A 71,740-nucleotide genomic window follows, 5' to 3' on the forward strand; every position below is an offset into this window, starting at 1 on the left:
TTCGCAGTTATCATTATACAAAGAAGCACAGCCATAAACTCAGGTACGCTTTAACTCCTAGGTGTTCTATTTTTTCATTTTCTGGTAGTGCATTATCACAATAAAAGTATGGCTCTGAAAAGCTGAGCAGCTACTGGGTCAGGGACCACTGGACTATGCTGAGGGGGTGACATGGTCGATGAAGAAGGAGACATTCTCTGGGGACAGGTGCAGTAAAGAGATTTTATTTAAGTATACATTCACAGATAAACGTACAAATAAATAGATCTCCCTCCTGCTTCTTCCTGGACGGAGAAGGAGCCATCACACTGCATCGTGTCGCCGTATAAAATTCACAGTATCTATGGCTTCTTCAGATAAGGCCGAGGGGCTGCAGTGTCTCCAGATCACATCGCACCTCCAGGGCTGGATGTCACTGAGGGAAGCATGAATGGGCATAAACGAGCAAGCAGATGCCGTGGGAAGCCATGAACATTAAACGTCATACATGACACCAAGTGCAGTCACGTTACAAAGCAGCAAAATGGCGGCCTGCATGTAGCGGGCCAGAGCGCTTCGGTCATCCGACTAATAGAGGGACTCTGAGGTCTGCTGCTTAGTTCCGTCCATTGAGCATGGAGGAAACCAAGCAAGCTTAGGGCCTGATATTCATACGTGGGACAGTCGCTCAGGATGACACACAGGTCGCCATCTGATGTGATGGAACAAAGTCCCTAATTTACAGTATAAAAGATGACGCCTAAATATACATCTACGTTAAAAAAAAAATTATATAAATACCAAAGAAGAAAGGTCAGGGTGTTGAGAGATCAGTGCAGAGGGCGAGTGTCCGGTACATCATATATGCACAGATGACACTCCATGTCAGGTGGAGCTGTATACACTTGTGTTCTCCATGTCCTCAGATCCATTAAAAATTAACTCCTACATAGACACACTTTCCACACAATTGAAGTCATGCCGAGCACGGGTGTGTTGCCGTATTACAAGTCCAGCGCCATTGGCTTACTTACAGATGGACCCCCCCCCCCCCCTGTCCACCTCCCAGGAAGCTTGACCATAGGAGGTGGTGGGATTTGCCTTGTGGCACGTGAAGTTTCTCTTTTGATCAGTCATTCTAATACTTCATCTACCTATTCAAGAGTCTTGGTTAGGGGGTCATATTCTTGGTTTACTTTGGAACCAAACCCCTTGTCTGTGGGAAATGTGAAGATCCAGAAGGGCCTGGAGGTGGAGCTGTCCTTCGGCCAGTCTTGGGTCTGCAAATGATAGATGAAATAAAATAAGCGTGGATAAAAACAGAAAAGAGCGTCTATAAGACTGACTGAAGCAGTTAAAGGGCATCTGTCAGCAGATTTGTACCTATGAAACTGGCTGACCTGTTACATGTGCGCTTGGCACCTGAAGGCATCTGTGTTGGTCCCATGGTCATACGTGCCCGCATTGCTGAGAAAAATGAAGTTTTAATATATGCAAATGAGCCTCTAGCGCAATGGTGGTGTTGCTGTTACACCTAGAGGCTCTGCTCTATGCAACTGTCATGCCATCTCCACTTTTATTTACAGGGTCCGGTGTGATCACATTTACACTGCCTGGCCCTGTCAAAGTGCAGAGGGTGCTGCAGTTGCAGAGAGAGCAGAGCCTCTAGGTGTAATGGCAACGCCCCCTTTGCTCCTGGAGGCTTATTTGCATTTTTCTCAGCAATGCGGGCACATTTGAACATGGGACCAACACAGATGCCTTCAGATGCCAAGTGCACATGTAACAGGTCAGTCAGTTTCACGGGTACAAATCTGCTGATAGATGCCCTTTAAAGTGAATGAGCAAAGCTGCAGTGTAAAGCTTGGAGGACAGAGCACTAGCTAATTGGATAGAAGGTGGACTTCAGACTACCTCATACTCCAATAGACATTGCAGCTAAGCTAGAGTCACCGATTGTCGCCAAGCACAGCAATAAACCTTACCATATTCACTATGCACATATTGGATGCTAGGAGGGCTTAGCCAAATTATCTAAAAGTGGTGGCAATCGCCTATAAAATACCGTTACAAAGCAACGTGATTAACCTCTCCTGTTCTGCATATTGCCAGATGTCTTACCTGGCTTTTGTTTTTTTGCTGGCTGAGCTCTCAAACGTTGATGCGTCTACTTGGATGTCGTCTTCATCCTGCAGAGCGGCTTCCAACGCAGCCTGAACCTTGGGGGCCACAGCCGGCCCCTCATAGTCACGGGTGGTACGACTTGGCATATCAAGCTCCAGCAGAACAATGTTCTCAGCCTGTGGGGGGGGGGGGGGAAGAAAGCCATGAACTGCACGCATTGTCATGTTATGGAAAGTTATTGACCCCCCCTTCTCCTACAATGACCTAGTCCTGAAATACCAAAGAAAGGCCACATGGCCCAAGAGAACCGCAATAATGTGCACAACCACAAAATATAAAAATCAGTCCATGACAAAATTACAAATAATAAAACACCGAAACAGAAAATCCACAATAAATAATAATAATGTGACAAAGTAACATGAGACAATACCTGAAGACAATAAACAGCTATAAGACTCGGATCTGAGTCACAGAAATAACGCCGGTCAAGTCCGGCTTCCTCAGGGTATTTATTGTGGATTTTCCGTTTGGGTGTTGTATTATTTGGAATTTTGTCTTGGACTATACACATTGTGTCCCTACATGTGGACTTTGGTGGATGCTTGGTCTTATTTGTACCAGCACTTGCTTTATTGTATATAATTTGTAAATGATATCTGTATGTCTATGTAGTTTCATTGATTTTATATTTTGTGGATGTGGACATTATTGCGGTTCTCTTGGGCCATGTTGCCTTTCTTTGGTATCTTAGTAAAGTATTCGAACTGTTGGTGCACTCCTTCTTCTATTGCTATTGTTATTAATATGGGAAAATAACAATACCGTGAAAGGTAATGGACTCATTTTCTGGTAATGCTGTAAAACGGAAGAGACCAATGGCAGCAGGCTTTGTGTACAGCCATCTACGACGGACAGCTGAGGCCTAAGGCCTCTTTCACAGGGGCGTCATGGATTTGGGCCGGATAAGATGCGGGTGCGTCACGGGAAAATGTGCGATTTTTCTGCGCGAGTGCAAAACATTGTAATGCGTTTTGCACGCGCGTGAGAAAAATCGGCATGTTTGGTACCCAAACCCGAACTTCTTCACAGAAGTTCGGGCTTGGGATCGGTGTTCTGTAGATTGTATTATTTTCCCTTATAACATGGTTATAAGGGAAAATAATAGCATTCTTAATACAGAATGCATACTACAATAGCGCTGGAGGGGTTAAAAAAAATTAAAATAATAATAATTTAACTCCTCTTAATCCACTTGTTCGCGCAGCCCAGCTTCTCTTCTTTCTTCAGGACCTGGGTAAAGGACCTTTGATGACATCACTGCGCTCATCACATGGTCCATCACCATGGTGATGGATTATGTGACGGACCATGTGATGAGAACAGTGACATCACCACAGGTCCTTTTCCTCCTGCACAGCAAAGGCTGCGCAAACAAGTGGATTAAGGCGAGTTAAATTATTATTATTATTTTTTTAACCCCTCCATCACTATTTTAGTAAGCATTCTGTATTAAGAATGCTATTATTTTCCCTTATAACCATGTTATAAGGTGAAAAAATAATGATCGGGTGCCCATCCCGATCATCTCCTAGCAACCGTGCGTGAAAATCGCACTGCTTGCGGATGCTTGCAATTTTCACGGAGCCCCGTTCACTTTCATGGGGCCTGCGTTGCGTGAAAAACGCACAAAATAGAGCATGCTGGTATTTTCACACAACGCACAAGTGATGAGTGAAAATCACCGCTCATGTGCACAGCCCCATAGAAATGGATGGGTTCGGATTCAGTGCGGGTTCACCACACGCATTGCACCCGCGCGGAAATCTCGCCTGTGTGAAAGAGGCCTAATGGTGTCATTGTATGAATGCAGACTCCAAGAAGAGGTATCTAACCCCAAATATGTTATATAAAGAGAAGTTTTACACATCACATTTTCAACATCTCCACTTGCTGTCAGTGAATGGATACAATACTTTCTACATGCAGCAGCTGAACACCCAATCTGACCTTCCCACGTCTAAGGGTTTGTTAGACAAGGATCCACTCTGTGAGCTAAACGCATCAGCTGCATAGTTCTCCTTCCTGTCCTTAATTTCTTCAGGTTTTTGGCCTTGAGATGTCAATATCAATCTTCCTATCCACGGACAGCAAACAGATATCTTGGAAATGGTGAAGAATTAAAGCTCAAAATACATTAGAATCTGCACAACCTATTAGCTTTATTTAAAAGGAGAGCCGACGGTTCCTTTAAGGAGTGAAGATGTTCATGTCTTACCCGGTATCTGGGGTCTGGTCTGACCATCATGGCCATCTTGGCATGGTGACACAATGGCCTCTTGTAGCCTATGGCAGACGTTGGTCGTTTCATCATCTGCTGATTGCTATGAAGAAAAGAGCGCAGTTACCAAAGACGCAGAAGGGAGTCTCAGAGCTGGTACAGGAGGCAGGAGACGGGGTATGAAGCACTTACTCCAGCCTGCTGATCGGGTGAAGCTTCCACTGATCCTCCTCCTCCTCGAAATAACAGCGGTTCATCATCTTATTTTTCTCTTCCATTGGAATGAAATTCTCAATGATCAGATGCCTGTGGCACAAGAAGAGACAGAAGGACACTGAAAGCCAAGATACCCCATTCATGATCGGGCACAGATTTTAAGTGCAAACATGCACAGCGGGTGGAAATTACAGAGTTAGGCTCCATTCACACGTCCGCAAATGGGTCCGCATCCATTCCGCAATTTTGCGGAACGGGTGCGGACCCATTCATTCTCTATGGGGCTGGAATGGATGCGGACAGCACACAGTGTGCTGTCCGCATCCGTATTTGCGGAGCGCGGCCCCGATCTTCGGGTCCGCAGCTCCGCAAAAGATAGAACATGTCCTATTCTTGTCCGCAGCTGCGGACAAGAATCGGCATTTCTATAGGGGTGCCGGGCGGGTGTGTTGCGGATCCGCAATTTTTGAGTCCGCAACACACCATGGACGTGTGAATGGAGCCTTAGGGTGAAATGTGAGAAGGGATAGAGATAGATATAGATATTTACTTATCCTCACACCCACCATCAGGAGCTGCTGTAGGGGCAGAGGACACATATCTGTACCATGTGTTATTAAGGCACAATTCTCAGAAGACACCACAGAAATAGAGCTTTTTTAAAACGGTTATACGGGAAATAATTCTGATGACCTATCCACAGGATAGGCCATCAATATCACATCCGCGGGGGTCCGAATCCCAAAACCTCCGCCGATCAGCTTTTCCGGGAAGCTGCGGTGCTCACTGCCCCATTGTATAGTGGATGCGCTTGGTATTGCAGCCCAGCCTCATTGACTTGAATGGGGCTGAGCTGTAACCAGGCCCTGTGACCAATGTACGGTGACGAAAGTGGCCACGGAGTGAACGGCTTCTTCAGCTGATCGGTGGGGGTCTCAGGTGTCAGACCCCCACCGATCTAAAAAGCTGGAGGAAAGGACAACAGAAAAGTTAATCTTTTGTCCCCTCTGGCATTCATTAAAAGCTGGGACTGGTCACCAAAGACAGTACTAATACTTAAAGGGGTCGTTAGAGTAAAAAAAATAAAAAAATAAAATTATATATCTATCTATATCAGGTAAAAAGTGTGGAAGGTGTTAAAATAAGTTATACTGACAGTTCAAGCCCCCTCTGCACCGACACTTTAATCCCCATCCCCGATGCTGAAGTCATGACGTTGGGCTTATGGCTGGGTGCATGATGTTTCGTACATTGTGTATGACAGCTGAAGCCAATGACTGGCCTCAGCAGCGTTAGGAGCAAGATTGCGGGGCCACTGATCAGCTGCAACAGTCACGTGCGGTATACAGACACGTTACTGCTGCAATCACTGCCAGGGCCGTTTGGACATTTTGCACCTCTGGTAGCCGGAACAATTTTCACACGTACAAATAAAACCTAAATTACAAAATTAAAGAGTCATACTAACCCCCCCTCATACCCATATATTTTCTGAGAGTAGATAGCTGGGATATTGTCAAACTGCCACTCAGCACTTTAATGCAAAACCGTGTGTATAAAGTGTAATTTTTCATAAAAATTTCCCAAAAGTTGATATAAGTGGTTAAAAGCCTGACCCAAGCAAAAAAAGTTACGTGGACCACACCTCCAAAAAATATACGTTCCACCTGCGCAGAGTAAATACATGCCACCAATTTAAATGCACATATCTTCATAAAATCACAAGAACTGGAAAGACCAAAAATTTGGTTTTAAGCTTGAAATAAATAAAAAAATATATAAGGTTGCAACTTGTAAAATACAGGAATTAGTCCTTGAAAACTAAGTAAATATTTCCTGAAAGCAGACAACCTGATGATTGCAAATGCCATGACGGACTGCTGACAACCATGTCCACCATGTCCACGCTGGGGTTTGGGTTCGAATCCGACCAAGAGCAACATCTGCATGGAGTTTGTATGTTCTCCCCGTGTTTGCGTGGGTTCTCCAGTTTCCTCCCACACTACACATACATACTCAGATAGGGACCTTAGATTGTGAGCCCCATTGGGGACAGTTGGATGCTAATGTCTGTAAAGTGCTGGGAGGGAGGGACATGAGTATTGCAATACTTTTTTTATTGTATCGAAATCAAACCTTATATAATGCATTAAGGGCAGGTTCAGCCAGGTATAACATGGGTGGCTTTATTGCTCCTGTATTATAGGCACAATACCTGAACCAACTGTAGGTCATCACAAAAATGAGTAACAGGCGCCACACCTCTGGTTCTGAAGAACCGCAGGAGGCCCGGGTGTTGCATCAATAACATGGGCACAAAAAAGCTCCTGTGTTATACCTGTCTGAACAGTGGCCGAATACTGTTATAAAAAAAAAATTAACAAAAATGCAGCAATTAAAAAAAAATATTTTATGGCAACAGTCAATGAGCCAAAATGTCTTTTCTGACTGATGAAAATGTTTTCCATCCGGCAGTAATATATTTGACTGTATAGATTGAGTATGGACAGGGAGAGTTTAAAACGTAAACTTTATTGATGTTTTTGTGTTTGGTGTGACTTTTTTGGCGCTGGTACACATCATATGTTCTTGGCAGAGAAAGGGTTAAAGTGAATGTGTCATCAGAAAATGACCTATTGTTTAAATCCCATTTTTATGTTTAACATATTTTTAGTGATGTTATTAAATTAAATTTGAACCAGTAAGTATAAATTTATTTATTATTATTAGGGATGAGCGAATCGACTTCGGATGAAACATCCGAAGTCGATTCGCATAATACTTCGTTTGAATATTGTACGGGCCCAAATGTGTGAGAAGTACCTTGCAATCAAAATGTGTAAAAAATGGCCTGCAAAATCTGAAAGGTGCACTTTGGAATATGTGCCCCTTTGCCCACCTTGGCTGCAAAAAAGTGTTACACATGTGGTATCGCCGTACTCAGGAGAAGTTGGGCAATGTGTTTTGGGGGGTCATTTTACATATACCCATGCTGGGTGAGAAAAATATCTTGGCAAAAGACAACTTTTCCCATTTTTTTATACAAAGTTGGCATTTGACCAAGATATTTTTCTCACCCAGCATGGGTATATGTAAAATGACACCCCAAAACACATTCCCCAACTTCTCCTGAGTACGGCGATACCAGATGTGTCACACTTTTTTGCAGCCTAGATGCGCAAAGGGGCCCAAATTCCTTTTAGGAGGGCATTTTTAGACATTTGGATCCCAGACTTCTTCTCACACTTTCGGGCCCCTAAAAAGCCAGGGCAGTATAAATACCCCACATGTGACCCCACTTTGGAAAGAATACACCCCAAGGTATTCAATGAGGGGCATGGCGAGTTCCTAGAATTATTTTTTTTTTTGCATAAGTTAGCGGATATTGATTTTTTTTTGTTTTTTTCTCACAAAGTCTCACTTTCCGCTAACTTAGGACAAAAATTTCAATCTTTCATGGACTCAATATGCCCCTCACGGAATACCTTGGGGTGTCTTCTTTCCGAAATGGGGTCACATGTGGGGTATTTATACTGCCCTGGCTTTTTAGGGGCCCTAAAGCGTGAGAAGAAGTCTGGAATATAAATGTCTAAAAATGTTTACGCATTTGGATTCCGTGAGGGGTATGGTGCGTCCATGTGAGATTTTATTTTTTGACACAAGTTAGTAGAATATGAGACTTTGTAAGAAAAAACAAAAACAAAAACAAACAAAAAATTTCCGCTAACTTGTGCCAAAAAAAATGTCTGAATGGAGCCTTACCAGGAGGGGGTGATCAATGACAGGGGGGTGATCACCCATATAGACTCCCTGATCACCCCCCTGTCATTGATCACCCCCCTGTAAGGCTCCATTCAGACGTCCGTATAATTTTTACGGATCCATGGATCGGATCCGCAAAACACATGCGGACGTCTGAATGGAGCCTTACAGGGGGGTTATCAATGACAGGGGGTGATCAGGGTGATCACCCCCCTGTCACTGATCACCCCCCCTGTAAGGCTCCATTCAGACATCCGCATGATTTTTTACGGATCCATGGATAGGATCCACAAAACACATGCGGACGTCTGAATGGAGCCTTACAGGGGGGTGATCAATGACAGGGGGGTGATCAGGGAGTGTATATGGGTGATCACCCGCCTGTCATTGATCACCCCCCTGTAAGGCTCCATTCAGACGTCCGCATGTGTTTTGCGGATCCGATCCATGTATCCATGGATCCGTAAAAATCATGCGGACGTCTGAATGGAGCCTTACAGGGGGGTGATCAATGACAGGGGGGTGATCAATGACAGGGGGTGATCAGGGAGTGTATATGGGTGATCACCCGCCTGTCATTGATCACCCCCCTGTAAGGCTCCATTCAGACATCCGTATGCTTTTTGCGGATCCGATCCATGTATCCGTGGATCCGTAAAAATCATACGGACGTCTGAACGGAGCCTGACAGGGGGGTGATCAATGACAGGGGGGTGATCAGGGAGTTTATATGGGGTGATCAGGGGTTTATAAGGGGTTAATAAGTGACGGGGGGGGGGTGTAGTGTAGTGTAGTGTTTGGTGCGACTTTACTGACCTACCTGTGTCCTCTGGTGGTCGATCCTAACAAAAGGGACCACCAGAGGACCAGGTAGGAGGTATATTAGACGCCGTTATGAAAACAGCGTCTAATATACCTGTTAGGGGTTAAAAAATTCGGATCTCCAGCCTGCCAGCGAGCGATCGCCGCTGGCAGGCTGGAGATCCACTCGATTACCTTCCGTTCCTGTGAGCGCGCGCGCCTGTGTGCGCGCGTTCACAGGAAATCTCGGCTCTCGCGGGAGGACGCGTATATGCGTCCACCCAGAAGAGCAGGACCGCCGGCAGGACGCAATCCTGCGTACGGCGGTCCTGAGGTGGTTAAAGCAACTGCACCCTTACCTTTAATGTGCCCACATAACAGATTTGCCATTAAGGCTGGGTTCAGATCATGTTTTTGCCACCCGTTTAGTGTATACAAAAAACGTATACGTTATCGGATGCCTCAGACTGATGCCACACAGTGACATCCGTTTACCATAGAGTTCCATTGTAAAAAAAAACAACGTAAACATTTTTTTACCGGACTCTGCAGGATACAAGAACGTGGTGCGCTATGCTTTTGTATCCTTTTTCCGTACAACATACATGTCAAACGGATGGCAGAAATGTGATGTGAACCCACCCTAAGAGCTCAGGGAAAGCTGGGTGATAACCCCAGGGGAGATATCATGGTGACCATATTGGTTTTAGACATTTTATTAAGTCATTTCTAGATGACATTTGTGTGTACTAGGGTATATTGTACCATTTCCGGCTAATGTAGAGCCTGTGTGATGTGTAAACCCGCCCTACCACTGCCCCTGATAAGTCGCAGTCCGCTTGTTTTGGACACGCTGCAATAACAACAAAATATAAAGAGCCTAATAAATAATTCACACAACCTGCTCTCCATTTCCCAAACAGAATACAGCGAGACGCGATCACAGCCAGCTAGAAACTCCATCTGCTAGTGATGGCCTTAAAGGAATTGTCTGAGTAAAAAAAAAAAAAAAACAACATGGATGCCATTAGAAAATAAAAATAGATACTCACCGTCCCGAACCCCCTCCTTTCCAGCACCGCCACTCCATCCTTCCCCACTGGGCTTTGTTTTTCTGACCGCAGCAGTAACCTGCCCATATACTGCACATGACCTCTGCAGCTAATCACAGGCCTAAGAGATTTTGTGCCGTATACCGCAGAGGCCAGCGATAGGCTGCAGTAGTCATCTGCAGTACAACCAAAACACAAAGTCATGGCTAAGAATAGGAGCAGCGCTGGAACGGAGAGAAGTCAGGATAATTAGAATAGTATGATTTTTTTTATTATTCTAATAGCATCTCCTCAAAGGACATCTGTGCCTCACGCTTTATTTAGGGGTTGTCCCACTTTTGAGACCCTCAAAAGTGGCAAGTGCTTGCATTCCCTACAGCAGGGATCAGCAACCTCCGGCACTCCAGGTGTTGGGGAACTTCAACTCCCAGCATGCACATTTGCTCTGCTCTTCTCATAACTCCTATAGAAATGAATGGAGCATGCTGGGAATTGTAGTTTCACAACAGCTGGAGTGCCAAAGGTTGCTGACCCCTGCCCTACAGTATTACACAAACACCAGAGGAAAGCCACTCCGAGTTCTGATAGGGCCTCCACACTCCATGGAGTCTGCCTGAAGCCCCCTTCAATGTCAGATCAAAATATAAAATACTGTAGCTGTCCCAAAGCATGGGTAGGCTTTCAGTGTGAATTTAGTCTTTAGTCCCTTAAAAAGGTTTGTGGGGTAAGCCTATTCAATTATGCACGAAAGCACAGTAATGGCCATATTGGTTATCCCCTAGCTTTCCTAGGCTCCTGAATCACTACTCTGCCTTTTTTCATCATGAATCCAGCAAAAAATGGTTCACAACCATCTTAGGAGTGGTAGCAGCTTCCATCTTAGCTGTCCAATAGCTCTCTAAAAAAGATAGTGGGCACAGGTGATCTATAAATGGACCTTAGATACTTACTTTAATTTCAGCTCTCTGGTGAGTTCATTCTGCGTCTGCTCCAGTTCCTGACGCTCCTTAATGTGTTCCTCCTGTAAATCATGGATCTCGGCTTTCACCGCCTGCAGCTTAGAGAAGAGCTGGAGAACAAATGGGGTTATCAGGATGGAGTAAAGCCTTTATGTGGTGCCACCATCATATTGCTATCCATGTAGAAAACATGGACCTCACCTTCTTGAGCTTCTTAGTTTTGATGTCAACCTCTTGTTGTAAGGAGCTATATGTCTCCTTGAGTTCCAAAGTCTCCTCATCTCGACTCTCCATCTCTTGCTGCATCTCTCTCTCTCGACGTTTCTAGGCAACATAAACATATATCACACATTAGCGCCCTCTAAAATAGCCATGATTTAATTTTTTTAAAGCAAATCTAATACTTGCCTGCTCAGCAATCTCGTGCCTCTTCTGCTCCAGGATCTTCTGCTGTTCATTGGTGAGGTCAACAATGTTCTTTCCACCAACGAGGAGTTTACTCTCCATGGCCTTGGGGACAGATTCCACATCAGTAAGAATAGTGCAGTGTGGACATTAGCTACCCTACATTTAATATTTTACAATCATGGAAGCACCACAATAGTTAGACCTGAGAACTGGTCTCATCAACAGACTCATTTACAAGAAACCAAAGGGTCTGTACTAAGACAGGAGGTCCAACAGTAAAGAGGCTCTAGCAATTGATGTTTATTTCAGTCTGTAACAACTTCAACAATCAACCCTACCAGATCAATAACTTACCACCATGAAGCTCTCTATGACATACCAGAAAATACATTTCTCCCTTAAATAAAATGATCTTACCTTAACTTTGGACGACAGCATTTCCATAGCTTCTTTCTCTCTTTTTAGGTCATCCATCTTCTTTTCCTTCTCCTGTAAGAGTTTCCGTTTTTCCTCTTCCACCAAACTGTGGTCTTCAATAATTGCTTTCTTCTCAACCTCAAGTTTCTCCTGCTGCTCCCGCCAATAGTCTTCTTTATCTTCCACCTCATCTTCTCCCTCAAAAGAGTCTTCTTCCTCATCGTCCTCCCCTGCTCCATCCACACCCATTCTCCTTTTTCCCCTTTTGTGTCTCTTGCCCACAACCCTCTTCTCCAGCTGTGCCTTAAGCCTGGCAATCTCTTCTTGGAATTCCCGTAGTAAAGCATCCTTAGGGTCTTCATTCACTCTGGGCTTGTTCTTTATGTTTTTGGCACGGTTGGAGTAACGTAGAGTGGTCAGGGTCTCCTCGACATTATATGAGGCAGGACCAATATTTGCTACCATGACCGTTTTGGCATTGCCACCCAAAGAGTCTTGCAACAACCTTGTAAGTTTGGAATCCCTGTATGGTATGTGGGTACTCTTGCCATCTACAAGGGCTGATATTACATTTCCTAGAGCGGAAAGAGACAGGTTAATCTTGGTAGCCTCTTTCAGCCTTTCACCTTGGGCTCCAGTCTTTGTTTGTCGCTCACTTCCAGCCAAGTCTACCAGATTCAGCTTTCCCACACGTATATGGTTTTCACCATCCAACCCAAGTTCGCTGCACTCAATTGTAATCATGAAGATGGCATGTGAACGGGAGCTGTGCTCATTCATGTTGGTTGCACCAACAGAGCGGTTCTGGTTCCCTACATTCATGACATGTTCAATCTCTTTCACGCTCTTGGTGACAAAAGACGACAGGTCTTTCACGTAGATGCCGGTGTCAGGTCTTTCTTTCAGCTCCAGACGCTTAGATTGGTCTTTGGAGAGAAGGTCTTTGATCTCCTCCTGATAGATCTCAAGATAAGAAGCTCTCACCAGGTACTGTTGGTTCTGGGACCTTGATATATGTGTGAAGATGTGATCAAATGAGTTTGGTATGACTCCCCTCTTCTCAGGATCGCTCCTCAACCCTTCCATCGTGTACGTCTTACCAGTGCCCGTTTGGCCGTACGCAAAAATTGTTCCGTTGAATCCGAGCAAGACAGAATCCACCAGGTGCCTGAATGTTTCATCGTAAAGCTCCACCTGCTTGGAGTTACAGTCATAAACGGCATCAAAGGTGAAGATTTTCGGAAGTTCATTAGATGCTCCTTTCTGAATTCTTACTGACACTTGACCAAGCTTTACATCCACATCTACTACTTTATCGAACCCGGCAGCTATCTCCTTGCTGTTCATGGGCCGACAACGTACCACAACTCGGACTGACTCGGCGCTCTTTAACTTTGACATTCTGTATTGGTTTGGTGGTTGTGGACCTCTGGGACACTTAAGGTCTTCCAATTACCACTCTAGGAGGCAAAAAGAGAACAAATGCAAAATGATTTATATTGTCATAGTATCTCAATTAAATATAAAAGTGTCTACTGTGGATTCAGACATGCCTCCATGGGATCTGGCATGTAGCGTATAAAATAGCAGCTCTGCTGAACATCTGTCATCTCTGTGGAGAGCGCCTGTCTGCCTGGGATCTGATCAAGGTCACTACGCCAGAAAAGTGGGTCACAGGAGGGGATGAGACAATATTTCTGTTCTCACTACGCTCAAGATTCCCAAATAAATCACAGCTACATACAGGTGCATTACTTATAATTGGGCTGGAGCATTAATGTAAGTGTCTGATATTAGTCACATATCTTAATTTGTGGAGGTGAGGAGGTGAAGGGAAAGCATCCATCAATATTAGTTAGATAGTATTCTTCATTATACTGTATACAGATAGATAGATACTGTAGATATACAGATAGATGAGAGGAACCCATCATGGCCAATGCGAATGCAATGTTAGATACTGAAAAACATGCAGGGCACATGGAAGCACGGAAAGTCTTATTAAGATACATCTGATTTGGAGTCTGGTTAGTGCAGCTCTGGAGTATAATGCAAGATGTAAGTCAAGAGGAGCACAGGATAACTAATGTATGTACTCAGTGACTCCATCAGCAGAATAGTGAGTGCAGCTCTGGAGTATATTGCAGGATGTAAGTCAAGAGGAGCACAGGATAACTAATGTATGTACTCAGTGACTCCACCAGCAGAATAGTGAGTGCAGCTCTGGAGTATAATGCAGAATGTAAGTCAAGGATAAGGAGCACAGGATAACTAATGTCAGGTCCATATGTACAGTCAGGTCCATAAATATTGGGACATCCACACAATTCTAACATTTTTGACTCTATACACCACCACAATGGATTTGAAATGAAACAAACAAGATGTGCTTTAACTGCAGACTGTCAGCTTTAATTTAGGGTATTTACATCCAAATCAGGTGAACGGTGTAGGAATTACAACAGTTTGCAGATGTGCCTCCCACTTGTTAAGGGACCAAAAGTAATGGGACAGAATAATAATCATAAATCAAACTTTCACTTTTTAATACTTAGTTGCAAATCGTTTGCAGTTAATTACAGCCTGAAGTCTGGAACGCATAGACATCACCAGACGCTGGGTTTCATCCCTGGTGATGCTCTGCCAGGCCTCTACTGCAACTGTCTTCAGTTCCTGCTTGTTCTTGGGGCATTTTCCCGTCAGTTTTGTCTTCAGCAAGTGAAATGCATGCTCAATCGGATTCAGGTCAGGTGATTGACTTGGCCATTGCATAACATTCCACTTCTTTCCCTTAAAAAACTCTTTGGTTGCTTTTGTAGTATGCTTTGGGTCATTGTCCATCTGCACTGTGAAGCGTCGTCCAATGGGTTCTGAAGCATTTGGCTGAATATGAGCAGATAATATTGCCTGAAACACTTCAGAATTCATCCTGCTGCTTTTGTCAGCAGTCACATCATCAATAAATACAAGAGAACCAGTTCCATTGGCAGCCATACATGCCCACGCCATGACACTACCACCACCGTGCTTCACTGATGAGGTGGGATGCTTAGGCCCCTTTCACACGAGCGAGTTTTCCGCGCGGGTGCAATGCGTGACGTGAATGCATAGCACCCGCACTGAATCCTGACCCATTCATTTCAATGGGTCTGTGTACATCGGTTCTGCTCTGCGTGAAAATCGCAGCATGTTCTATATTCTGCGTTTTTCACACAGCCCTGGCTCCATAGAAGTGAATGGGCTGCGTGAAAAACACATTGCATCCGCAAGCAAGTGCAATGAGTTTTTCACTGATGGTTGCTAAGAGATGTTTGTAAACCTTCAGTTTTTTTATCACGCGTGAGAAAAACGCATCAAAACGCATTGCACCCGCGCGGAAAAGACTGAACGCAATCGCAGACAAAACTGACTGAACTTGTTTGTAAAATAGTGCGAGTTTCACTGAACACACCCTGAACGCATCCGGACCTAATCCGTCACGCTCGTGTGAAAGAGGCCTAAGGATCATGAGCAGTTCCTTTCCTCCTCCATACTCTTCTCTTCCCATCACTCTGGTACAAGTTGACCTTGGTCTCATCTGTCCATAGGATGTTTTTCCAGAACTGTGAGGGCTTTTTTTAGATGTTGTTTGGCAAACTCTAATCTGGCCTTCCTGTTTTTGAGGCTCACCAATGGTTTACATCTTGTGGTGAACCCTCTATATTCACCCTGGTGAAGTCTTCTCTTGATTGTTGACTTTGACACACATACACCTACCTCCTGGAGAGTGTTCTTGATCTGACCAACTGTTGTGAAGGGTGTTTTCTTCACCAGGGAAAGAATCCACAGTTGTTTTCTGTGGTCTTCCGGGTCTTTTGGTGTTGCTGAGCTCACCGACGCGTTTCTTCTTTTTAAGAATGTTCCAAACAGTTGTTTTGGCCATGCCTAATGTTTTTGCTATCTCTCTGATGGGTTTGATTTGTTTTTTCAGCCTAATGATGGCTTGCTTCACTGATAGTGACAGGTCTTTGGATCTCATCTTGAGAGTTGACAGCAACAGATTCCAAATGCTAATAGCACACTTGAAATGAACTCTGAACCTTTTATCTGCTCATTGTAATCGGGATAATGAGGAATAACACACACCCGGCCATGGAACAGCTGAGAAGCCAATTGTCCCACTACTTTTGGTCCCTTAACAAGTGGGAGGCACATATGCAAACTGCTGTAATTCCTACACCGTTCACCTGATTTGGATGTAAATACCCTCAAATTAAGGCTGCTTTCACACTAGCGTTCGGGTTTCCGTTCGTGAGCTCCGTTTGAAGGAGCTCACGAGCGGACCCGAACGCAGCCGTCCAGCCCTGATGCAGTCTGAATGGAGGCGGATCCGCTCAGACTGCATCAGTCTGGCGGCGTTCAGCCTCCGCTCCGCTCGCCTCCGCACGGACAGGCGGACAGCTGAACGCTGCTTGCAGCGTTCGGGTGTCCGCCTGGCCGTGCGGAGGCGTGCGGATCCGTCCAGACTTACAATGTAAGTCAATGGGGACGGATCCGTTTGAAGATGCCACAATGTGGCTCAATCTTCAAGCGGATCCGTCCCCCATTGACTTTACATTGAAAGTCTGGACGGATCCGTCCCAGGCTATTTTCACACTTAGCTTTTTTTAGCTAATATAATGCAGACGGATCCGTTCTGAACGCTAGTGTGAAAGTAGCCTAAAGCTGACAGTCTGCAGTTAAAGCGCATCTTGTTTGTTTTATTTCAAATCCATTGTGGTGGTGTATAGAGCCAAAAATGTTACAATTGTGTCGGTGTCCCAATATTTATGGACCTGACTGTATGTACTCAGTGAATCCACCAGCTGAAAAGTGAGTGCAGCTCTGGAGTGTAATGCAGGATGTAAGACAGGATCAATACAAGATAAGTAATATATGTACACAGTGACTCCAAGAGCAGAAATGCGACTTCAGCTCCAGAGTATAATACAGGCTTTGACTGAATACACACGGCCGTGAGCGGTCCGTGGAACCACGGGCTGGATTCCTGCTGAGAGCAGGAGCGCACGGCGTCATAGCAACCAATGACGCCGTGCACTCCCTGCTGCCGCCGCAATACAGTAATGCACTGGTATGATCTATACCAGTGTATTACTGCACTGTGGCGGCTGCAGGGGCGCACGGTGTCATTGGTTGCTATGACGCCGTGCGCTCCTGCTCTCAGCAGGAATCCAGCCCGTGGTTCCACGGACCGCTCACGGCCGCAAAAAACGGCCGTATGCATTCGGCCTTTAACTCAGGATCAGTACAGGATAAGTAATGTAATGTATGTACACAGTGACTCCACCAGAAGAATAGTGAGTGCAGCTCTGAAGTATTATACAGGCTTTAACTCAGGATCAGTACAGGATAAGTAATAAATAAAAAATGGAGATCCACAGCAGCTATCATTTCAGAAACCATAACTTTCAATTTCCATGTGAGCCCATTTGCTAACCCTTACTATATTCCATATAACAGGGGGTGGGCGCCATGTTCCTCCATAGAGGACTTGCCTGTTCCAGGATGATAACAGTGAGGCTTAATGCACACGAACGTTGTGTGCATCCGCGTCCGTTCCGTCATTTTTCACAGTTTAGTAGATGTCCCATTCATTTCTATAGAGCTGTGAAAAAAAACTGATAGTCCTCAGTTTTTTCTCCGCATCCGTGATTCCAGTCCGTCCAAAAAAATATAACCTGTCCTATTCTTGTCAGTGGAAAACGGAGGACGGACCCATTCAAATCAATGGGTCCGTCAAAAAAAAAAAAACAACAAAAAAAAAAAACAACTGGTATGTCATCCGTGTCCGCTTTTTTCTACAAGACCTTGGTGCAATAAAATTTTACTTTTCATTAACCTTCCTTTTTTCCCCCTGTCAGACAAAAAGTCAGACAAAAAAAAAAAAGGGAAGACACAAGAAAACACAACTGAAGCAAAATCGGACACGGACCACTGAAGCCAAATCACTGACAGTGGAAAAACACGTGTGCATGAGGCCTGACTAAGAATTAGGGAACGCAATGCTTGAATACAAGGTCTAATAAATATACATTTTGCATCATCATGATCCACTTTGCCTCTTGGGTTCCATGGAGCCTCCCGGCCCGGCCTTGGAGCAGTCATCAGGCAGGAAGTACTGTACCTTTAAGCTGCTGCTTGTAATAATGGCCCTTGGGGAGTTTAGAAAACAGAGCTGAGCTGTGTATGATGTACTCGGCAGCGGTCGGACCCGTGATTAGCGCTCATGATGATACTGCGAAGACGCCCAGTGACTGGACTTGGAAAGCACCGCCACGATCCTCGTCTGCTGATCACGCTTTTAAAGGGCCAGTCATGCACAGCAGAAAACGCACGAGGAAGCTCCACCTTTGGTTATCATTTGCTGTTCTCACGTGTTTAAGTTGTTTACAATCTCTGAAAATCTGTTCCTACCTGGAAACCATCAGTAAGCAGTGCAGCTGCAGCATGGGATGTTTATGTGTGGTATTAATCAGACCAGGGCTCATTCACTGTATCTTATACTCCAGTCACATCCAGAGCTGCATTAAACGCACAGACTACGGGGGTTATTTACTAATCTGAAATACGCCTAAGGGCTCTTTCACACTCGCGTTCTTTTCTTCCGGCATAGAGTTCCGTCGTCGGGAGAATCCTGATCAGTTTTATCCTAATGCATTCTGAATGGAGAGAAATCCGTTCAGGATGCATCAGGATGTCTTCAGTTCAGGACCGGAACGTTTTTTGGCTGGAGAAAATACCGCAGCACGGACGGTAAGTATACTGCTCCCCCGCTCCCCACTACTACTATGGCAACCAGGACTTTAATAGCGTCCTGGGTGCCATAGTAACACTGATCGCATTTTGAAGACGGATCCGTCTTCAAATGCTTTCAGTTCACTTGCGTTTTTCCGCCACGGGGGCGGGGAAGAGTAGGGGCCGGCAGGCCCGCCTCATTCATCTTTTTCTACACCTGTTTTAGGAGTAGAAAATGGTCTATATGTAAGAAAGCGAGGAAGTGGTCTTACATTTAGAAATAGCGCTGGATGCGCCAAAGTTATGGAGAGGCCGGCGCCTCTTCATAACTTCAGCTGATCCATCGCCAGCTATGGGGCTTTATTAAGATCGGCGTCTAAAATGGCGGTCTTAATAAACGTGCCTCTACGCCTTCCATAGTGTGCTATGGTGGGGATGCTGTGCGCAGGGAATGAATATGACAATCAGAAGTGAGCACTGAAAATTTCGACTTGGATTTGGGTGCAGACATCCTGCAGATTTGTCAAAGATTTTACGTTAGGCGTGCCGAGGCGTGAAGACCCAGACCGCATGTGAAGTTGGGCAGATTTTATTGTGGACACTTTCCACAGTGTGCGGAGGAGTGGAAAATCGGCAGCGTCTCTGCTGTGTGCGACCATGCCCTTAGGGTATATGCACACAGTGTGGAAGAACTGCAGCGTAAGGCTACATGCACACAAACGTTGTTTATTTCCGTATCCGTTCAGTTTTTTGTTTTTTTTTTGAGGATAGGATGCGGACCCATTCATTTCAATGGGTCAGCAAATAATGCGGACAGCACACCGTGTGCTGTCCGCATCAGTATGTCCGTTCCGTAGCCCCGAAAAAAAAAAAAATAGAATATGTCCTATTCTTGTCCGTTTTAGGCCCCTTTCACGCGAGCGAGTTTTCCGCGCGGGTGCAATGCGTGACGTGAACGCATAGCACCCGCACTTCAATGGGTCTGTGTACATGAGCATTGTTTTTCACGCATCAGTTCTGCGTTGCGTAAAAATCGCAGCATGTTCTATAATCTGCGTTTTTCACCCAGCCCTGGCCCCATAGAAGTGAATGGGGCTGCGTGAAAGACGCATTGTATCCGCAAGCAAGTGCGGGTGCGATGCGTTTTTCACTGATGGTTGCTAAGAAATGTAGTTTGTAAACCTTCAGTTTTTTATCACGCGCGTGAAAAACGCATCAAAACGTATTGCACCAGCGAGGAAAAAACTGAACGCAATTGCAGACAAAACTGACTGAACTTGCTTGCAAAATAGTGCGAGTTTAACTGAACGCATCTGGAGCCAATCCATCATGCCCGTGTGAAAGGGGCCTTAGGCCTAGTATACACAAACGCTTTTTTGTTCCGCAAAAATAAAATTAATGTACTCCGTATGCATTCCGTTTCCGTATTTCAGTTCCGTTGAAAGATAGAACATGTCCTAATATTGCCCGCAAATCACGTTCTGTGGCTCCATTCAAGTCAATGGGTCCGCAAAAAAAATGGAACACATACGAAAATGCATCCGTATGTCTTCCGTATCCGTTCCGTTTTTGCTGAACCATCTATTGAAAACGTTATGCCCAGCCCAATTTTTTCTATGTAATTACTGTATACTGTACATGGCATACGGAAAAACGGAACTGAAAAAACGGAAAGGAAACACAACGGAACTCAAAAACGGATCCGTGAAAAATGGACCGCAAAAAACTATAAAAGCCATACGGTAGTGTGAACTAGGCCTTAGTCATTGTTACAATGGATCCACAAAAATAAACAAAAAAACATGGCATACTGATGTCATCCTTTATTTTTTGCGGATCTGCAATTTGCGGACCGCAAAACACATAGGGCCAGATTTATCATGACTCTGACAGCTCACTCCACTTTCATATATGGCTAAAGTCAGTTTTAGCCAAGTCAGATTTATGATTGGCCCTTTAAGACTGTAATAAATGTGGTTTGACGGTAGCAGTTTATCCGTCAGTAAGCAGCTTTACAAAAGTCGCACGTTTTTATGAAAAAGTCGCATGTTCTATTAAAAAGTCTCATAAGATAAGCATGGTCCTCACTGGAGTAAAATAGCGACTTTTTTGTGACTTTTTAAATAGTCCCAATAGTAAATCTGTCTAGAGATTCATTTACATAAGAAAACACGCCCACTTTCAGAAAACTGGCGAGCATAGCGCAGAGCAGAAAAAAGTGCAAATTTGTGGGCAGTTTTAGCGTTTGGGACTTTTTCACTAAATTATTCTGACCTGAGCTAATGATAAATCTGGCCCATAGGGTCGTGTGCACGTAGCCTAATACAGGGCCAGCTAACCAGATGAGATTTCTAAACTCTCATGCACCCTGTGTGGATATCTTCTGGGAGGAAATTAACTTGGAATGAAAAGGGCGAGATCTGGGGCAAATCCGTAGCAAAATCAGCAACAGAATCCACGAGTAAGGCCCCTTTCACACGGGCGAGTATTCTGCGCGGATGCGATGCGCGAGTTGAATGCACTGCACCCGCACTGAATCCCGACCCATTCATTTCTATGGGGCTGTGCACATGAGCGGTGATTTTCACGCATCACTTATGCGCTGCATGAAAATCGCAGCATGCTCTATTTTGTGTGTTTTTCACGCAACACAGGCCCCATAGAAATGAATGGGGTTGCGTGAAAATCGCAAGCATCCGTAAGCAAGTGTGGATGCGGTGCGATTTTCACGCACGGTTGCTAGGAGACGATCGGGATGGAGACCCGATCATTATTATTTCCCCTTATAACATGGTTATAAGGGAAAATAATAGCATTCTGAATACAGAATGCATAGTAAAATAGCGCTGGAGGGGTTAAAAAAATATATATATAATTTTTTTTTTTAACTCACCTTAATCCACTTGCTCGCATAGCCGGCATCTTCTTCTGTCTTCTTTCTTTGCTGATTGCAGTCAAAGGACCTGTGGTGACATCACTCCGGTCATCACATGGTCCGTCACATGATCTTTTAATCATGTGATGGATCATGTGATGGATCATGTGATGGATCATGTGATGAATCATGTGATGGATCATGTGATGGATCATGTGATGGATCATGTGATGGATCATGTGATGGATCATGTGATGGATCATGTGATGGATCATGTGATGGATCATGTGATGGATCATGTGATGGATCATGTGATGGATCATGTGATGGATCATGTGATGACCGGTGTGACGTCACCACAGGTCCTGTTACTGCACACAGCAAAGAAAGAAGACAGAAGGAGATGACGGCTTCGCGATCAAGTGGACTAAGGTGAGTTAAATTATTATTCTTTTTTAACCCCTCCTGCGCTATTGTACTATGCATTATGTATTCAGAATGCTATTATTTTCCCTTATAACCATGTTATAAGGGAAAATAATACAATCTACAGAAGTTTGGGTTTGGGTACCAAACATGCGCGATTTTTCTCACGCAAGTGCAAAAAGCATTACAATGTTTTGCACTCGCGCGGATAAAATCGCACATTTTCCTGCAACGCCCGTCTGAAAGAGGCCTAGGGGCTCATTCAGACGGCCCTATGAATGAGTCTGCATCCGTTCCGCAATTTTGCAGAACGGGTGCGGACCCATTCATTTAAATGGGGCCACAAAAGAAAGGGACAGCACACAGTGTGCTGTCCGCATCCGTGGAAAAGATAGAACATGTCCTATTCTTGCCCGCAATCGCAGACAAGAATAGGCATTTTCTATTATGTTTGCGGGCATGTGCGGTCCGCAAATTGCAAAACGCACGCGGCCGGTATCCGTATTTTGCAAATCCAGACGGCAGGTAAATTTCGATACACTTTGCTGGTACTTAATTTCAGGGTGGTTTTTCCATATGAAGTCAGCATGTAATCCTCACCGTGTGCAGGTGCCACATGGCGGAAAGCACGTCTGATAAATCCAAGGCTAGCCCTCAGATTCCTGCCATGGATTTTCAGTTTACATGCTGCATTCCACCCGCGAGTTGAGCCTCATCCAATTAGGCAAATCCATGAGCATCTGCTTGTCACAGAAACCGCAACGAGAATGAACTTTTTGTTTTTTAGGCTACTTTCACACTTGCGTTGTTTACCGGTATTGAGATACATTCTGAATGGAAAGAGATCCGTTCAGGATGCATCAGGATGTCTTCAATTCCGGCAGCATTCCGTTTTTGCAATAAATCATAAAAAAATTAATAAAATAAAAAAACATATCCGCACTGAAAATAATGTAAGTCAATGGTTATGGATCTATTTTTTTTTTTAGGAGCCTGAAAAAACATATCTGGCAACCAATGACTTTCAATCTATTTAGTGACAGATCCGTTTTTTCCGTTTTGATTTCACACAACTGCATCCTGATGTCCGAAATAAAAACAGATCTGTTTAATTCCGGTATTGAGATCCTCTGCTGGATCTACATACTGGAATTAACAACGCAAGTGTGAAAGTAGCTTTACCTGCAACATGGATTCAGAATCTGCGGCATATTATGAACTACGGTGTGGATTTCCATTATAATCAATGGGCAGTTAAAGGGGTTGCACCATCTCACACACTGGTGAGGTATCACTAGGATATGCCACCAGTGTCAGATGGGTGCGGGTCCCATCTATCTCTAGAAAAGGAACCCCGAAAGTGAATAAGGCCACATCGGGAAAGCGTGGCCCCATTCACTTCTACGGGAGTGCCGAAAATAGCCGAGCACAACTAGGAACACGCATAGAAGTGAATGGTGAACATGCCACACATGCGCGGTGCCCTCTCCTTCGCTTTGAGGGGCCCATTCCAATGATAGAACCCAGTCTCTAGAATGCACCTATATGACATTGGTGACATATCCTAGTTATAGGTCACTAATGTGTGAGATGAGCCAAAGGGGTTGTCCACACTAGGAGCCAACAACCTGCATGGTCCTCAATGTGCCCCATAAAGACAACAAAAAAAACACTCAGCTATCCACAGACTCGTACCTTGTGGCTTGTTCCATCACCGATGCAGCGGAGGTTGCAATAACGCCTGTACAAGCAATGTTACGCTGTATCGGAGCAGCATAGCCTTTTCAGTCCCTGCTGCCCGCACCATTTCTCCTACAGCAGAGATGCGTGAAGATAGTGCCACGGAACACTGCGGGAGCCTGGCACTGACTGTAGCTGGGCACCTGCTGTAGCGGCCGGCATTGGAGATAATACCGATGCCAGAGGCTTCACTCCCTAGATGCCGCAGTCAACAGTGATAGACACATCTAGGCAGTTAGAGGGAGGGGGTCCTTGTCACCATTGGCTGCTCACTAACGCAATCGGGCGTTGTGCTGATGTAGTGCCATGGCACCTGGGGTCCTAACAAAGGCCTGACATGCCTGGTCCAGTGATAGGCTCTAATGCCTTAGTATACAAGGTATATCAGCGTATTATAAAAGCAAATGTCTTCTAGTGGAGTAAAAAAAAAAAAAAAAAGAATAAATAAAGCTAATAAAAAAAAAAATATAGTGGTTTTAATTAGTAAAACTGGTTAAAAAAAAAAAAAAAAACACACGTTACCACACCTTGCTCGCTACAACCTGTATGATAAAGATGTGTTATTAACACCACCCCGGGAACATAAAAAAAATAAACATGGTACTATTTCCAATTCAGCCCCCGCCCCCAAAATTATACCAATAAAACTACATTTTGCCCCACAAAAAATGAGCCCTCATACAGCTACATCAGTACAAAAAAGAATGAGTTGTAGCCCTTGAAATGCGGCGACATAACATGATGTTCTATTATTGTGCAAAAGTAGTAAATAAAATAAAAATAAAAATAAATCACAAACTACACATATTTGGTATCGCAATAATCGGACTGACCCATAGAACAACAATGACACGCTAGTTATGCCGCACAGTGAACGTCGTCAACTTATAATGCAAAAAGCAATGGCAGAGCTGCTTTTTCCCCCATTATTACCCCCAAAAAGGTAATAGTACTCCCAAAAAATATTAAGAGGAGTATTTTTGGCGCGACCTCGACGATGCAGCCAATCGCAGACCTCAGCGGTCACATCTGCATGAACAGTACTTCACTGCTGTGACGAATCGTTCAAGTAGATGTGACTGCTGAGACCTGTGATTGGCTGCAGCGATCACAGGACCTAGTTACTTCCTGGTCCTTCAAGGACCAGAAGTGGTCAGGACCGTGAGCAGCTGAGAGTGTTAGGACCATAGGAGCTGTCGGTTTCTAGGCTAGATAACCCCTTTAAGATTTTGGCCATGGAATACGGTGCACACCCTGAGGCCTCATGCACGCAAAGAAACATATTTTCGGTCCGCATCTGATCCACATTTTTTGCTGACCCGTTCACTTCTATGGGGCCACAGAAAATGCGGACAGCCGCCCACGGATGTTATAGAGCATGTCATATTCTCCATTTGGCGGACAAGAATAGGCATTTCTACAATGGGGCCTGCAAAAAGTGCGGGATGCACATGAACCGCATCTGTATTTTGCGGATCCGCAATTTGCAAATTTTTTCCGATGTAACATACACTTTTGTACCACAAACAACAAAAAAACATGCAATGTGTAAACCCAAGCACAGGCCTCATTCAGACAGCCGCACTGATTCCTGGACGCCTGAATGGAGGTTCTGCAGCAGCAGGTGCGTCCACTTCTGTCTCCGGACCCATTCATTTGAATGATTTAGCCTTGGACGGAAAACAGACCGGAGCAAGTAGATGGAAACCACCGCCCCTGGATAAGGCCGGGTTTACACCTCGCGGATCCGTTTTTTGTGATGGATTTCAAAACCACAGCAAAAAAATTAAAGTTGTTGTGTGAGTATTAGGAGGTCCTCCAGCATCTGAAGCGCTTTATAAGAGGTTGTCCCATTACAATCAATTATCCCCCAGCCACAGAAGCGTCCGATTGGCAGCGTCCAACCGCCAATAAAATTTCCTCGTTTGAATCGGACGGTGGTCATGCATGCGCACTACTGCTTCTTTCAACTCTATGGGATGTACTGCAGCAAAGGTGTTTATTATGAGGTTCTGCAGCAGCCGCGGTGTGCATTGGGAGGTTCTGCAGCAGCCGCGGTGTGCATTGGGAGGTTCTGCAGCAGCCGCGGTGTGCATTGGGAGGTTCTGCAGCAGCCGCGGTGTGCATTGGGAGGTTCTGCAGCAGCCGCGGTGTGCATTGGGAGGTTCTGCAGCAGCCGCGGTGTGCATTGGGAGGTTCTGCAGCAGCCGCGGTGTGCATTGGGAGGTTCTGCAGCAGCCGCGGTGTGCATTGGGAGGTTCTGCAGCAGCCGCGGTGTGCATTGGGAGGTTCTGCAGCAGCCGCGGTGTGCATTGGGAGGTTCTGCAGCAGCCGCGGTGTGCATTGGGAGGTTCTGCAGCAGCCGCGGTGTGCATTGGGAGGTTCTGCAGCAGCCGCGGTGTGCATTGGGAGGTTCTGCAGCAGCCGCGGTGTGCATTGGGAGGTTCTGCAGCAGCCGCGGTGTGCATTGGGAGGTTCTGCAGCAGCCGCGGTGTGCATTGGGAGGTTCTGCAGCAGCCGCGGTGTGCATTGGGAGGTTCTGCAGCAGCCGCGGTGTGCATTGGGAGGTTCTGCAGCAGCCACGGTGTGCATTGGGAGGTTCTGCAGCAGCCACGGTGTGCATTGGGAGGTTCTGCAGCAGCTCAGGTGTGTATTAGGAGGTTCTGCAGCAGCTCAGGTGAGTATAGTGGGAACTACACTTCAGTAAATCGGTTACTGACACAGGGGAATGAAGTGTCCCAGACTGCTTCTGCTGAAGAGACAGCCCGGGTGTAGTGATGATCATCTCTATAAAAACCATGGAGGGGGGGGGGGGGGGGGTTCCTTCCTCAGATCCAAGATAAACCAGTGACCAGTAGAAGACGATACTAGGATGCCGGTCACGTTGTGTATATCAGACACTAAATACGACTGAATCAAACACTAGATACAGAATCATAACAACAATCATTAGACACGATGGCATTGAGTCTGGTGGATATGACATCATCAGACCAGGCATTAGGTGTGGTATCATTTAGGGTACTTTCACACTAGCGTTACTTTCGGTATTGAGTTCCGTCACAGGGGCTCAATACCGGAAAAAAAACGCTTCAGTTTTATCCTAATGCGTTCTAAATGGAAAGCAATGCGTTTAGGATTCATCAGGATGTCTTCAGTTCAGTCCCTCTTACGGTATTTGGCAGTAGAAAATACTGCAGCATGCTGCAGTATTTTCTCCGGCCAAAATTCCGGAACACTTGCTGGATCCGGCATTAATTTCCATTGAAATGAATTAATACCAAGTGTTCTGGAAAAACGGATCCGGTATTTCAATGCATTTGTCAGACGGATCTGCATCCAGATCCGGAAACAAATGGTATCCGTTTGCACGCGGATTTCCGGATTCACCAGGCAGTTCTTCTAACGCTAGTGTGGAAGTGACCTTAGTCAGGTACTATGACATCATCAGATCAGGCACTAGGAATGATATTATTGAGTCAGGTGGCTATGACATCAGACCAGGCACTAGATATGACATCATCGCATCAGGCAGACATGGGCTTGTATTTAGGGGGTACACCCAGGGTCACTCGTACATACCGGTATATATGTTTCCGGGGTATCACACAGCTGAGCCTGGACTGCTGGTATACAATGTACAGTCTCCGGACTACCATCCACTAATCCCCTCCCAGCACCGAGGCCATGCTGCTGCCCGCTCCTGTGCAGCAGCACCCCCACTACTGCGACCCCTGTGATCCCGGGAGCTGCCCCTCACCTGCCATGTCCCTGTAACCGGTCACTCCGTCCCTCTGTCCCGGCGCCGGATGCCGACTGACCGCCGGCTCTCACTTCCTTAGCAACAGGCCCGGCGACGACGCGCTCACTTCCTTAGAAACGGTCAACAGGCCGCGGTTTGTACTTCCTTAGCAACGGCAGCCTGACCACGCCCACACGCTGCAGTCCTCTAGTCTCTAGTCGCCCCAGTGCCTTTCTCCCCTTGCTGGGACCTGTAGTTCTCCACCTGTGCTAAATAATACAATATCCTGCCGACTTCTATAGTTTTACCATAAATGGATCTCCAAAGGCTTCTAGAAGATGCTGGGACTTGTAGTGCCACCAGTTTTATGGACATACTGAGGCACTTGTATCTATTACAGACAACATTCTTGCACTGTTGGGTCATTTCTAGGGACTGCAGGAAGCAGTTGTAGACCAGGGTACACTGGTTGTCATGGCGACTTTGCCATCCACATCAATGTCCACACATACTGTAGCTCAGAGGATGTGGATATTGATGCCGATGGTGATTTTGAGCCATCTAAGGCCACAGCCATATTTCTCGTTCGCGTCACAAACCGATCGCAGCAGGTTTAACAGCATCATAGGCAGGGCTGGCGTCAGCACCTGGCAAACCCGGGCAAGTGGCCATTGTATTTAAGTCTAATTTAGCCTCTATTTCTGAAATGTTTTCTGCCAGGATTTGGAACTCACAACCTTCTACATTAGAGGCAAGAACCTTAACCACTGAGCTATGGAGATCAATACTAAACTGAAGGTGAGTTTTTTTTTCTCCCTGGCTGTGGCGCTCTCCGCTGGGATTGGACAGCGCTACAGCCAGGGGAGAAGGAGGAGAAGCCCATTGAGAAACAGGGCAGTCTGCTCCTCCCTGTACCGATGCGAAAATTAGCATACAAGTCGGGAGAATACAACGGGGGCCACAGCGGGCGAACGGAGCGGCGCCCAGAAAAAATAGTAAGTGCTATTAGATCCCAGCTGTATGCCCTACATACCTTGATATTTAGTTTATAAAGTCTGGACCCATGAAAGGTCCTCTTTAACGTGAGTCTCTATAGCCCAGTGGTTAAGGTTCTTGACTTTAATGTAGACGGCTGTGAGTTCGAATCCCAGCAGAATCATTTCAAAAATAGAGGCTAAATAGACACACCAACCTTTTTAATTTGTATAACTATTATTTTTTGTTGGGAAAGGTGGCAACCCTAAGAGAACCCCTGCTCCCCAGTGACCCCCATAACCTTTTTTATAGTTATGTCTACGGAGATGTGTGTGGGCTCATTTGAGGAAAATATGTCTTTTTTGACATTACCTTTTTGGGGTGTGTATGACTTGACTTTTTATTCAATTTTCTTGGTAGATAAAGTGATGAAGAAATCAGCCTTTTTTATTTATGGGCTTTTTTATATATTTTAATAGTATGGGTGTTTTCACATGCGACGATGTCCATAATGTTATTCTTTTTTTTGTTCATTTTTATTTTGGGGAAGGTGGGGTTATTTTTTTATACATTCACTTGCCGCTGAACGTGGCCATATAGTTCTGGGATGCCCTTCTGGGAGAAATATTTCCTTCCAGGGACCTTCCATTGCGATGTGCTAATGCCCACAAATTTTCTAAAGGCCTCCGAGTCCACCAGTTTATATGGCAGTAGTTGGCGGGCTAGCAGTTCCGACAAGCCGGCGGTCAGCCGTTGGGCAAGAGGGTTATCCGGCGTCATCATCTTTTTTCGCTTGAACATTTTGGCCACGAAAGCCTGCCTTTTGCCAGATGAACGCGACGACGGCACAGTGGAAGGTGGAGTGGAGGACAAATGGGCGGAGAGAGGAGAAGAGGCAGGAGGTGGAGCGCCAGGAGTGTGGCTTTATTGGTTCTGACGGTGTTGCTCCCACTGGGCTCGGTGATGGGAGGCCAGGTGCCTTCTTAAGGCGGTCGTCCCTAGGTGAGTGTTGGGCTTATCACGACTTATGCGTTGACAGCACAGGCTGCAGATGTCAACACTATTGTCAGCAGCAGACACGTTAAAAAAAGCCCACACTGCAGAGCCAAGATGTGACCATGCATGGTGGATGGCTCACTCCAGATACATTTGCTTTTTGCCTCCTGTGCACTGTAAGTTCTGCCTGCTTCTCCCTCTCTGCTGCTCCGTTTCTTCCTCTGAACTCCCCTCCTCTTCCTCTCTTGTGGGCACCCACGTGATGTCCATCGACACGTCATCATCATCACCTTCACCACCACTGACATTAGAGATCTCGGAGTAGGCAGCAACATCAGGGACCACCCTCTTTCGGCTGATCTGGGTACTGTCATCAGACTGCTGGGTGGTGACCGTTGATACCTCCTCTTCCTGATCCGATGCAAAGAATGGCTGCGCATCGGTAAGGTCTTGTAATGAATGGGACAATACTTCCTCTGACTCGAGCAGAGGGGATATGGTGGTGGTGTCTTTGGGGGTGCACGCAGCAGAGAGTGAAGAGGGTGCAGATAGAGAGGATGAGGAGGGTGCAGAAGCGGAAGGCTGAGTGAGCCACTCAACCAAGTCTCCACGCACCTTCTGCAACTTCCCACTTAGGCTCTGGCTTGGTGCACCTGCCCGACCCCTACCACCCCTGCGGAACGGCCTGCCTCTTCCTCTGCCTGTCATTTTCAAAATGACCCTATGACAAAAGTCCCTATAGAAGAGCAGTATTTGTGGAAGAAGGTATATCACACCCCTGCTTCAATCAGTTTTTTTGGGGGGGCAACTGGTATATCACACCAGTAGAAATTATTTGTTCCAATATCTTTTGTCACTCTGTGTAGCTGCGATAACACAGCAAAACCGCAAACAAATGCTGCACTACCCAAATGCACTATATAGAAAGTATATTATTGGTATATAACCCCCCTGCTTCAATCAGTTTTTTTGGGGGGCAACTGGTATATCACACCAGTAGAAATTATTTGTTCCAACAGGGTTTGTCCCTCTGTATAGCTGCGGTAACGCAGCAAAACCGCACACAACTGCTGCACTACCTAAATGCACTATATAGAAAGTATATAATTGGTATACAGGTCCTTCTAAAAAAATTAGCATATTGTGATAAAGTTCATTATTTTCTGTAATGTACTGATAAACATTAGACTTTCATATATTTTAGATTCCTTACACACAACTGAAGTAGTTCAAGCCTTTTATTGTTTTAATATTGATGATTTTGGCATACAGCTCATAAAAACCCAAAATTCCTATCTAAAAAAATTAGCATATCATGAAAAGGTTCTCTAAACGAGCTATTAACCTAATCATCTGAATCAACTAATTAACTCTAAACACCTGCAAAAGATTCCTGAGGCTTTTAAAAACTCCCAGCCTGGTTCATTACTCAAAACCGCAATCATGGGTAAGACTGCCGACCTGACTGCTGTCCAGAAGGCCATCATTGACACCCTCAAGCAAGAGGGTAAGACACAGAAAGAAATTTCTGAACAAATAGGCTGTTCCCAGAGTGCTGTATCAAGGCACCTCAGTGGGAAGTCTGTGGGAAGGAAAAAGTGTGGCAGAAAACGCTGCACAACGAGAAGAGGTGACCGGACCCTGAGGAAGATTGTGGAGAAGGACCGATTCCAGACCTTGGGGGACCTGCGGAAGCAGTGGACTGAGTCTGGAGTAGAAACATCCAGAGCCACCGTGTACAGGCGTGTGCAGGAAATGGGCTACAGGTGCCGCATTCCCCAGGTCAAGCCACTTTTGAACCAGAAACAGCGGCAGAAGCGCCTGACCTGGGCTACAGAGAAGCAGCACTGGACTGTTGCTCAGTGGTCCAAAGTACTTTTTTCGGATGAAAGCAAATTTTGCATGTCATTCGGAAATCAAGGTGCCAGAGTCTGGAGGAAGACTGGGGAGAGGGAAATGCCAAAAGGCCTGAAGTCCAGTGTCAAGTACCCACAGTCAGTGATGGTCTGGGGTGCCATGTCAGCTGCTGGTGTTGGTCCATTGTGTTTTATCAAGGGCAGGGTCAATGCAGCTAGCTATCAGGAGATTTTGGAGCACTTCATGCTTCCATCTGCTGAAAAGCTTTATGGAGATGAAGATTTCATTTTTCAGCACGACCTGGCACCTGCTCACAGTGCCAAAACCACTGGTAAATGGTTTACTGACCATGGTATTACTGTGCTCAATTGGCCTGCCAACCCTCCTGACCTGAACCCCATAGAGAATCTGTGGGATATTGGGAAGAGAAAGTTGAGAGACGCAAGACCCAACACTCTGGATGAGCTTAAGGCCGCTATCGAAGCATCCTGGGCCTCCATAACACCTCAGCAGTGCCACAGGCTGATTGCCTCCATGCCACGCCGCATTGAAGCAGTCATTTCTGCAAAAGGATTCCCGACCAAGTATTGAGTGCATAACTGAACATAATTATTTGAAGGTTGACTTTTTTGTATTAAAAACACTTTTCTTTTATTGGTCGGATGAAATATGCTAATTTTTTTTGAGCTGTATGCCAAAATCATCAATATTAAAACAATAAAAGGCTTGAACTACTTCAGTTGTGTGTAATGAATCTAAAATATATAAAAGTCTAATGTTTATCAGTACATTACAGAAAATAATGAACTTTATCACAATATGCTAATTTTTTTAGAAGGACCTGTATAACACCCCTGCCTCAATCAGTTTTCTTGGGGGGGCAACTGGTATATCACACCAGTAGAAATTATTTTTTCCAATGGCCATTTGTCACTCTGTGTAGCTGCGGTAATGCAGCAGAACCGCAAACAAATGCTGCACTACCCAAATGCACTATATAGAAAGTATATTATTGGTATAATATAACACCCCTGCTTCAATCAGTTTTTTTTTTTTTTTGGGGGGGGGGGGGGGGGCAACTAGTATATCACACCAGTAGAAATGATTTGTTCTAATAGGGTTTGGCACCTGTGTAGCTGCAGTATCACACACAACTGCTGCACAATACAAATGCACTATAATATACTTTCTATGTTAGAAAGTATATTATATTACACACCTCAGTAAGTCACACCTATCGATAGCACACCTATACCAGTCCTGAAAAGGACTTTTGTGGCCCTATCAGCTAGCGTTTGGTGTCCCTAACAGTCTGTCCCTGCTCCATACAGCAACTTCTCCCTACACTGGCAAAACATTGAATGTAAAATGGAGGCCAGATCAGGCTCCATTCACACGTCTGCAATGTGTTTTGCGGATACACAGAGCCACGGATCTGCAAAACACAGAAAGCGGCACTGTGCATTCCGCATTTTGCGGACCGCACATTGCCGGCACTAATAGAATATGCCTGTTCTTGTCCGCAATTGCGGACAAGAATAGGACATGTTCTATTTTTTTGCGGAAACGGAAGCATGGATGCGGAAGTGCGGATCCGCAAATGTGGATGTGGACAGCACATTCCAGCCTCATTGAAAATGAATAGGTCTGCACCCGTTCCGCAAAATTGCGGAACGGATGCGGATCCATTTTGCGGACGTGTGAATGGACCCTAAATGCTTTTGCAATTGCATTTATGGTAATTCAAAATTTTGTATAGCCTCTGAGTTATTCAATAAAATGCATCTGTATAGCGCCACTTGCTGTTTTTTTCTTATTTCTTTGTCCTGCTCACTGAGAAGGCCGCACATGCTCAGTTTCATCCTTCAACTGCCTCCTGAGCTGTGATAGGGAGAGCATGGACACCCCTCTTAGCTGCAGCAGAACATACACTCCCCTGAGCTGCCAGCTTGATATAAATCTAGCAGAGCAATGAATGGGGAGATCTCTGGATCCATGTGGGGTACAGGGCTGGTTCTAGCTGTTAGAATGAGCCTCGTCAAGTTAAAAAAACACTCACTTAAGTTGCTACTAATGATACTTACAGCAGCCCATTGTCTAATACCTCAATGTTGGAAAAGCCCCGAACCACCCAGGGTTTCTGATTTGTACGCTAGGGTGACGGAAGTCCGAACCCTGGAATACTCTACGGCTATGTTTCAGGACAAAATTGCTCTCTTCAATGCCATATGGGATCCCTGGGACGTTTACTGGGCTACGAGACATCCTTAGAGAGCTGCTGAGATTAGGGTATCCTCCCCCTCCTCCCTTTTGTGTCTTTGTTCTTGTCGTTACCCTTGTCTTGTTGTTATTCAGTGGTCCTATAATGGACTAATTAAAGACAGACGCAGTATATTTTTCTTCTGTGCACTTTATTGTCATATTAATGATTGACATTCCTCTTTCTGTTGTGGAATATTACTGAATGTTATTACTGCCTAGGTTACTGTGAATTTGGTGCTTTGTATGTTATGCCTCATGCCTTGTACTAATGTGCATAGATCTGTTGTGGATATGCTTTTAATTTTTTATTTAATCATGGGAAACCACTCAAAGTCTGTGGCACTGACAGATAGCAGAGCTGTATGTTAGGCCTCTTTCACACGAGGTTATGTTTGGTGCGAATGCGATACGTGTTATGACAGGACAGCATCCGCACAGAATCCTGACCCAGCGATTACTATGGGTCTGTGCAAATGAGCGTCGTTTATCACTGAGCATTTCTGAGTTCAGAAAAAAATTCGATATTGCGCGTGTTTCGTGCCGCTCTGGCTCCATAGAACTGAATATCCTTGCGTGAACAACGGAGGGAGTCCGGATGTAATGCGTTTTTCACCGATAGTTGCTAGGAGATGTTGAGTGTTATTCTTCAGCTTTTCTTCACAAGCGTGAAAAACACATTAAAAAAATGCATCCGTGTGATGGGAAAAACGGGAAAAAATGGTCGTATGAAAGAGGCCTTAGGGCTCATGAACACGACTATGTATTTTGCAATCAGCAAAAAACGTCCATCTGCATTCCTTATTTTGCGGAACGGAACAGTTGGCCCCTAATAGAACAGTCCTATCCTTGTCCATAATGCGGAGAATAATAGGACATGTTCGATTCTTTTGTAGAACGGATATATGGAAACGGAAAGCACATGGAGTAACTTCCAATTTTTTTGCAGACCCATTGAAATGAATGATTTCGCATACGGTCCACAAAAAAAAAAAAAAAAAACGATTGGTGGGGGACATAAGCAATCATATATTTATCCTATGAAAAATATTTAAAGGGGTTGGCTGGCTACAGATATTGATCAGCTACTCAGGATAGGTCATCAATTTGAGATCGGTGGGGGACCGACACCCAGGACCTCCTCTTCTCAGCTGTTTAAAAGGGGCCTCATGGAAATCAGGCCATCACTATCAGTAGCACAATCCTTTTAACACCAAGTATTAAGAGCTTTGCAACTTTTTAATTATCAATATCACTGCTCCCTGGCAGTAACGCTGGGTTCACACCTGAGCGTTTTACAGCGCGTTCCTACGCGCTGTAAAACGCACAACAGGCAAGAACCAATGATTCCCTATGGGAAGGGTTCACACCTGGGCGTTTTACAGCGCGTACGATCGCGCTGTAAAACGCCCGATGCTCAAACAAGTACAGGAGCTTTTTTTGGCGCGTTTGACGCGCGTTTGGGCCATAGACTCTTTGGACAACACTGCTGTCAATCACCCAAACGCGCGTTCACTATTAAAAAAAACGCGCATAAAACGCGCGACAAAAACGCGCATAGAAACGTGCGTTTGAGAAATGCCTAGGTGTGAACCCAGCGTTAATGAAAATATATTTATTTTAAATACCTCCATAGGCAAAAAAAAACGCTTTACATGCACAATACTTCTCACAGCTGAGGGTTTGTTGCAGTTCTACTCAGTCACCGTAGACAATCCAGACTGGGAACAGTTTACCTGCTGCACTGATGCACTGTAACAAACTATCAGGACAGGAGAGAGGTTTGGGCTGCTGCTAGGTTTACCTCACCGAGTACTGTCTAAGCTGGACACAATTGTAGCAATCCCTCAGTTGTGAAACATACAGTATTAGGCCGGCATGGATTTCTAGCCTCAGAATATAAAATACAAGGGTTGCCATTCATTGACAGGAAGCAGAGATCTTTGAGATTGGTAAAACCATCTCAATTTACCCTAAAGACAGATACATTGCGCAAATGTAAAAAATGTTTTATTAAAGAAATAATTAAAAAATAATCGGACTATGTCACAAGAATTATGTGCCTGCAACTTTAATGACTGGACATGTTCTGCTCGGTAAGTGCCCTCCTGCACCGCAGACCCCTGCTATAGACGCCTCTTTGGGTTGTAGCTTCTGGTCACATTCAGCTCAGATTGGGCTCAAAAGATGGGCAGAGGTTTCTTCTACCGGATCCAGTGACTCTTGATGGGAAGTTCGTAAGAGGATACAATTGTCAAGCCTTATGTACCCACAATGGGAATGTGTCACCCTTTACAAATGGCCATCTGTACTCAATGAACAGCCTCTTAAAGGGGTTGTCTGATTTCAGGAGAAAACCAGACAACCTTCAGGATCCACCTGCACTAAAGAAGCAATAAATACTTATCTGAAAGATCCTGCGCCGGCGCTCCGGTTCTCCCGGCGGGGCACGATGTCAACAACACAAGACCAAAGCAGCCAATTGCTAGCCTCAGTACTTAGCACTTCTTTAGAGCAGGTGGATCCCAAGGGTTGTCTGGTTTCAGAAACCAGACAACCCCTTTAAGATTCCCATAGGGAGAGGAGCAAATGAAGTGCCACACCCCTCAGTATACCTTTTCAGACTGTGAAAATTGGCAAGAAGGCTCATGGGTTGAAGTTTCCTTGCCCATAGACTTGGAGATCACTTCCATAAGGTGGCAACCTTATGTGTGTACTAAAAGAGTCATTTTCTGGATGCAAGTGTACCACTTAGCTGGCTTTGTCAGGGCATTACTCATGCCCTTAATTTAAGAGGAATGTCCCTTTAAGCAGAATAAGAAAACATTATAAGGCATATATGGATCTGTGGCCCCAAGGTGAGGAACTCAGCAGTTGGACCCTCTCTGATCAGACACTGAAGGAATAAGGCAGCAATCTCCAGGTGAGCATTAGAACCTCCTTTGCTGTTTGTCAGGGGTCGAGTATCTTGGACCACAGGCCCCCGGCAATGACCATCCCTGCCTCACTTCCTCATAGCTCATCCGTCTTCCTAACCACCGAGTCCATCCCGAAGAACGAGGAGGGCTTCCTCTGAATATCACGCTCCCTCTTCACAAATGCTGTGAATGAGGACACGCAGTTCCCGATAAAATGATCGGACTGGCCAAGAATATAAAGATCTATTTGGGCCACGTCTGGTTGCAAGCTCACAACTTTCACCTACAGGAAAAAGGAAAAACAAAAAGTTGAAATACATTTCTAGTCACTTCCAGAGCTGCATTCACAATTCTGCTGCTTTTCTATTAGATCTCAGGTTGCATAAATTACATCTCGCTGCTGCCCCCCGTAGGTTTGTATAAAATACATTGTAACAAACTCAGTAATTAAATTTTATGCATTTTTGGGAAAGTAGCTTTGGGTGTGACTGGAGTATAAGGTGTTATGTAGGTTAATGATGCTAAGGGACTGTGAAGCCCGCTCACCTTCTCCCCCACAGCCTTCTGTAGTTCAGCAGTGTAAGACGTGGAGTCAGTAGCTATATATACGGATCTTGCTTTGGTCCTCTTCACCCAATGCAGCAGCGCCCGCTTGATCTCCTTGAGGTCGGGTAGACACATGTTCATGGTAAGCGGCTTTGCCTTCTGACGGTCGTATCCAACGCACTGAGGGGAAGCCATAAAATGTGATCCAGCCGTACCGTCCTTCAGCATCTTACAAGCGTTAACCTGTAGGAGAAAAGACGTGGCTAAGAGCCAAGGATACAGATACCTAAATATAAAATTGCCTACAAAATAGGGCGCTGTCATGGCATTGCGCCATTCTTTTCCCACTGCAGCTCTCTACTAAACTGGACAACTGCAAGATTACAAACCAAAAGGGCTACCACTCAGCTTTTCTGGATTGTTATACAATGTGTCCCTCGATTCCATCCTGCTAAATAATCAGGCAAATCTGCCAATCAGTAGTCTGGGAAAGCTGAGTGATACTACCAGCTACTTCTACATTTTCCCTGCTCCTGGGAAAGCTGGGTGATAACCCCCCATCTACAAAAGATTTAATGTCATCCAGCTTTCCCATGAATAAGTAAGAATTCTGCTCAGCAGTTTATTAGTTAAAACCATTTCTGAGAAGCCTGGTTACAGGGGCAGACTGGCTATAGAACATACAGGGAAATTTCCTGGTGGCTGCCGGTCGGGTACATGGCCGTCGGATGCTCTCAGCATTAATACTAGGAGAATCAGGTACTTATGCACCTGGCTGGCAGAAGAAAGTGTCCTCCTGGGTTCTGCATTTCCGTCCTCAGGACGGGGATAGTGTTGGATGCTGCGGCGACTGCAGTATTTTGTGCTGCACTGTGGTATTTGGTTCTGCAGGGGCAGTATTTTGTGCTGCACTACAGCATTGCTTACATAGGATCTGCCTTCTGTCAATTTGGACCTGCCTACAACATGGGTTTATTTTTATTTTTTTCCAGGGCCACTTTAAGTTCCTAGGTTTGCCCCTTCCAGGTTAACAACACTGATGGCTGTCAATACAGATTTGCTACACAACCTTTTAGAGATCCTAAATGAGAAATCTGCATAGCAGTGAAATAAGGGGAGGAGATGCAGATCCATATTTTTGCAGAATTTTTTATGGTCCCTGCAAGGAGCACTTATACAGTTACACTGCCAGTCAGTAAATTCTCACCCAGTCGGAGCCGATCCTCAGATGGGCCCCCACATACGGTCTTATGAGCAGGGCTTCAATTTGCTTCTCTCCTTCTTGAACCATTTTTTCAGACCAGACTATATACTTCTGTAAATTCCTGTGCTCTTCCAGTACTGGAAACTGTGCTGGTGCCCCTGGGAGGGCGAGGACAGGGTGATCGGAAGCAGGATACCTGCCAAATTCAGATGAATGTCAGGACATTTATATACGGTATACGGAACATTACCGCTGCAGCCAAACAATACGTCACTGGCAGCAGCTCAGAACTTTTTTACAGCTCTCGACTACATTGTATGAAATATTAAAGGGGCTCTCATGACTAATGCAAAAAATGCAATCAGACATCATATAGAACATGACAACCTCTTTCTAACAAAGCTAGAACCAGCCCTGTACCTCACATGGATCCAGAGATCTTCCCATTCAATGCCCTGCTAGATTTATATCAGGCTGGCAGTTCAAGGGGAGTGTCTTTTATGCTGCAGCTCAGGGGGCGTGTCCATGCTCTACCTATCACAGCTCAGGAGGCAGCTGAAGGATGAAACTGAGCATGTGCGGCCCTCTCAGTGAGCAGGTCAAAGAAAAAAAAAAAAAAAAAAAAGAAAAAACAGGAGGTGCTATACAGATACATTTTATTGAATAACTCAGTGGCTATGCTAAATTTTTAATTACATGGAATTACAATATTCAGATCCAGGTGCTGGTTTGAAAAGTGGACAACCCCTTTAACCACCTCAGGACCGCCGTACGCAGGATTGCGTCCTGCCGGCGGTCCTGCTCTTCTGGGTGGACGCATATACGAGATTTCCTGTGAACGCGCGCACACAGGCGCGCGCGCTCACAGGAACGGAAGGTAAGCGAGTGGATCTCCAGCCTGCCAGCGGCGATCGCTCGCTGGCAGGCTGGAGATCCGAATTTTTTAACCCCTAACAGGTATATTAGACGCTGTTTTCATAACAGCGTCTAATATACCTCCTACCTGGTCCTCTGGTGGTCCCTTTTGTTAGGATCGACCACCAGAGGACTCAGGTAGGTCAGTACAGTAGCACCAAACACCACACTACACTACCCCCCCCCCCTCCGTCACTTATTAACCCCTTATAAACCCCTGATCACCCATGATCACCCCATATAAACTCCCTGATCACCCCCCTGTCATTGATCACCCCCCTGTCAGGCTCCGTTCAGACGTCCGTATGATTTTTACGGATCCACGGATACATGGATCGGATCCGCAAAAAGCATACGGACGTCTGAATGGAGCCTTACAGGGGGGTGATCAATGACAGGCGGGTGATCACCCATATACACTCCCTGATCACCCCCTGTCATTGATCACCCCCCTGTCATTGATCACTCCCCTGTCATTGATCACTCCCCTGTCATTGATCACTCCCCTGTCATTGATCACTCCCCTGTAAGGCTCCATTCAGACGTCCGCATGCGTTTTGTGGATCCGATCCATGTATCCATGAATCCGTAAAAAATCATGCGGATGTCTGAATGGAGCCTTACAGGGGGGGTGATCAGTGACAGGGGGGTGATCACCCTGATTACCCTGATCACCCCCTGTCATTGATAACCCCCCTGTAAGGCTCCATTCAGACGTCCGCATGCGTTCTGTGGATCCGATCCATGTATCCATGGATCCGTAAAAAATCATGCGGATGTCTGAATGGAGCCTTACAGGGGGGGTGATCAGTGACAGGGGGGTGATCACCCTGATCACCCCCTGTCATTGATAACCCCCCTGTAAGGCTCCATTCAGACGTCCGCATGCGTTCTGTGGATCCGATCCATGTATCCATGGATCCGTAAAAAATCATGCGGATGTCTGAATGGAGCCTTACAGGGGGGGGTAATCAGTGACAGGGGGGTGATCACCCTGATTACCCTGATCACCCCCTGTCATTGATAACCCCCCTGTAAGGCTCCATTCAGACGTCCGCATGCGTTCTGTGGATCCGATCGATGTATCCATGGATCCGTAAAAAATCATGCGGATGTCTGAATGGAGCCTTACAGGGGGGGTGATCAGTGACAGGGGGGTGATCACCCTGATTACCCTGATCACCCCCTGTCATTGATAACCCCCCTGTAAGGCTCCATTCAGACGTCCGCATGCGTTCTGTGGATCCGATCCATGTATCCATGGATCCGTAAAAAATCATGCGGATGTCTGAATGGAGCCTTACAGGGGGGGTGATCAGTGACAGGGGGGTGATCACCCTGATCACCCCCTGTCATTGATAACCCCCCTGTAAGGCTCCATTCAGACGTCCGCATGCGTTCTGTGGATCCGATCCATGTATCCATGGATCCGTAAAAAATCATGCGGATGTCTGAATGGAGCCTTACAGGGGGGTGATCAATGACAGGTGGGTGATCAATGACAGGGGGGTGATCAGGGAGTCTATATGGGTGATCACCCCCCTGTCATTGATCACCCCCCTGGTAAGGCTCCATTCAGACATTTTTTTTGGCACAAGTTAGCGGAAATTTTTTTTTTTTATTTTTTTTTTCTTACAAAGTCTCATATTCCACTAACTTGTGTCAAAAAATAAAATCTCACATGGACGCACCATACCCCTCACGGAATCCAAATGCGTAAACATTTTTAGACATTTATATTCCAGACTTCTTCTCACGCTTTAGGGCCCCTAAAAAGCCAGGGCAGTATAAATACCCCACATGTGACCCCATTTCGGAAAGAAGACACCCCAAGGTATTCCGTGAGGGGCATATTGAGTCCATGAAAGATTGAAATTTTTGCCCTAAGTTAGCGGAAAGTGAGACTTTGTGAGAAAAAAACAAAAAAAAAAATCAATATCCGCTAACTTATGCAAAAAAAAAAAAAAATCTAGGAACTCGCCATGCCCCTCATTGAATACCTTGGGGTGTCTTCTTTCCAAAGTGGGGTCACATGTGGGGTATTTATACTGCCCTGGCTTTTTAGGGGCCCGAAAGTGTGAGAAGAAGTCTGGGATCCAAATGTCTAAAAATGCCCTCCTAAAAGGAATTTGGGCCCCTTTGCGCATCTAGGCTGCAAAAAAGTGTCACACATGTGGTATCGCCGTACTCAGGAGAAGTTGGGGAATGTGTTTTGGGGTGTCATTTTACATATACCCATGCTGGGTGAGAAAAATATCTTGGTCAAATGCCAACTTTGTATAAAAAAATGGGAAAAGTTGTCTTTTGCCAAGATATTTCTCTCACCCAGCATGGGTATATGTAAAATGACCCCCCAAAACACATTACCCAACTTCTCCTGAGTACGGCGATACCACATGTGTGACACTTTTTTGCAGCCAAGGTGGGCAAAGGGGCACCTTTCGGATTTCGCAGGCCATTTTTTACACATTTTGATTGCAAGGTACTTCTTACACATTTGGGCCCCTAAATTGCCAGGGCAGTATAACTACGCCACAAGTGACCCCATTTTAGAAAGAAGACACCCCAAGGTATTCCGTGAGGGGCACTGCGAGTTCCTAGAATTTTTTATTTTTTGTCACAAGTTAGCGGAAAATGATGATTTTTCTTTTTTTTTCTTTTTTCCTTACAAAGTCTCATATTCCACTAACTTGCGACAAAAAATAAAAAATTCTAGGAACTCGCCATGCCCCTCACGGAATACCTTGGGGTGTCTTCTTTCCAAAATGGGGTCACTTGTGGCGTAGTTATACTGCCCTGGCAATTTAGGGGCCCAAATGTGTGAGAAGAACTTTGCAATCAAAATGTGTAAAAAATGACCGGTGAAATCCGAAAGGTGCACTTTGGAATATGTGCCCCTTTGCCCACCTTGGCAGCAAAAAAGTGTCACACATCTGGTATCGCCGTACTCAGGAGAAGTTGGGCAATGTGTTTTGGGGTGTCATTTTACATATACCCATGCTGGGTGAGAAAGATATCTTGGTCAAATGCCAACTTTGTATAAAAAAATGGGAAAAGTTGTCTTTTGCCAAGACATTTCTCTCACCCAGCATGGGTATATGTAAAATGACACCCCAAAACACATTCCCCAACTTCTCCTGAGTACGGCGATACCAGATGTGTGACACTTTTTTGATGCCAAGGTGGGCAAAGGGGCACATATTCCAAAGTGCACCTTTCGGATTTCACCGGTCATTTTTTACAGATTTTGATTGCAAAGTACTTCTCACACATTTGGGCCCCTAAATTGCCAGGGCAGTATAACTACGCCACAAGTGACCCCATTTTGGAAAGAAGACACCCCAAGGTATTCCGTGAGGGGCATGGCGAGTTCCTAGAATTTTTTATTTTTTGTCGCAAGTTAGTGGAATATGAGACTTTGTAAGGAAAAAAGAAAAAAAAAGAAAAATCATCATTTTCCGCTAACTTGTGACAAAAAATAAAAAATTCTAGGAACTCGCAGTGCCCCTCACGGAATACCTTGGGGTGTCTTCTTTCCAAAATGGGGTCACTTGTGGCGTAGTTATACTGCCCTGGCAATTTAGGGGCCCAAATGTGTGAGAAGTACCTTGCAATCAAAATGTGTAAAAAATGGCCTGCAAAATCTGAAAGGTGCACTTTGGAATATGTGCCCCTTTGCCCACCTTGGCAGCAAAAAAGTGTGACACATCTGGTATCGCCGTACTCAGGAGAAGTTGGGGAATGTGTTTTGGGGTGTCATTTTACATATACCCATGCTGGATGAGAGAAATATCTTGGCAAAAGACAACTTTTCCCATTTTTTTATACAAAGTTGGCATTTGACCAAGATATTTTTCTCACCCAGCATGGGTATATGTAAAATGACACCCCAAAACACATTGCCCAACTTCTCCTGAGTACGGCGATACCAGATGTGTCACACTTTTTTGCTGCCAAGGTGGGCAAAGGGGCACATATTCCAAAGTGCACCTTTTGGATTTCACCGGTCATTTTTTACACATTTTGATTGCAAAGTTCTTCTCACACATTTGGGCCCCTAAATTGCCAGGGCAGTATAACTACCCCACAAGTGACCCCATTTTGGAAAGAAGACACCCCAAGGTATTCCGTGAGGGGCATGGCGAGTTCCTAGAATTTTTTATTTTTTGTCGCAAGTTAGTGGAATATGAGACTTTGTAAGAAAAAATAAATAAATAAAATCATCATCATTTTCCGCTAACTTGTGACAAAAAATAAAAAGTTCTATGAACTCACTATGCCCATCAGCGAATACCTTAGGGTGTGTACTTTCCGAAATGGGGTCATTTGTGGGGGTTTTCTACTGTTTGGGCATTGTAGAACCTCAGGAATCATGACAGGTGCTCAGAAAGTCAGAGCTGTTTCAAAAAGCGGAAATTCACATTTTTGTACCATAGTTTGTAAATGCTATAACTTTTACCCAAACCATTTTTTTTTTGCCCAAACATTTTTTTTTTATCAAAGACATGTAGAACAATAAATTTATCGAAAAATTTATATATGGATGTCGTTTTTTTTGCAAAATTTTACAGCTGAAAGTGAAAAATGTCATTTTTTTGCAAAAAAATCGTTACATTTTGATTAATAACAAAAAAAGTAAAAATGTCAGCAGCAATAAAATACCACCAAATGAAAGCTCCATTAGTGAGAAGAAAAGGAGGTAAAATTCATTTGGGTGGTAAGTTGCATGACCGAGCGATAAACGGTGAAAGGAGTGTAGTGCCGAAGTGTAAAAAGTGCTCTGGTCATGAAGGGGGTTTCACCTAGCGGGGCTGAAGTGGTTAAATGGCAGCATTAGAAAGTGCAACTTGTCCCACTAAAAGCAAGCCCTCATACAGCTATGTGAACAGAACAATAAAGTTATGACCCCGAGAAAGGCAGGAAGTGAAAAACTAAAACGGGGCTCAAAGGGTTAAACACTTTTGCCATAAATAACCCTTTCCCTGACAAGGACATAGAAGCACCTGCCCTTTCATGGTTGGAGATTCCTGTATGGAAATTAGACATGTGACCCCCGGCATGCACCATAAAACCAAGTGTGGAAGTTCTCTGTGGATCAGTTTCAGTGAGAATCCACCAGAATGGAAAAATCAAGCGATCTGGGCGACTCCAAATGAGGCATGTTCATCGGTATTTGATAAACTGGGGCAGTATTTCAAAAACTGCCAACCTGGTGGAGGTTTATTGTGCAATGGTGTGATTGAGGAAAAACATCCAGTAAAAGGGGATCCAGCGGACGGAAATAACTGGTCGATGAAATGGATCAGAAGAGGATGTCAAGAAGGCAGTGGAAGGGGAATGGACATATTACTGGTCCGAACACTGGAAGAGGTATAACAGCAATCAGTTTGTGTGCCATTGCCGAGGCAAGACTCCGATGAGTTTTCCATCTGGATGCAATGCGTCGGACCGAATCCCGACCCATTCATTTCAATGGGTGTATTTACATGAGCATTGTTTATCACTGATCATCTCTGCATTTATGAAAAAAAATAAAAAATAATACTAAATGCAGCATGTTCTATATTACACGTTTTTCCCTTGCCCCTTAAAAGTGAATGGGGCTTACGTGAACAGTGGAAGGCATCCAGATGCAATGCGTTTTTCGCTAGGAGATGTTGAGTGTTATTCTTAAAGTTTTCTTCACATTAAAAACGAACTGCATCCGCATGGAAAAAACTAATTGTAGGCAATTGCAGACAAACCTGTTTAAACTTACGCGCAAACCCATCAGTTTTTTCACTGAACATACTGACACGTTCAGTATTGCTTATGTGAAATAAGCCTAAGAGCACAAAAATTGGGTCTCTGAGCTATGGAAAACTGATAATTCAAGGTTTCTGTTGCACCATGCCGATGGGAGGGTGAGGATCTGCAAGAGCCAGCATGAATCCACGAGCCCTTCCTGCCAACAGTTCAGACTGGTGGTGGTGCAGTAATGGTGCGGGGGATGTTTTCTTGGTACACCCTGGGTCCTCCGATACCGGTGGATGGACATTTAGACAGTAGGGTTTACCTAAGTAATGTGGCCAATCTCCTCATGGCATCCGTTTTCCCTATGGCAGAAGGAAACTTTCAGCAGAACAATGCACCATGCCCCAATGGTTTTGTATAGTCATAGAAGGGGCAGACTTGCCATAGACCCTACAGGGAAGTTTTCCAGTGGGCTGATGCCCAGGGGGGGTAACCCAAAACCTCCTTACTGTCGTTGGTCAAGTAAATAATGATCCAATGCTCTCAGCGGTAATTAACGCTGGGAGCATCAGGAACTCATGTTCCTCACTGGAGGCTCCAGGTGCCCTCCTGAATTCAACTGAATGGCTATCCACAGGACGGTAATACTGTTGAATACTGCAGCGGGGCGTGGGAGCAGGTGGCTCCATATCTTAATTTGAGACAACTGGAGGAGAACAAAATGTGTAGCTACTGATGGCCACCACAGAGGGACAGCTTCTAGTGTGCATTGTGGTATTTAGTTCTACTGGGGCAGTATTTTGTGCTGCACTATGGTATTGCAGACCCCCGCCTACTTGTGTCAGCTCCATCTACTTGTGTTGCCCGGTCTTCTACCAATTTAGACAAGTCTACAGCATGGGGGCCACTTTAAGTTCTCTGTCTGCCCCTGGTTCCAGAACACGACAGCGAGTTCTTCTTACTTTGCTGGCCTTCACAGTCCCCAGATCTTAATCCTATAGAGCATCTCTGAGATAAGTAGAATGGGCTGTTCAGTATATCCAATTTGTGGAAACTAAAAGAAGACATCATGTCCCCATGGGTCAATATTCCTGCAGAACGATTACAACCCACAGTGTAATCTTTGCAGTTCTGAAGGCAAAAAAAAGGAGATCCAACGCTCTACTAAAAGGGTGTCTCTAATAAAGAGCCCATTCAGTGTAGGTCATAGATCCCAGCAGGAAAGCACATTAGTAGCTGAGGACATATCAGAGATAGTGTTACCACTAAAGGCTTTAGCTCAAGTTTGATAATGGCTAAAGACAAATCTCAGCTTTAAAACAAGACTAGGATTGTGTCTCTTGCCTAAATTGAAGCAGGTGAAGTAAAACTACATATATTGTTCTGGTGTCTGTTCAAAGAGCGGAGACCTGCTGATAGCCTGCAGGGAGAGACAAACGATCTGTGGTCCTCCTCCTGTCACCATGGGGCTTCAGATGACCATGTTATTTCACCCCACCCCACATTGATGGTTGTGTGTTTGGTGCGACTGATTTGACAATGCAATTCAGACACTGGTAAAAGTCCCGTTGTGGAGTCAACAAATTATCTAATTAACTCTCATCTTCTCACCTATTTTCTGGGAAAAATGCATCCCCTTGCTAAGGCATACAGTAGTTGGTATGTAGGAACTCTGCACAAAGTTTTTTTTTTTTTTTTTTTTCTGCTGGGATACTACTTTTAGCCTCAAATATAAATTTACCATATATGCTTTTTCTAATAAAAAAATAAAAATCACACTTTTAATGCAAAATTACATGAAGGTGGCTGTGAGTATGAAGTGTTGAGTGACATTTTCACAATGCGCCTGGTGTCTTCTTTTAGAAAACGTGCAAACCCTCGTCATTGAAAGGGCTCAAGCCATAATCTGACTGCTTGCTTTTGGGAAGAAAAAAAAAAAAAGAAAAAGAAATTCTTAACCAGAAACGGGCTCAAAACTTACTAACACTTGCGAATTGAGAAAAGGAAGGTGTTCAGTAACACATTTCCCCTGTCACTCACCGGTTCAGCCAAGTATCTTTGTAATAAGCACTAAAATTAATGCCATCAAACAGCTCCGAGCGTGCGAAGTCCACATGGAAATGATCCCAGAAAGGACCAAATGGGTTCCCATCCTGGAAGAAATATACAAGGACGATTAAAGGGGCTGTTCACCCACACAAAACAGGACAAGTTTTCAATTGGAATATTTTTTTTTTGTTATGATTGTGTCAAGATATTGCTGTTACAGGTTATGGCGCCCCCTGCTGTTCTTTTGATTCTCTCTCAGAACATCCAGCCAAAGCTGGTGGTCACACCGACTCAGAAGCTAAGTTCCACCATCCGGCTCCTCTTGTACAGGCAAGTACAGTGAATCTAGCTATTGTGCAGGCCAATGCACTATATTTGGTAGAGGTTATGAGGAGGTAATCCAAGTAACAGCAGGGGGCGCCATAAGTATGTAATAGCAATAATAGACAATAACAATGTAATGGCAGTTTTTAGAGCATTAGGCCTCATGCACACTGCTGTATTTTTGGTCTGCATCCGATGCCATCCCACAAAAATTATAGAACATGTCCTGTTCTTGTCGGGTTTGGAAGATGACAATAGGCATTTTTAATATAGGGCAGGATGGGCACAGCCGGAATTCTTATTTTGCGAACCACAAAATGGATAACGTCGTGTGCATGGAGCCTTAGAACCATTGGAGGCTAGTGGTAGTAGTCCAAGACATGCAATGAGACAACAGTGATCAGGTGCCCCATTCCTAGGTGACAAACCTCTTTAGCGGAACACAATTAGGAGAGATCCATGGCATCAAAGCAGCGAAGCCGACTACTAGGCCCAACCGCTCACCTTCATGGGGCAGCTCTTTTTATCAGGGCTCCTCTGAGCAGCTGCGGTGAAACAGTAAGCCACGCGCCTCTCAGCCGGCCAGTACTTGGTGGCACACGTCTCCATGAAGTCTTCCATACTCATCACTCTGTGGTACTGGCGGAGGGGGGCCAGCTGGAAAAACTCTTCAAAAGATACATGTACCTGTAAAGGAGCCAATGCCAATCAATCAATACAGTGACATCCACATCATGGCTGCCAGGTCACTAATTCTCACCACTTACGTTAGTGTACGGAGGACGATGGTGGTTGTAAACAATCCATGGCGGGACAACCAGGGTCCGATTCACCATCTTGGCAAAGGCTAGAGAGCCGAGGAAGTGATCCGCTTGATTGCCGAACCTCCCTGCGCAAGGTAATGAAACCACTACTGAGTGACATGATGATAGTACCGTTTCAGTATTCTGCACCCAAAGGCTTTCACAACTGCTTATACGTGATTGCTTAAACACTCTGCGCTGCTGCGGCATGCAATGCACACATCCTCTGTTCAGTGTATACACCAGCGACTCCCGGAGTATAAAAAGTAAAATCTGTGTGTCTGGAGCAGGAGGAGGATTGGCAGCCAAGTGGAGCAGGACTGGGTGGAGATGCCCCTGAGGGCAAGAGAAAGAAGGGAGGAGGACAAGAATGACCAAACATCATTACAGTATATAGCAGCTCACTTCATGAAGACACTGTCCACCCCCCACCACCACCACACAAACACATACAGAAAGAGGTCAATTTGGGGAGTGCCCCATACGCAAACCTGGAAAGGGCCCAGCGTACAGGGTGTCTACCCGCTAGAGAGGTTTCATTAAACAAAGTGTCCACCCTTCTGGAAAGGATTCAATGTTCTGGGTGCCCCCTCCCCAATCTGCAAAGTACTCCATCATTCCCCGAGAGGACTCTGCGCCGCCCCCCCTTCCCCGAGAGGACTCTGCGCCGCCCCCCCTCTCCCCGAGAGGACTCTGCGCCGCCCCCCCTCTCCCCGAGAGGACTCTGCGCCGCCCCCCCTCTCCCCGAGAGGACTCTGCGCCGCCCCCCCTCTCCCCGAGAGGACTCTGCGCCGCCCCCCCTCTCCCCGAGAGGACTCTGCGCCGCCCCCCCTCTCCCCGAGAGGACTCTGCGCCGCCCCCCCTCTCCCCGAGAGGACTCTGCGCCGCCCCCCCTCTCCCCGAGAGGACTCTGCGCCGCCCCCCCTCTCCCCGAGAGGACTCTGCGCCGCCCCCCCTCTCCCCGAGAGGACTCTGCGCCGCCCCCCCTCTCCCCGAGAGGACTCTGCGCCGCCCCCCCTCTCCCCGAGAGGACTCTGCGCCGCCCCCCCTCTCCCCGAGAGGACTCTGCGCCGCCCCCCCTCTCCCCGAGAGGACTCTGCGCCGCCCCCCCTCTCCCCGAGAGGACTCTGCGCCGCCCCCCCTCTCCCCGAGAGGACTCTGCGCCGCCCCCCCTTTCCCCGAGAGGACTCTGCGCCGCCCCCCCTTTCCCCGAGAGGACTCTGCGCCGCCCCCCCTTTCCCCGAGAGGACCCTTTCCCGAGAGGACTCTGCGCCGCCCCCCTTTCCCCCGAGAGGACTCTGCGCGCCCCCCCTTTCCCCCGAGAGGACTCTGCGCGCCCCCCCTTTCCCCGAGAGGACTCTGCGCGCCCCCCCTTTCCCCGAGAGGACTCTGCGCGCCCCCCCTTTCCCCGAGAGGACTCTGCGCGCCCCCCCTTTCCCCGAGAGGACTCTGCGCGCCCCCCCTTTCCCCGAGAGGACTCTGCGCGCCCCCCCTTTCCCCGAGAGGACTCTGCGCGCCCCCCCTTTCCCCGAGAGGACTCTGCGCGCCCCCCCTTTCCCCGAGAGGACTCTGCGCGCCCCCCCTTTCCCCGAGAGGACTCTGCGCGCCCCCCCTTTCCCCGAGAGGACTCTGCGCGCCCCCCCTTTCCCCGAGAGGACTCTGCGCGCCCCCCCTTTCCCCGAGAGGACTCTGCGCGCCCCCCCTTTCCCCGAGAGGACTCTGCGCGCCCCCCTTTCCCCGAGAGGACTCTGCGCGCCCCCCCTTTCCCCGAGAGGACTCTGCGCGCCCCCCCTTTCCCCGAGAGGACTCTGCGCGCCCCCCCTTTCCCCGAGAGGACTCTGCGCGCCCCCCCTTTCCCCGAGAGGACTCTGCGCGCGCCCCCCTTTCCCCGAGAGGACTCTGCGTGCCCCCCCTTTCCCCGAGAGGACTCTGCGCGCCCCCCTTTCCCCCGAGAGCTCTGCACGCTGGGCGTCCCCATTTCCACGAGAGGACTCTGCACGCTGGGCGCCCCCCTTTCCCGGAGAGGACTGTGCGCTGGGTGTCCCCCCTTCCTGGAGAGGTTCAGTGTACAAGTTGTCCCCCTGAAGAGGACTCCGGACTTACCCATGCAGGGGCAGTATAGCAGATACCCGGCCGGGTCCCATTCCTGCTCCGCCTGGTGCAGTCCCGGGAGGGTTAGGAGCAGGAGGAGAATAAGCGTCTCCATCACGGCCGGAAGCATTCCCCCGGGCGCCGCCATGTTAGGGGAGGCAGAGCAGAGCCCGTTCTAGAGGAACCGCCATGTTGGTGGAGGCAAGTGAGTGACTGGAGGCCTTGACACGCTGGGACCCCGGGCCGGTCCTCAGGGAGCACTGTCACCGCAGTGGAAGCTCTGCCGTCCGCCGTGCAGCCGTCTTCTGCTCCGGGGAGCCTCCCGTTAGCCCCTGTCCTATCCACGCCGCAGCGACACGTCACTCCCAGCATCCTCCGCGGACATCAGCTCCGTCCTGCGGCCTCGGGGGATAACGGAACCGGCGGGAAGTGGAATAACGGGGTACGTACAGCGCCCCGGCACAAAGAACCGGTGTCCCGACCCATATCATCACCTCTTGCCCGGTATTATCACCCCCGACCCTGCACCCCAAAATCCAACACACCCATCATCCTTCACATGTGCACCCAGTATCCCTCCTGTCCAGCCCCTTAGACACATGTGCACCCTAATACAATCTGCCCCTCATTATACCTGGGTGCACAGAGCATCAGGGGTGCATTTCCATATCTCACCCCAAAACCCCAACATTCACAGAGCCCTGAACCCCGCTGCTCTCAATAAGGGCCTGTTCAGACGTCAGATTTTGAGTTTTTCCGTGCTGAATGCGGATTCTGAAGGTAAGTTCACACGGATTCCTTCTATGTGGATCTTGGTGCCGATTCCGCAGCCGAAAAATGTTTGCAAATACCCTCTATTGATTTCAATTCGAAAACCGCATGCTAATTTTTTACACTGCCGTTTTTTTCCCGCTAGCAGCGTGGGAAAAAAAGAAGCGACATGTCTGTTCTCGGTGCAATAAACTTGCAGGGTTAAAAGCCACATTAAAAAAACACATCAAAAACTGTATCTGAAAAAACCACGAGGAATCCTGAAGCAGATTCTGCATCCGTTTTTTTTTTCCAGCACAGAAAAAACTCCTATACCCTGAAACCCTCTATATACCCCATATACAGTGCCGCCCATAATTATTCATACCCCTGGCAAATTTTGACTTAGTTACCTTTATTCAACCAGCAAGTAATTGTCTGACGGGAAATGACATAGGTGTCTCCCAAAAGATAATAAGACGATGTACAAGAGGCATTATTGTGGAAAAAAAACATTTCTCAGCTTTTATTTACATTTGAGCAAAAACATTTCCGCACTGTGGAAAATCTCAGAGGACGTGGTCGGAAGCCAAAAGTGGCACCTGTGCTGGCCAGGAGGATAGTTAGAGAGGTGAAAAAGAATCCAAGGGTCATCGCCAAGGCCATCCTGGTGAATCTGGGCTCTGCTGGTGGCAATGTCTCAAGGCAGACAATCCAACGGACACTGCAGACCAAGGAGGACATCACTTCTCCAGATAAGGCACACAAGAGCTCGCTTGGCCTTTGCAAAAGCTCATCTGGACAAAGAAGAAGACTTCTGGTCTTCTGTGTTATGGTCAGATGAAACAAAAATTGAATTGTTTGTTTGGTCACAATGATGTTTCCTTCATTTGGCGTAAAAAAGGAGAAGCCTTCAACCCAAAGAACACCATCCCCACTGTCAAACATGGTGGTGGGAACCTATGCTTTGGGGGTGTTTTTCAGCCAATGGACCAGGGAACCTAAATCACGGTAAACGGCACCATGAAAAAAGAGCAATACATGAGGATTTTCAATCACAACATCAGGCAGTCTGCAGAGAAACTTGGCCTTGGGCACCAGTGGATATTTCAGCATGACAACGACCCAAAACACACAGCAAAAGTGGTGAAGAAATGGTTAACAGACAACATTAACGTTTCGGAGTGGTCCAGCCAGAGTCCAGACTTGAATCCTGTTGAGAATCTGTGGAGGGAGCTAAAGATCAGGGTGATGGCAAGAAGACCCTCCAACCTGAAAGATTTGGAGCTCATTGCTAAAGATGAATGGGCAGAACAACCTGTGGAGACATGGAAAAAGCTGGTCTGCAATTATAGGAAGCGTTTGATTGCTGTAATAGACAATACTTTTTGCTCAAATGTAAATAAAAGCTGAGAAATGTTTTTTCCCCCCACAATAATGTCTCTTGTACATCGTCTTATTATCTTTTGGGAGACACCTATGTCATTTCCCGTCAAAAAAATACTTGCTGGTTGAAGAAAAGTAACTTTAAGTCAAAATTTGCCAGGGGTATGAATAATTATGGGCAGCAGTGTATAATCAACTATCCCGCACATCTACCTCCCAACACTACACATAGCTCATATACAATCATACAAGACCAACCACCTATACACCAGAAATTCCACATAAAATTATACGAGACCCCCCTCCCCATAAAATCATACATCTCCTCATATACAACCATCATACAAGTTATAAAAAAATAAAAACAAATTAAAGTGTACTGTCATAATTTTTTTTTTTTTTTGTAATGTGTAGGTGCAGTGATACTGACCATGTTTGTAATATACTTTAATTACTGAAATTTTACATTTCTAGTAGAAACATAGCTCTAAAGTGGCCCATTCTGAGCCTTAACGCTCCTCTGTCTTCTGTTTACATAACTGTGGAGACTTGCTAACACTGACTGTGTTATGTAAACAGAAGACAGAGGAGCGTTGCTAAGGCTCAGAATGGGCCACTTTAGAGCTATGTTTCTACTAGAAATGTAAAATTTCAGTAATTAAAGTATATTACAAAAATGGTCAGTATCACTGCACCTACACATTACAAAAAACAATGACAGTTACACTTTAATACCCAATTCCCCACGTGTATCACCCTTCACACCTCACATGTACACCATTACCTATACATGACCATCCTGCCTATATACCCCAGCAGGCTTTACCCCCCCCCACCCCAAATGTTCACCCACATTTCGTTGCAAATCATCACTATGGTCTTACATAAACTAACAGGACTAGTCACCCCCCTGTGGGTGACTAGTGTACATTTTTCAAACCAGCACCTGGCTCTCAATACTTGCCATGGAGTTATTCAATGAAATGTATCTGTATAGCGTCATCTGCTGTTTGTACTTCTTATTTCTCTGTCCACCTCACTGGGGTGGTCACGCATGCCCAGTTCCATGCTATTCCTGCTGTTAGAACCTGTGACAGTTAAACTTGTCAAACATTTACACATCAGTGTTTGGTCAGTGATTTCCATCAGTGATTGTGAGCTCAAACCAGGATTGGAGCCTCCACAGAGATAAGGTATAAGGGGAAAGATCAGCACCTGTTCTTTGTTTAGAGCCGAACCTGGTTTTGGATCACAATCGCTGATGGAAATCACTGACCGAACACTGACTGTGTGAATGGGGCATTACAGGGAGAGAGCAAAACAGCAGAAAGGGCACGCCCCCTGAGCTGGCAGGCTGATATAAATCTAGCAGAGAAATGAATGTGGAGATCTCTGGATCCATGTGAGGTACAGGGCTAGTTCTAGCTTTCTTAGAGAGATTGATGTAAATCAGGCACCATATAGTACATGACAAACACAGTACGACCCCTTTAAGGCCGATTAATGAGTCTTCCTCTTGCAGGTTGGAAGATGGTGAGAAGTCTCCTGCGCTGTCTCCCGGAGGGGTGATCCCAGATGTTGAGCAGCAGCAGGTAAGAGCCCCCCATCTCATGTCATCATCACCTCCACAAGTGCAGCCCCTACAGCGGATGTTGCTCAACTTTCTTCCAGCATACGTCATATGACAATTTAGCTTTTCAGGAGACTATAAAGGTTAAAGGGGTTATCCAAAGTCTAACACATGCCCCCAATGCCCGGACCCCTCATAGATTATGCTTATCCCTGCACCCACACCGCTCCTGATCTCCGCACGGAGGTCGCTGCAGCTCCCCGTCTCGCGGATCAAAACATCCGGCGACGGGGGGGGGGGGACAGTCAATAGCAGGCCTTAATGGGGACGAGCCTCCCTAGAAATGCGGGTGACGCTAGGGAGACTTGTCCCTATCGCAGCCTGCTATTGGCTGCTCCCCACGTCGCACAGAACAAAAGAGCGGTGGCCGTGGGGGATCAGGTGCCGGGGAGCAGCTAAGTATAATCTACATGAGGGCATTGGGGGGCATGTTTTAGTCTTTGGATAACCCCTTTAAGTGATAACCCATTTGAGAGCTTTAATGGTGACAAAACCCAGCTCAGCAGTTTGATATCTGTTTCCTGGAAAGCTGGGTTACAGTCATTATAGCTGCCGCTATGGCTTCCACCGGAGTCGTCACCTACCTTTGCTAGTTAGGCTAATTTCACACTTGCGCTTTCCCTTTCCGCTATTGAGATCCATCATAGGATCTCGATAGCGGGGGGGGGGGGGGGGGGCGGCGGTGGGAAATGCTTCTGTTTTGTCCCCATTCATTGTCAATGGGGACAAAACTGAACAAAACAAATTGCACCAGAATGCGTTCCGTTTGGTTGCGTCCCCATCGCGGACAGAATAACTCTGCAAGCAGCGTTTTTCTGTCCGCCATGTGGTGCGGAGAAAGACTGATCTGCCCTGACACACAATGTAAGTCAATGGGGACGGATCCATTTTCTCTGACACAATAGAAAACGGATACGTCCCCCATTGACTTTCAATAGTGTTCATGACGGATCCGTCTTGGCTATGTTATTGTATTATTATGATGGACGCGTTTTTGCTGATCCATGGTGTGAAAGTAGCCATGCATGGCAAGTCTGCCCACAGTGATAAGGGGGATGATGTACCGAACAAGGACTCTAGGAGAGCTGGGTGACAACCATTGTTGAAGCTGAGATGTCAAAATTGTCACCCAGCTTTCCCAGGAACAGAAGGGTCAATCCAAGGACTTGGTTCTGTGTAACTGTAATGCCTCATTCTAACTGCTGTCCTTTCACCAGGATGGGCATTGCATTGGCACCGATGGGGAAATGACAGCCCACGTGGCGGTGTCACCAGTGGTTCTGCCATGAAGACGCTTTTCTTTGATGCTGCAAACAACGATCACAGCAGCGTGTGGAAAGTGGAGGCCAAGCCCCAGGAGGAGGGAGACCCAGCCCACCACAAGCTCCTGCATGAAGCCCCCAGACTGGATGCCCCTAACAGCGAGCAGGAAAGCCCACCCCTCCCTCGTAGGTTCACCTGCCCCCAGCTGCTCTGCGACAAGACGTTTGCATCCAAATACAAGCTGTGCAGGTACAGAGGCGAGCACCTACATCTTCTTTGTACCCCCAAACATGCCACCCATCGCCATCAGCAGCTCTGATTCATTAACCCATGAGATGGCGCCTAAGTGAACTCTAGTGTTCAGTGGTGGGGACAGGGAAATCTAGTGATAGGCAACTGCAGCTGACTGTTCTCAAGCAAGGGCTACACGGCAATTATTTTCATAGTTTTTTGTTGTTGTTTTTTTTTTTTTTTTTTTTAAAGATCTCTGAGCATTCCCAGAACAAACCCACCAAGACCTAATGCTGCAAGTTACAAATCCATGCATTCTAGATAAACGTTGTTTATGTGATGAGACCAGAAAAGTGTGCAGACCTAACATTTCTCACCGCTGAGGGTTTGTTACAATGCATCAGTACAGGTAAAGTGTATCAGTCTACAGTGTTTGGCTCACAGAGCATTGCCTAGACTGAATATAATTGTGACAGACCCTCAGCTGTGAGACACGTTAGATCAGGATGGGTTTTAGGACTGAACAAGAGTGTTTACATTCTCTGGCAGCAAGCAGACGTATTAAAAATGGTGAAGAATTGAATGCTATTGAACTTGCAGTGTGACTACAGCTTCCTTTCTCGCCCACAGGCACATGGCCACTCACTCTATGCAGAAATCCCACCAGTGCTCACACTGTGGCAAAATGTTCCACCGGAAGGACCACCTAAAGAATCACCTGCAGACCCATAACCCCAACCGAGTGGCTCTGCAGTGCCCGGAGTGCAGCAAAAACTACAGCACCAAATATGGACACCGTCGCCACCTCGCCTTACATGCCATAGCCAGGGGAGACCTTAGCTGTGCCATATGCCTTCAGGTATTCCGAGACCGCCAGTCGGTGCTTGAGCACCTGAAGAGCCACAACCACCGGCCGTCCATGGGCAACCGAGAGAAGAAATACCCCTGTGAGCACTGCGATCGCTGCTTCTACACTCGTAAGGATGTGCGCCGCCACCTTGTGGTACACACCGGTCGCAAAGATTTCCAGTGTCACTGCTGCGCCCAGATGTTCGGACGCAAGGACCACCTGACGAGGCACATGAAGAAGAGCCATTGCGAGGAAGCCCCTCGAATCAAGATAGAACCTGAAGACGACTTGAGCCACATGAGCTGCCAATCGACAATGGTGAAAGAAGAGTGGGGGCCAGTCATGTGCATGCAGCCAAGAGACATGATCCCCACAGGGATGTACACGACATCATTTCAGCCAATACCCAACGCTGGCCTTCCCCAGTCTTTAGTGCCAACCTCATTGTCTTTAGGTCTTGGTTATCCCACCGAGAGCATGCCTGCCTTCTACACCGACCCATCTAACAGGTTCCAGTTCACGTCTACCTCATACCTCCCTAAAAGTGAAATGGATCCTTTCATTTCTGATGGGTCTGGGGGCCTGTCCCTCACCTCGCCTGAGCTAGCTCCATGTACGCCACAGGCCTCATTGGATGAGTCTTACCTCTCCGCCTTGTGCGATCCCTTGTCATCCAGTGTAGACTTCAGCCATTTCTTCAGCTTCTTGCCTGTCAGTCTCCCTCCTTGTAACCTCCCTTTACCCAACCCTGAGATATCCATGGGAGAAAATCAACAATTCCTAACATCTGGCGGCGGCTGTGGTGGAGATCTGCCCATGCCTCATTTTACCTCAGACATTAACCCTACGACATTGCCTCAGTTTCACCAAGCCTTCAAGTAAACCTGGTGAGACCTTTTTCTAGATTTTACCTCATATGATAACCGGAAACAACATCTTGGCAACTTATTTTTTTATTTTCTTACCATATTTTCAAGATAGATTTTTTAATTTGTCTGTTTTTAAAGCTATATTCTTCGACAGAGCATCATACCTCAGGATCAGAGACTGTGCCATTCCACACTATGTGGAAACCAGAACGATCCCCCTAAAATAAAAAATGTGAAGATGGTGGCGTGTAGGGAGGAGCAGGGAAGATGGTGGACGACGTTCATCAAGCACAAGACTTGCGTCTACCTGTAAGATCTAAACAATTGCCGCCCTCTTCCCTGGCCACCTCGTCGGAATGGTCTTCTGAATAAGTACCCATTCCTGTCCTCTGTTACCGCATACCAGTGCCAAGTCTCATCTACCTCTTCCAGATCAGTGCCCGTATAGAGACAATTCCTTGCTGAGGAGACCGGTTGGAGCTGTCTCCAATGGGTTAGTTTTTTAATTTTGGTGGTAGCACCAACTTGTATTACCTCACTACGCCGTTTATAAGCTACTCCACAGAGCCCTGCTGCCCCCCCCCCCCAGTGGGCTCTAGGAACGCCCACAGTATTCTTTAGCAGACCCTCTTTCTGACAACTATTTTTGAATTTATTTTGATGCTTTAGATATTGACCAGTTGTAGAAGTGGTGGCATCCAGTACCAGTCCTGACAAGCCTCCATGCCCAGATATTGACTAGTTGTAGAAGTAGTGGCATCCAGTACTAGTCCTGACAAGCCTCCATTCCCATTCTCTGTTTCAAGTAATGTTGGACAGGCTGGTTGCTAAGGAAATTAAAGAGCGGCTTTTACGGCAACATCCATAGCAACCAGACTCTCAGCCATGACATGGATTGTCATTGTGCTGCTAAGGAAGATGAGGAAAAGCCATTTCCAATAGTTTGGAAAGTTTGCAGAGTCCTCCAATTGAAACCCCAGGGTAGTTCAGTGCCTTTTAATCAGTGACTGTGCAGGATGGGCAGATCGTGCACCCAGCGGATACTTCATGTTCGTATGTATAGTATTATAAGAACATATTGTGGTGTTCCAGTCCTAAAGCTCAATTAGCGTAAAATGAAAAGTTTTGCTACTTTCTAATATTCTTTTCCAATTCTTCATAGTTGTCAAGATCTCTGCTTGGTATCAGTGAATGGTAACCTACATGTTTACATTCTCCTCCTGTCAAGCTGATACAGGGGTAAGGGTAAAGCATCGCTGAAGCACAGTAACGAGCCCTGTGGCCATTTTTATATTCACTGACACGAAACAGTGATTCTGAAAGTGGTTGGTAAGGGGGAGGCTATGAATCTGTCCAAAATAAAAACGGACAAGCGGTCGCATCTTTCACTTCTTATGGTGCGCTGTGATTGGTTGTTTTGGACAGGATCATTAATCTCCCCCACAACGTGTTTTTATTTTACACTGATGATTTATGAGCTGCTGTTCTCTGTTAGCTGCTAAGTACCCGTCGGTGGGGCTATGCATTGCACACATTCCTCAGTTGTATGCCGGCAGCTCCATATATTTGGGAATGTAATCAGGGGAAGCTTTGTACGATATCCGGCCACTTCTAGACACCAGCAGACCGGGAATTTTGCAGAATCTTCTACGTCAGTATCACATAACCTGAGGCCATTTTCCGGGTCACTGGTGTCTGAGCGGTCCCAGTTCACCAGGTGAGTTCAGCACTTATGCCGCTGGTACATAGGTGTACATGACATGTAGTGTATAATGTATAGAAGTACACCTGTCCCTTTCACAAGCTCAGTGATGTCTGCCTATGCTAATCCGCAAAGACCTTGTGTACAAAATGGCGACCAATACTTAAACCAGATGGCCTGTTACAGTAACCCACCCACCATCACCTTCCCAATGAACTACTATAAGGAGTGGATAGATGAAGAGATAGATTCCACTGATGTAATTAACACCGCAGTACTAACTTTCACTGCCCCACCTTACGCTGCAACACCGAAAATGGGCAACAAGTCCCAAAATTCTGCTCCCCAGCACTTATTATATGTACATGGGTGGCCGTCTTTTTGTATTCTTCATCAGTATTAAAGAAGCACTCCCACAAAAATTCTTATTCTCTGACCTGCTAGAAAGGTACATGATGTAAACTGTAGTGATGGTAATTTTCTTACCAATGGCTGTATTTGTTAGCTATAACCTCCCTTCTGATGCTCAGCTGTGTCATGTGATCAGCACTCTAAGGGGAGCGGAGGCCGTGCGGGTCATCCGCAGCGTGAATGAGAGCCAAGCCGCGCTCTGGACAGCAGAGACACGGAGCATTAATATGATTGATAATGCTCCGTGCCTCTCTGTGATCTTTTTACTACAAAATCACGGTGACAACTTTATCTCGCTGTGATTTTGTAGTAAAAGGATCACAGAGAGGCACGGAGCGTTATCTGTCATGTTAATGCTCTGTGTCTCTGCTGTCCAGGGCGCTGCTTGGCTCTCATTCACGCAGCGGATTACCTGCACGGCATCCGCTCGTGTTGAAAGAGCCCTAACTCTCCAAATAGTACAACATCCTATGGGAGCCTCAAGGTCAGTCTCATAGGAATGAATAGAGAAGTAACTTCCTGTCCTGTTGGTCACATGACACAGCTGGGAATCAGAAGGGAGGTTGTAACTCACAAATACAGTCTCTGGTAAGAAGAGTACCTTCACTACAGTTTACATTATGTGTGAGTGCTTCTTTTAAGGAAGTCTGACAGCAGTATTCATCCCGCAGAACTGCTGACAGTGCTAGGTAGTGGCTGTGCAGGGAAGGCGAAACCTACCTTTGTCTGAACTTTTACTAGCTGCATCACTGTGACTAGAAACCTTTATTCCACAGCCCCCTACTTAGCACTGTCAGCAGTTTTACTGGGTCAAAACTGCTGACCAGCTTGGGGTGCTTTTAATTTTTTTTTATTTTTATGTTTTCTTCCTATTGTATTCACTGATTGGTTGCTTTGCACGCAACATGACACAAGTACTTTGCCGCCTTGCAGTCGAAGGGTGGACATATTCTTATCACAGCGCCACCTTGAGGTTAAAAGCTGAAAAGGCTGTAAGAGGGCTGCAGTCAAAAGGTTTCTGTTTTCAGGAAATAAAAAAGTCCTGAGTGCAGCACCCTTGACTTTAATTTCCAGACGTTAACTTAGGCCTCATGCACACGACCGATCTGTTTTTTGCAGATCCGCAAAACACGGAAGCCACCCGTGTGCCTTCCGCAATTTGTGGAACAGAACAGGCGGCCCATTGTAGAAATGCCTATTCTTGTCCGCAAAACGGACAAGAATAGGACATGTTATATTTTTTTTGCGGGGGCACGGAACGGAGCAACGGATGCGGACAGCACACGGAGTGCTGTCCGCATCTTTTGCGGCCCCGTTGAAGTGAATGGGTCCGCATTTGCGGCTCGGATGCGGACCAAAACAACGGTCGTGTGCATGAGGCCTAATCTGTAGGATGGATCTACCATGGTGATCATGTGATTCCAACCATTGACTCTCCAGATGTTGCAAAATTATAACTCCTTGGGCCTGCTGGGATGGGAGCCACAGATTGGTGGCCACTGCTGCAGTGGCTTAGCCTTTTAAAGCCAATAGGTTCCTGCTGTCACCACAACAAAATAACACCTTAGAGCCCAAACTGTCAAATTGGGTGGGATTTCCTCATATCAGCACTTAAAGCCTTAAAAAAAAAAATGTACATTTATATTTTTCCAATTTACTAGAATATATATCTAACGTATGAGATGTTTTATTTCTGTTAAATATTTGAACTGCTTATTCCCTTAAGACCGGGCCCTCAGGTCCGTAAGTGTAAACCGCCAAAAGGGTTCCCCCTCCTCAGGGGTGTGATTACAGTAGCCACTGGGTGAAGACATCCTGTTCTTGATGTTACACCTTATGTGGCCCAGACAGCTGATGGTAAACTGCCTGGGGTGGTCTGTACCTCTTTAGGGGCCACAAAACTTAAGTGAACAGTTTGGAATACCCTGAATTTCTGTATAGATTACTAATACAGTGTGGTCTGATTTGTAGACTATCACAATCTAACTACATTAATAACACAAAGTTTTGTGCCATCCATGTCTTTTATTAAAGGGGTTATCCAATTTCATCAAACCCCCCCCCATGTGCCCGGCCCCTCACCGGTAAAATACTTTCCCCGCTCCCAGGGCCGCTCAGGGTCCCCGTACTGCCGCTGCTGCTTCTCCCTGCACACGATGAAAACATCTGGTGTCGGGGGGAGCAGCCAATGACAGGTGGGGACAGGGACGAGCCTCCCTAGCATCACGGGTGACACTAGGAAGGCTCGTCCCCGTCTGCAATTGGCTGCTCCCCCCGACACCGGTTTTCATCCGCGTGGAGGGAGAAGCAATAGCGGCGGTGCGGGGGCCAGGAGTGGGTTAAGTATATTACCGGTAGGGGGTTATTGAAATTGGATAACCCCTTTAATCTCTTCCTAACCACCCCAACGTATATTTACGTGGCGGCCGGGCATTTATAAATGGCTCCGGCTGGCGCGAGCAGCAGGCACCATAGCCACCGGGTGTCTGCTATTTTAAACACTAATGTCCGTGACCGGTGGTAATGCTGGTCGTGGACTTTTAATCCTTCAGATGCCCTAAAACCCAAGCAGGTGCGGGATTCCGGGAGTGCTTCGGCATGGATCAGGGTTGCCGGAACGTGTATTCTGCAGCCCCTGTTCTCCTGCGTGACAGGAGCTGCTGTATATTAGTTTCTATGGAATGCTAATGCATGGAGTCTACGAGAGAAGCAATCTATTAAGTGGCAGCAATGTATTGTTATATTGAAAATGAAGTGTTCAAGGATAGCTATATAGCCGTCACAGAAGACAGTGGGCAATCTAATGATTGCCTGTTATAGTCAACCAGGGTGACCTAAAAAAAAAATAATATAAAGTTTTTAAAAATAGCAAATTTATATAAAAATTCTAATCCGCTCCTTTCCCTAATATGTAAATATAAATTTGTGAACAATAAAAATACACGTCATCGTTGACATCGTCGCGTGCAAAAACGCCCATACTATGAAAATATAAAAATATTTTTTCCATTTGGCAAATGGCAAAATGGAAAAATTCTAAATGGACGATTTTTGGTCGCTTCACTTCCCACCAAAAAAATAAAGTCATACACACCCAAATGGTATCATTGAAAAGTACAGATCGCCCTGCAAAAAATGAGCCCTCACACAGCTCCGTACACATAACTATAAAAAAGTTATACAGCGATGTTTTTATTTATGGTATAGGTAAAATCGTATAGACCTGGGGAATGAAAGTAACAGGTCAGTTTTACCACATAGGAAATAGTGGGGGAGAAAAACACGGAATATTATTAGAATTTTTTTATAATTCCACCCCATTTGGAAAAAAAAATTCCCCACTTTTTATGAAACTGTTAATGGTACCATTAGAAAGTGCATCTTGTTGCACAAAAAACACGCCCTCATACCGCTATGTGAATGAAAAAATAAAAAAAGTTATAGCTTTGGAAACACTGTTAAAAAAACGAAAATGGAAAAATAGAAAATTTCCCGGTCATTAAGGGGTTATTCTGGAATTTATATGGATGACCTATACTCTGGATAGGTCATCAATATCAGAATGGCGGGGGTTCGTCTCCCATGACCACCACCAAACAGCTTTTAGAAGAAGCCGTGAGTGCCGCAACCTCTTCACCGTACGTCAGTCACATGGCCTAGTTGCTGCTCAGCCCTATTCAAGTCAGTGAGGCTGAGCTGCAACTAGGCCACGTGACTGTACAGCGCTGTGTTTAGAAAGCTGCCGGGAGACCGCGGCTCTCGCCAGAGCTCTGGTGAACGCAGAGACTCTCAGATACAGCTGATCGGCTGGGGTGCCAGGACTCACACCCGCCGATGTGATATTGATGATCCTGAGGATAGGTCATCATTATCTTCATCTGGATAACATTGGCGGGCGTTCAAGGAGAGAAAGTGAACCATTAAATTTTATAATCTGTCGATTTTTCTTTAGCAGCAATCACATCCACCAAAGATTTCCTGTAGCAGCAAATATGATTTGTACAACATTGAGGGGGAATTTTAACCATTCCTCCTTGCAAATGTGTTCATCAGTATTTCTGGGGTACCTGCCATGCACAGCCCTCTTCAGTCCACCGCATAAGGGTTAAAGGGGTTTCTGAGATTTTTATACTGATGACATATCCTCTGGATAGATAATCAGTATCTGGTGGGGGTCCAACCCCCGCCGATCAGCTGTTCCAGAATGCAGCGGCGCTCGCCTTCTGAGCTTCCCGTAAGCAAGTGACGACACGTTCATGTGTCACGTGGCCTAGGCGCAGCTCAGCCGCATTCAAATGGCATAAAACTAATTATTGAACCATTCTTTAGTTGATTTACTTGAATGCTTTGGGTCATTGTCTTGTTGTCGCACAACAGTGAAAAAACATCAGTTGAAAATAGCACAACGGTCTGTTTTTAACGTCCGTTCTTTTCACTGATGCCTTTTTTGAGAAATGAACATTACAAACTGTCCCCTTCAATTGCATGGGGACTGTCGATTTGTGAAAACAGACCAAATAGAACATGTTCTATATTGATTTTTTTATGTCCGTTATTCATTGGCCATAGACTACCATTGTTCTTAACATTCTCCTATAAATTTCTCGAGTTCACCACTTGGTCCCCATTGACCGTAATGAGGTCTAGCGGTGATCTGTCCACTTGCATAAATGCCGGACAAATACTGCTGCATGCTGGATCAGGCAGCCGGATTATCTCTGACGGAGATATGAACGTAGCCTAAGAAGCATTAATAAATTGCCCACTTTGCTCCCTCAATGACAGCAAGACATCCAGACCTTGTGGCAGCAAAGCATCCCGAAGCCATGATGTCTTCTCCACCATGCTTCTCAGTTGAGATGAGGTTTTGGTATTGTTGTGCAGTGTTTACTTTTTTCCTCCAAACATAGTGTGAATTTGTTCTATAACGTTCCCCTTTTGTCTGATCTATCCATAGAACATTTTCTCAGAAGCTCTGTAGAACATCCAGGAGATCTCAGACATACATGATGTGGGCAGCAGTTGCCTCCCTCATGGTGTCCTTCCATGAATACCATTCTTGTTCAGTGTTTTTCTGATAATGGACACGTGAACAAAGGTTACTGCAATTTGTAGAGTCTTCTGTAGGTCTTTTTCGGTTACCGTTGGGCTTTCTTAACTTTTTCAGGATTGTCCGATGTGCCCTTGGAGAGATATTCACCTACAGAGAGAGCGCCAGCAGTCCAGAATTTTCTCCAGTTGCAGATAATTTGACTAAGGGCTCATGCACACGGCCGTTGTTGTTTTTTCCGCATCCTATCTGCACTTTTTGCGCATCTGTATGTCCGTTTCGCAGCACCCGCAAAAAAAATAGAACTTGTCAGTTTTAGGACAGTTCTATAGAGGGCTAGAGGTTCTGTTCCGCGAAAAAGGCTACGGCCATGTGCATAAGTCCTGACAGTGAATCGTTGTACACTCAGGCCTTTAACGCTTTTGTTGCCTTTTCATCGTCTTGCGCGTGTATAACGTCTTCTAAAAGTTGCTAGAATGAAGGCATGGGTTACAATAACCAATCTTTGCTAGGGCTCATGCACACGAACGTATTTTCTTTCCGCTTTTGTCCGCAAAAACAACGAACAGTACTACATGTGCATTCCGTTTCCGTATTTCTGTTCAGCAAAAAAGTAGTGCATGTCCTATTATTTTCCGCAAATCACGGTCCGAGGCCCCATTCAAGTCAATGGGTCCGCAAAAATGCAGAACGCACGCTAAACACATCCGTATTTTGCGGAGCCATACTGTAGAAATGCTGTGCCCAGCCCATATTGCTCATATGTTTGGTGATTTAATAAGTTACTATTTCCGAGCCGCAAAAAACGGATCGTATACGGAAACCATACAGATATGTTTTGTGGAATAACGGAACGGAAGAGGACTTAAATCTGAGAAAAATAAACCTCAGTTACGGAACAACGGACTGCAAAACAACAATGGTCGTGTGCATGAGTCCTTAAAGTGAACCTGTCACCAGGATTTTGTGTATAGAGCTGAGGACATGGATGGCCACTAGCCCATCCGCAATACCCAGTCCCCATAGCTCTGTGTGCTTTTATTGTATAAAAAAAACCAATTTGATAGATATGCAAATTAACCTGATGTGTGTCCTGTCCCTGAGATGAGTCCAGCGTGAAGGAGGCCAACACCGCCCCGCATCCTCAGAATCTCCTCCTTGCTCCCCGACGTCAGAAAGCTAGAGCGCCGTAATCTCGCGACGCATGAGCTAGCGCATGCGCAGTGTCATCATAGTGTTCCTTCCCTGTGCTGGCATCAGCCTCAGGTAACGAACTGCGCATGCACTAGTTTGCGCATCGTGAGATTACGGCGCTCTAGCTTTCTGACGTCGGGGAGCAAGGAGGAGATTCTGAGTATGCGGGGCGGTGTTCAGATTGGTGTTTTGTATGCCGGTCTTAATTTCTGGCTACATGCATGAGAGGCACATACTTCTTAAAGGGGTTGTCTGTACATTGTATACGAGCTGAGCTGCTCCTAGGAAAAGCTGGAGAAGGCTGCGGTGCTACTGCAAGCGCTGCGGTCTTCTTAAACAGCTAGTCCCAGGTGTCGGACCTCCACTGATAGGTCATCAGCGTAAGGCTAGGTCTACATGACATTTGTCACGCGACAATTTTTATAATGGTAGTCTATGGTGTCACACTGAGACATGCAGTCGCAGTGTGACACCATAGACTACCATTATAAAAATTGTCGTACGACATTGGTTCGATAAATGTTGCCGTGTAGACCTAGCCTAAAACTCCTGGAAAACCCCTTGTGGTGCATCCCTGCAGGTCTGTTCATCAAAACGGAAACTTACACCAGCAAGGAGTTGGTGTAGATATGAAGTATGCTCTATGCCACTTTCCTGGCATAGATTATAAGAAATGTGCCAAGTTGGCTATGCCTGGCTCCACATCTCCCACGATTTGGAAAAAAATGGTGAGCAGGGTGTAAACTGCCGAAAATGTCACAAAATTTTGTCCAAGTGCCAAACCTTGCAGCCTTCACACGTTTTCTGCCATGCAGAGGTTGACTGATGACCCCCAGTGTGCTTAGACATGAACGGTACAGCAGATTGTGTGTTACTAGCGTTTTTCTATAATTGTGTCTTAGATAACAATCAGACCACATTTTATTAGAAATCCAGGTAAACCCAAATGGTTCACTTAGTTTTCTTGCACCTGTATATCCCCATAAAGAAATGACCTGACTACAACTGACCAATCAGATCCTACTCTCTGCAGCGGTCTTGCTTACACCTCCCCCTGGTGGCCATTGGAGCAGGGGAGTAAATAAGTCCTGAATCTTGTGTGTTAGGCCTCTTGCACACAAACATTTTTTTTCCCCGTTTTTTGCGTTCCGTATATGGAACCATTCATTTCAATGGATCTGCAAAAAAAACAAAAAGGTACTCCGTATGCCTTCCATTTCTGTATTTCCGTTCAGTTCAAAGATAGAACATGTCCTATTATTGTCTGCATAACGGACAAGGATAGGACTGTTCTATTAGGGGCCAGCTGTTCCGTTCCGCAAACAAAAACGGAATGCACACGGACGTCATCCATTATTTTTTGCAAATCCGTTTTTTTGCGGACTGAAAAAGCCATACGGTCGTTTGCAAGAGGCCTTAGGCTACTTTCACACTAGCGTTAAAGTTTTCTGGTATTAAGTTCCGTCATAGGGGCTCAATACCAGAAAAAAAACGCTTCAGTTTTATCCTAATGCATTCTGAATGGAAAGCTATCCGTTCAGTTCCTTTTGCAGTATTTTCTCCGGCCAAAATTCCAGAATACTTGCCAGAATTAATTTCCATTGAAATGTATTAATGCTGGATCCAGTACCAAGTGTTCCGGAAAAACGGGTGACACCGGCGAGATGGATCCGGAAACAAATGATATCTGTTTGCACACAGATTTCCGGATCCGGCAGGCAGTTCTAGGAACAGAACTGCCTGCCGGATTCTTCTAACGCTAGTGTGATGTAGGACCAGGAGCAATGCATTCTTTTTTTTATAGTCTCACTTCACAAACTGGTGAGAAGAGTTCCCCTTAATTTTGCATTAAGTAGAAGTAGCCTTAGGCCTCTTTCACACGGGCGTCAGTTTTTTGCCCGGATAAGAGGCGGGTGCGTTGCAGGAAAATGCGTGATTTTTCCGCGCGAGTGCAAAACATTGTAATGCGTTTTGCACTCGTGTGAGAAAAATCGCGCATGTTTGGTACCCAAACCCGAACTTCTTCACAGAAGTTCGGGCTTGGGATTGATGTTCTGAAGATTGTATTATTTTCCCTTATAACATGGTTATAAGGGAAAATAATAGCATTCTGAATACAGAATGCAGAGTATAATAGTGCTGGAGGGGTTAAAAAAAATAAAAAAAGTTAACTCACCTTATCCTCTTGATCGCGTAGTTCCCGGCCTCTTCTTTACTAGCTGTGGGCTAAAGGACCTGTGGTGACATCAGATCACATGGTCCATCACCGTGGTGATGGAGCATGTGATCTGACGTCATCAAAGGTCCTTTACCTGTATTTAATGCTCACCACAGGTCCTGCTCAACAAAGGATACAGAAGGAGATGCCGGGCTTCGCGATCAAGTGGACTAAGGGGAGTTAAATTATTATTTTTTTAACCCCTCCAGAGCTGTTTTACTATGCATTCTGTATCCAGAATGCTATTATTTTCCCTTATAACCATGTTATAAGGGAAAATAATAATGATTGGGTCTCCATCCCGATCGTTTCCTAGCAACCGTGCGTGAAAATCGCACCGCATCCGCACTTGCTTGCGGATGCTATGCGATTTTAACGCACCCCATTCACTTCTATGGGGCCTGCGTCGCGTGAAAATCGCACAATATAGAGCATGCTGCGATTTTCACTCAACGCACAAGTGATGCGTGAAAATCACCGCTCATGTGCACAGCCCCATAGAAATTAATGGGTCAGGATTCAGTGCGGGTTCACCTCACGCATCGCACCCGCACGGAAAACTCGCCCGTGTGAAAGGGGCCTTAGCCTTCGGAAGCACTTTGAGATACAAAGCTATGTTGATGGTAACAAGGGAGCATTCGGTGTCACCTCTGATTGTGTTTTGTCACTTATACGCCACTGGCAGTACAAGGATGGAAAGATGAGTTATGGCACCAGCACCAATGTGAAGTGGTGATCCAAGAACTGCCATTAACCATTTGTTTCTTGGGAAGGAGGGATATACCAAACCACCCCTAGCAGCGTGATTAACGTAAATATCCAACTCTTATAAACCATTTTTTTCTCAATCTAAATAGGACCAGAGCCTATTGCCTTCAAAAGGAATACAATATACAGTGAGCTCCCCCTAGTGGTGGCTGCAGGCAGCAAGAATATAGTAATGTAACTATTTTTACACAGGGGATTTGGAACTAGCATAATGATACCTAAAGTTGGGCCTAAAAGGACATAATGATAAAAAGAATCTCACTGCAGGTCCTATTAGGGCTCTTTCACACGAGCGGCTGCCGTGCGGGTAATCTGCTGCGTGAAAGAGAGCCAAGCCCCGTTCCAGACAGCAGAGACACAAAGCATTAACATGATTGATAATGCTCCGTGCCTATCTGTGATCTTTTTACTACAAAATCACAGTGACAACTTTATCTGTGATTTTGTAGTAAAAAGGTCACACGGATCATGTTAATGCTCCGTGTCTCTGCTGTCCGGAACGGGGCTTGCCCCTCTTTCACACAGCGGATTACCCACACAGCATCTGTGTGAAAGAGCCTTAGGCCTAGTTCACACTTCAGTGTTTGGTCAGTGATTTCCATCAGTGATTTGTGAGCCAAAACCAGAAGTGGAGCCTCCACAGACATGAGGTAGACGGGAAAGATCTGCTCCTGTTCTATGTTTAGAGCTGCACCTGGTTTTGGCTCACAAATCACTGATGGAAATCACTGACCAAACACTGAAGTGTGAACGAGGCCTTAGTGTTAGATTTTGAAGATCAAAATATCTGTTTCAGTTGATGGGAATGAGGAAAATAAAATGAAATTGGACACAGTTGGGTGAATAAAGTGGACCTGTCACTACAAAATGCAATGCAATCTGAAAGCACCATGTTATAGAGCAGGAGAAGCTGAATAGATTAATATATTTTTGTGGGAAGAGTCTGTAAAACCTATCATTTCTAAAATGTATATTTATAGGGTTCTTACAGCCTGTGTATAAGTATGCATATACTGGTCAGTCACTGATACCTCTGGCTGCAGATAGAGCAGCATCTCCGCAAAAAGAAACTAGCGGTATGACCTCTAGTAACCATACCCTACTGTGCCAGGTATTTTAATGTAAGAACCCGCAAAAGGTCCTCTTTAAGCTCTAAATAAAGGGATAGAGCTATTCCAGAAACCATTAGGGTCCATTCACACGTCCGCATCTATTCCGAGATTTGGAGGAACAGGTGCGGACCCATTCCTTTTCACTGGGGCCGGAATGTGCTATCCGCACTTCCGGATCCGCAAAAATAATAGAACATGTCCTATTCTTGTCCGCAATTGTGGACAAGAAAAGGCATTTTCTATGAGAGTGCCGGCGAGGTGCAGTCCGCAGAATGCGGAACGTACATTGCCGGTGTCAGTGTTTTGTGCCAAACACATACGGACGTGTAAATAGACCCTAAGACTGAGTTCACAAGTGACTGATTAGCTGTTGCTTTGTACAGTGCCAGCAGAAACTGACCTGTGGTGCGGATTTTAAATGTCAATTTATACTGTGGATTTCACTCTTTCCAATGCAAAGAAAAAAAACGGCATCACTTTTCTGGAACACAATCTGCAGCGCGTGAAAGCACCATTTGGTGCGTTATTTTCTGCTGCAGAAAATCCGCAGCTAGTCAGTCACTTGTGAATCTCGCCTTACGGTACGACCACGTGGCATGGTTGTATTGAGGTCATGCTGCGATTACCACATGTATAATCATGCATTTAGGGTCCTTTTTGTGAATTTTAGTGGGTCTTTAATATTCTGATTAATTTTAAATAGCGATATGTGGTAAAGTATATTAAACAAATACCACAAGTGGCTAATCGGCTCTATAGCCAATGCCGCAAGCGTGTGGTCATGTTTTATGTGCGGCCGATCACTTGTATAACAGGTGCCAGGTCTATCTCAGAAACCTATTTCTGAGAAAATGAGTTCCTAAACGCACCACGCTAGTTCAGCGCAGAAAACTCGCGACATGTGGCAGTGTGAATTCCCGTTCTGACCTCTGCTAGGATCGCACAGCATTATAATGATTTAAAAGGCTGTGTGTCCCTATTAGACCTTTATCTACTGAATTACACTGACAGCATTATGTCTGTGATTGCAGCCTTATATATCATTATGATGCTGTGCAATCCTAGCAGAGGTCAGAACGGGACCTCACACTGCCGCACGTGGAGAGTTTCCCACACTGAACTCATTTGTCTGTTTCTGGCCTTAAAGGGGTTCTCCATTCAAGTGATCGGCAGGTGTCCCAGGTGTCAGATCCCCGCCGATCAGATGCTGATGATCTATCTAGATTCTAGAGGATAGGTAATCAGTTAAAAAAAAAAAAAAAATGCAGAACCCCTTTAAACAAACACCTTTCATTATCATTTATAGGTACAAATATCTTGGTTATAATTTAAAGGGGTATTCCACCTGTAGCAATCTGTCAGGCTTTTTTTTTTTTTTTATAATAAGAAAGATGTTTCCCTTTAATTGACGCGGTCATGTGTTTTTGTTTTACTTATATGTATGTTTTATCTTATTGTGCCTACATGGAGCATTGTATCTATCCATAGAACTGTGCCGCCCACCCTAAATATTTTTATGCTTTAAGACAGTATTTCTCAACTTCAGTTCTTAGGGCTCATGCACACAACTGTACGTATTTTGCAGTCAGCAAATAAATAAAAATAAAATACGGATGATGTTCCTGGCCCCTAATAGAACAGTACTATCCTTGTCCGTAATGCGGACAATAATAGGACACACGGAAACTGAATACACATGGAGTAACTTATATTGAAATGAATTTTTTTGCAGACCATATGCAAAACCAAAGACTGACACAGTAATGCGTTCATGTGCATGGGCCCTCAATCGGGTGATATTGTCAGTGCATCAGGACTTACCACAGGTATTCAGTCTGCGGGCCTTAAAGGATAACTGTCACATTTAGACCCCAATTTAAATTTTCATATATGTAGTTACTAATAACATGATATTCCAGAATCAGTTACTATTAGACTGACTCACCCCATATTTAATAAGATTCAGCCCTTAGCAACCAGTCTGCATAAAACGGCAATTTCACTATTCAGTTAAGATGGCCACCACTGCCCTCCCCCCTAAAGGGTTAATCTCCTGCAGCACAAAAGGGTCCTCTTACCA

At 45.8% G+C, this 71,740-nt stretch overlaps 3 protein-coding genes across 4 annotated transcripts; 1 reads left to right on the forward strand and 2 right to left on the reverse strand.

Moving 5' to 3' along the window:
• Positions 1-203: 203 nt before the first annotated feature.
• On the reverse strand, positions 204-27,678 carry KIF3B (kinesin family member 3B). Of its 2 annotated transcripts, none has more exons than XM_044298721.1 (9): positions 27,575-27,678; positions 12,000-13,459; positions 11,583-11,684; positions 11,376-11,498; positions 11,166-11,284; positions 4,577-4,690; positions 4,382-4,487; positions 2,101-2,279; positions 204-1,259 (listed from the first exon to the last, which is right to left on the reverse strand). In XM_044298721.1, the coding sequence occupies exons 2-9, from the start codon at positions 13,398-13,400 to the stop codon at positions 1,172-1,174; spliced, it is 2,232 nt and encodes a 743-aa protein (XP_044154656.1). In that variant the 5' UTR covers positions 13,401-13,459; positions 27,575-27,678; the 3' UTR covers positions 204-1,171. The 2 variants fall into 2 exon arrangements, with proteins under 2 accessions (XP_044154656.1, XP_044154657.1); XM_044298722.1 differs by lacking the exon at positions 27,575-27,678 and adding an exon at positions 27,397-27,535.
• Positions 27,679-35,636: 7,958 nt separating this feature from the next.
• Positions 35,637-50,556, reverse strand: POFUT1 (protein O-fucosyltransferase 1). Its single transcript, XM_044298433.1, has 7 exons — positions 50,239-50,556; positions 48,100-48,221; positions 47,837-48,019; positions 47,000-47,112; positions 38,315-38,507; positions 37,108-37,350; positions 35,637-36,844 (listed from the first exon to the last, which is right to left on the reverse strand). The coding sequence occupies exons 1-7, from the start codon at positions 50,372-50,374 to the stop codon at positions 36,656-36,658; spliced, it is 1,179 nt and encodes a 392-aa protein (XP_044154368.1). The 5' UTR covers positions 50,375-50,556; the 3' UTR covers positions 35,637-36,655.
• Positions 50,534-59,430, forward strand: PLAGL2 (PLAG1 like zinc finger 2). The gene is made up of 4 exons (XM_044298432.1): positions 50,534-50,668; positions 53,885-53,954; positions 55,210-55,504; positions 56,117-59,430. Exons 3-4 carry the CDS (start codon positions 55,278-55,280, stop codon positions 57,216-57,218), a joined length of 1,329 nt encoding a protein of 442 aa, XP_044154367.1. The 5' UTR covers positions 50,534-50,668; positions 53,885-53,954; positions 55,210-55,277; the 3' UTR covers positions 57,219-59,430.
• The last annotated feature ends 12,310 nt before the right edge of the window (positions 59,431-71,740 follow it).

This window comes from Bufo gargarizans, chromosome 6, assembly GCF_014858855.1.
Source record: "Bufo gargarizans isolate SCDJY-AF-19 chromosome 6, ASM1485885v1, whole genome shotgun sequence".
In the NCBI taxonomy this organism is placed as follows: Eukaryota; Metazoa; Chordata; class Amphibia; order Anura; family Bufonidae; genus Bufo; species Bufo gargarizans.

Coding starts and splice junctions, on each gene's coding strand:
- KIF3B (XM_044298721.1), bottom strand. CDS start 13,400: ATGTCAAAGTTAAAGAGCGCCGAGTCAGTCCGAGTTGTGGTACGTTGT. Junction 11,285..11,375: donor AAACTAAGAAGCTCAAGAAG/GTGAGGTCCATG, acceptor TTTGTTCTCCAG/CTCTTCTCTAAGCTGCAGGC. Junction 1,260..2,100: donor AGCAAAAAAACAAAAGCCAG/GTAAGACATCTG, acceptor TATCATTTGCAG/ACCCAAGACTGGCCGAAGGA.
- POFUT1 (XM_044298433.1), bottom strand. CDS start 50,374: ATGGCGGCGCCCGGGGGAATGCTTCCGGCCGTGATGGAGACGCTTATT. Junction 48,222..50,238: donor GCTATACTGCCCCTGCATGG/GTAAGTCCGGAG, acceptor TACCTTGCGCAG/GGAGGTTCGGCAATCAAGCG. Junction 47,113..47,836: donor AAAAGAGCTGCCCCATGAAG/GTGAGCGGTTGG, acceptor TATTTCTTCCAG/GATGGGAACCCATTTGGTCC.
- PLAGL2 (XM_044298432.1), top strand. CDS start 55,278: ATGAAGACGCTTTTCTTTGATGCTGCAAACAACGATCACAGCAGCGTG. Junction 55,505..56,116: donor TCCAAATACAAGCTGTGCAG/GTACAGAGGCGA, acceptor TCTCGCCCACAG/GCACATGGCCACTCACTCTA.